At 34.1% G+C, this 72,089-nt stretch overlaps 2 protein-coding genes and 3 non-coding genes across 5 annotated transcripts; 2 read left to right on the plus strand and 3 right to left on the minus strand.

Annotated features, from left to right (window-relative positions):
* Window positions 1-15,380: 15,380 nt before the first annotated feature.
* On the minus strand, window positions 15,381-15,485 carry LOC131171475 (small nucleolar RNA R71). Its single transcript, XR_009142135.1, has one exon. It is a non-coding gene; the product is annotated as a small nucleolar RNA R71 (small nucleolar RNA).
* Window positions 15,486-16,096: 611 nt separating this feature from the next.
* LOC131171132 (uncharacterized) lies at window positions 16,097-17,211 on the plus strand. Its single transcript, XM_058130592.1, has one exon. The coding sequence runs from the start codon at window positions 16,129-16,131 to the stop codon at window positions 17,209-17,211; it is 1,083 nt and encodes a 360-aa protein (XP_057986575.1). The 5' UTR covers window positions 16,097-16,128.
* Window positions 17,212-36,750: 19,539 nt separating this feature from the next.
* On the plus strand, window positions 36,751-37,399 carry LOC131171133 (disease resistance-like protein DSC1). The gene is made up of 2 exons (XM_058130593.1): window positions 36,751-36,990; window positions 37,070-37,399. The coding sequence occupies exons 1-2, from the start codon at window positions 36,937-36,939 to the stop codon at window positions 37,397-37,399; spliced, it is 384 nt and encodes a 127-aa protein (XP_057986576.1). The 5' UTR covers window positions 36,751-36,936.
* A 20,315-nt stretch (window positions 37,400-57,714) lies between these two features.
* On the minus strand, window positions 57,715-57,821 carry LOC131171570 (small nucleolar RNA R71). The gene has a single exon (XR_009142230.1). It is a non-coding gene; the product is annotated as a small nucleolar RNA R71 (small nucleolar RNA).
* Window positions 57,822-66,733: 8,912 nt separating this feature from the next.
* LOC131171489 (small nucleolar RNA R71) lies at window positions 66,734-66,840 on the minus strand. The gene has a single exon (XR_009142149.1). It is a non-coding gene; the product is annotated as a small nucleolar RNA R71 (small nucleolar RNA).
* Between the last annotated feature and the right edge of the window lie 5,249 nt (window positions 66,841-72,089).

A 72,089-nucleotide genomic window follows, 5' to 3' on the forward strand; every position in this document is an offset into this window, starting at 1 on the left:
TTATTCTCTTTGATCCTAAGACATCAGATTATGTCCTTTTGAATCTAAGCCCTCCATCTCCCCCTGGCAAGATCCTAACCCTTAATTATGGGCACCCGTTCCCTATAAATACCTGCATGCAATACTGTAGAAGGGACGGACGAAAAAGGTGGTGGTGATTATAGTGGAAAAGATTCTAAAATTTGATTCAGTCTTGCTACTTGCCATTCTGAGCTTTCGTAGTATTGAGAAACTTTAGAAACTAGTTTTCTTAAGTATTTTCATCAAAAGGAGTTCTGAACCCTGAGATTTTCATTTTCAGCGCCTGTTCATTACTTTGCGAAGCCATTTTCGTTCAGTTTCATTCTCACCCCTTAGTATCAGTACATTACTCTCCAAACTCAACTTCGTTCTGACCTATTCCCATTACGTTGGGCAAGTTCAAGTCCTTCTGCCGTCAACTTTCATCTCTGCAGGACTTGTGGATACGGGAGATAACTCATTTGTCTCTTAAACTTCCTACAGGTAAGCGTCTAAACTGTTATTTTGTCGAATATCTTCATTTTATTTTTTCCAGTTTTCTTTTAAAATTTCTTTGATATCCAGTCGCACTACACCTCAAGATAGATTACCTAGCTCAATAGTTATTTCCAGTGTCTTCTTTTATTTCATTCGTAAATTTCATTTATAGTCATTTAGTTTTCATTCCCTTCAAGAGTAGATGTTCGAGTCCCCAGCGGCTCATAAATATTCTAAAGAGTATAGGTAAGAATATCTTAACAAGAGTTTTTGGGATTGAATAAAAAGGGTATAGCAAAAGGGTTGAATAGGATGGGGAACAAAATTATGTTGAACAAATAAGTCATGAGGTCAGGCCACGGAATGAGCCTAGGGGATGATACAATAGATCGGGAATCAAAATAAGCTCGGATCCCGAGCGAGCAACTAAAAGAGATCGGACCAAAGAGTTCAGATAAAGCGATCACGCAGAAGATCGGAAAGGAGTTCGGTCTTTCATCCTCCTCCTAGTTATAAGGTCATGTAGGCTAGGAAAAGCTTTGCACGAGTTTCCTACGTATTCGATACTCCATTCCTAAAAGAGGGATCAAGAGAGAACCTTTATCTGAATCCTTAGTTTCGAAGTTCCTACAAATGCCATTCTAATACACACCTTAAGAGTTCAGGGAGAGTTCTTATCTAAACTCAGTCCACTTTTTAAAATGCAACACATTAAAAGTTTGGGGAAGAATCTTGAAGGAGCGGAAGCATAAAAGACACAAGTTTAGATCATTGAAATTCAAAATTTTTCATCTAGGGTTACATGCATCATACAAGATTTATTTTTATCTATTTGATTTCAATGATAAACAGCATATTAAAACTCTTTTAATATATATTTGGATCTACATTTGCCATTTAAGATTTTAGAATTAATAGATTAATTCATTAGACCCTAGATTAGATCAAGAAAAAGTGCACTAACATTTTGATGCACTGCAGTGTGTTTGGCACCTTTGGGATGCGTCTTAGGACACCAGATGTTGTCCCTCTAGCTTGTCCACACCAAGATCACCTATGGCAGCCCTTGAGCAGCTTCTAAAGCTTTTTTTATAAATTAGAAAATCAAGTTTTGCCTTTTGAGAAATTAGAGATGTAAACAGAACACTAGAAATAATTTCTAGTATTTTTAATTCAAGAGATTATTTGCTAATCTCTTTGAATTGATGAGAGATAAAGAATAAGAGGGGAGAGGGTAGCTAAGGGTGGTAGCACAAAGAGAGAATGGTAGCTTGTAATTTTTTCTTTTCATAACAACACATTATATAGCTAGGTCACCACTTAAAACCCTTGCCACATGTCACCTTCTGATTGGCTCTAGGCTTAATTGACCCAATCAGATTGTGCCAAGTATCAAATCTATATTTAATCTTGACTTTGATCATCTTACATGATCACCTTCTGATCAAAATACCCTGTGTCTTAATTTTGAGTTTTCAACCCAAAATAATTATTTCTCTTCTTCTAATCAATTTATATCAAACATAAATTAATTAATTAATCTCTATTAATTAATTTCTCATTAATTAAATTCATATTTAAACACTTTAAATATAAATTTAACTTATACTATACATCCAATAACCTAGATTTGGTTTCAAGCCATGCTAAGGACTTTGCAATCTAATTGCAAATCAAACCTATTTAATTAATCAATTAAGCTCGTTAATTAATTAATTAAATCATATTTAATTTGGTGATTACTTGTGTATGTGTGTGACTTACTAGGCTCATCACTAATTGGCAATGAGACATGATATCAACTCTTAATATCATCAGAACTCTTTCTTACCATAAATGATTTCTCTAAATCATTTTATGCAGCTCATAGACTATGGTTAACACCTAGCATAGCATGCCATAGCCACCCAATTAGTAATAAGGTTTACCTTAAATGAACCTATAATCATATGTTACCATGTACTACAATCTCTCTGTTATAAAATCCCAATTCGAGCTAGAGTCATGGTTTATGTCAAATCCCATTTGCTATGAATATTATGTTCTCTTTTAATTCTAGTTCTTGATTAAAAAGATTTTTTCATTAGAAACTCTTTTCTAATTAAATCTATATGTCCTGGCCAGGAACTTGAAACATCAAGAACAATTGAATGAACATAGGATTTTATCCCTATTTACTTAGAGGAATAAATTCCATCTTGATCAACACCTACCTCTATATATAACTAGCGGGAGCCAACACATGCCCATATACCCATACACAGTACAAGTAAGAAAGTAGTATCAAACTCAAACCACCTATATACAAGATAACTGTGCTATCTCAGGTCTAAAGATTATATGCACTGATATGATTTATGACAATACATTGACAAGAGTAAACTCCATGTGCTTGTCATAGATGTCACTGGTTCGGCCTACTTATCATGTATAAGTGCCTATCATGTTTGTTATATGGCATGAGACTCAACATTCCATCTTATTTATATCTAATATAAATAACTTGGGAACAAAAATGAATACAATCTTACTGGATAAGTCATGTCCTTATTGTGAAGTATCCTCAATTGTGAACTTATTTATGATACCTTATGCTAGAAATACTGTCACTCATATTCTTAACAAATTAAGAATAGAATTTCTAACAAAATATCAATGGACCTTTTCTATTACACATAAATATATTATGTAAACAGAAAAGTGAAAATGCCTTTTATTAATAAAAACATGTACAAGATACATACTAAATGATATGCTCTAGGGCATACTACTAACAATCTCCCACTAGCACTAGAGCTATTCATTACAATATCTTAGACCTATCTTCTCAAGATATCAGTCTAGCTGAGTTTGTGACATAGGCTTAGTGAATGGATCAGTTGGATTTTCAGCTGATGCTATTTTCTACATGGCTACATCGCCTCGTCCAACTATTTCTCTGATAATGTGGTAGCGCCTTTCTATATGTTTGGATTTCTAGTGAGACCGGGGTTCCTTAGCCTGTATGACTGCTCCATTGTTGTCACAGTGAAGTGGAACTGTTGACTCAATGGAAGGAACTACTACAAGTTCTATCACGAACTTCTTTATCCAAACAGCTTCCTTTGCAGCATCTGATGCAGCAATATACTCAGCCTTGGTAGTGGAATTTGCAGTCGTACTCTGTTTGGAACTCTTCCAACTGACTGCACCTCCATTACATATGAACACATACCTAGAGGTAGACTTTCTATCATCGATATATGATTAGAAATCAGAATCAGTATAACCATCCAATTGCAAGTCTCCACCTCCATATATTAAGAATAAATCCTTAGTTCTTCTCAAGTGCTTAAGGATATTCTTGACAGCTATCCAGTGTTTCAAACCTGGATTGGATTGATATCTGCTAGTCAAACTAACAGCATATGCGATATCCGGCCTAGTACACAACATTGCATACATTAAACTTCCAATAGCCGAAGCATGTGGAATCCTGGCCATTTTATCTCTTTCTTCAGGTATCTTTGGAGACATCTCTTTAGAAAGGTGGATACTATGTCTCACTGGTAACAATCTTCTCTTGGAATCAAGCATGTTAAACCTTTTTAACACCTTTTTCAAGTATAGACTTTGGGATAAACCAATTATTTTTTTCGCTCTATCTCTATAGATGCGAATCCCATATAGGTTGCCACCCTTAATTCTTTCATGGAAAATATATTTGACAACCATACCTTTACAGTTGTTAACATACCTGTGTCATTACCCATCAACAAAATGTCATCCACATATAAGACAAGGAAAGTGATAGCACTATCACTAACCTTCTTATATACACATGGCTCATCCTCATTTTTTATAAAACCAAATGACTTAATGGCTTCATCAAAATGGATATTCCAACTCCTCGAAGCTTGTTTCAACCCATAAATGGATCGTTTTAGCTTGCATGCCTTGGAACCATCTTGGGATTCAAAACCCCTCGGTTATTCCATGAAAATGTTTTCTTCAATGTATCCATTGAGAAAAACTATTTTGGCATCCATTTGCCAAATCTCATAATCATAGTATGCAGCTATTGCTAATAGAATCCTAATTGATTTAATCATGGCAACAGGCGAGAAAGTCTCCTCATAGTCGATTCCTTGGCTTTGGCGAAACTCTTTCGCTACTAGCCTTGCCTTATAGGTCTCTACCTTTCCATAAGAATCAATTTTCTTCTTGAAAACCCATTTGTTCCCTATAGGTACAATACCTTCAGGTGGGTCAACAAGATCCCAAACTTGATTCTTATACATGGAATCAATTTCGGATTTCATAGCATCAATCCATTTTGAAGAGTCTATATCTGATATAGCTTCTTCATATGTAAGTGGATCATCTCCATGATCTACTTCTTCATGAGTAGACAACTCTTGTTCTTCTTCATGAAGGAAACCATATCTCACTGTTGGGTGAGATACCCTGGTTGTTTTACGAGGAATAGCTGTAGATGTTATATCAATAGGTGTAGGTTAACTAGATGGATCTATATCCATCTGATCTGTTGGTTAGTCAGAATTCTCCAATTCTAACTCTATTTGCCTTCCTTTGCCTCTTTCTTGAACAAACTATTGTTCAAGAAATGTGGCATCTCTACTTACCACAACCTTTTGTGATGTAGGCAAATAAAAATAATATCCAAAACTATCTTTTGGATATCCAACAAATCGACCCTTTTCTAATTTGGTTTCCAATTTATCAGTATTCAGCTTTTTGATATAAGCTAGACAACCCAAAATCTTAACATGCTTAAGACTTGGTTTTCTTCCATGCCATATCTCATAAGGTGTGGAAGACATTGATTTTGATGGAATCCTATTCAGAATATGCAAAGCTGATTCTAGTGCAAATCCCCAAAAAGAGATTGGCATATCAGTATAGCTCATCATACTACGTACCATATCCAATAGGGTACGATTTCTCCTTTCAGATACACCATTCAGCTGTGATGTTCTTGGAGGAGTCAGGTGGGAAACAATGTTGTGCTCTCTCAAGTATTCATCAAATTCAGTACTCAAGTATTCACCTCCACGATCTGATCGAAGAGCTTTAATACTCTTTCCTGTTTGATTTTCTACTTCATATTTAAATTCTTTAAACTTTTCAAAGGATTCATGTTTGTATTTCATCAAATACAAATACGCAAACCTTGATTTATCATTAGTAAAGGTAATAAAGTAATGAAAACCACCTCTAGCCATTTTTTTAAATGGACCACATACATCACTATGTATTAGCTCCAAAATATTTTTAGCTCTTATCCCTTGTCCTACAAAGGGTGATCTAGTCATTTTGCCCCGAAGGCAAGATTTACAAGTTGGAGTAGGCTCAGAGCCCCATGAGGATAGAATCCCCATTTTCTCCAGTTTTGCAATCCTATCTTCTACAACATGACATAACCTTAAGTACCAAATATATTTTGAACAAGATTTTATTTTCACCATGGCATTGCATTCATTTAGATCACTTGCATTCATTTTGTGTTTGTCATTATCATCCAAATAATAAAGACCATCATTCATATAACCCGAACCAACATATTTATTTCCAAAATAAATATTGCAAACATCATCTGTGAACTGAAATTCATAGCCATTTCTAGTCAAACTAGATATAGAAATGATGTTCTTAAAAGCATCAGGTACATATAAAATATTATCCAAACACATAACATGTCCAAACATGTAAAAAGATTTAGATCCTATGGCTAAAGCTTCAACAGTTGAGCCATTGCCAATCCGAACTCTAACATCTCGAGAACACAAGTTGCTACTATTTGCTAGTTCCTGCATATCATAAGAAATGTGAGAACTGGCACCAGTATCTAAAACCCAAGCTGTAGATGAACTATGAGTATCATCAGAATCTAAATAACAAGATATGGACATACCTTCCGAAGGTCTATCCTTCTTGTCCTTCAGAGAAGCAAGATACTGCAGGCGGTTCCTTTTCCAGTGCCCATCCTTCTGGCAGTGGAAACACTTTCCTTTGCCTCCATCAGCTTTAGTCTTCCCTTTCTGTTTAGCTATTTTCTTGGAAGGACTAGGAATCTAAGGTTTCTTTTTCTTATTGCCCTTCTTATTGTTGGAGTTTCCAGCAGAAGAAGATGCAATCAAAGCTATCTCTTTTTCTTTATTGCCCGGCATATTCTTTTGGGCAATAACCAGCATGTTGAGTAAACCAGCCAAGGTGCATTCTTGTTTAGTCATATGAAAATTTGTCACAAAATTCCCAAAAGACTCAGGAAGGGACTAAAGGATCAAATCCGTCTGCAGTTGGAAATCCATGTTAAAGTTAAGATGTTCCAACTGCTCAATCAGCCGAATTATCTTGTGGACATGATCCCCAACATTCTGTCCCTTAGACATCCTCATGCAAAACAGCTGCCTCGATATCTCATACCTAGCATTCCTGCTGTGCTCACCATACAACTCTTGTAGGTGAAGGAGGATCTCATTCGCACTCTGTATGTTCCCATGCTGCTTCTATAACTCATTACTCATAGAAGCAAGCATGTAACACTTAGCTCTCATATCATGCTCCTTCCACTTGTCCAAAGTATCATGTTCCTCTTGTGTGGCCTCTGGAGGTAAGGGACTAGGAACATTTGAGTCTAGAACATATCCTATATGTTCAAGGTTCAGGACAAGTTTCAAATTTCTTAGCCAATCAGATAGATTAGGTCCTGTCAACCTATTTCGATCAAGTATGCTTGCAAGGATATTGGATGGTGGTGGTTGTTCTGTGCTCATTATTATCAGAAAATTAACTGTAGAAAATAACCGGATTAATTAGTAAATGTATCATATAATTAACCAAAATGATTATGGTCTTTTAATCAAATTGGTCCTCACACTAACTTAGCGAATCCTACACTTCCAAAGTAGAAAATGGAAATCCTAGTTGGATGGATTTCTAGTGGGTGATTGAATTCTTATAATCCTATTGATCATCCTCAGGCACATCCATTATTGGAATTACAATAAACTATAAGTGAGCAACTCCTTGCCCATCACATTTCATGTGAGGTTCAATCTTTTACCTAGCCCCTAATGCTCAAAATCTCAGGCACATCCATTATTGACTTATCTTGCATTAGTTAAGTTGATCCCATTGAGCCAGTAAACATGCAAATAATTTTAATGTCTTCAGGCACATCCATTATTGGCCACCAAACCATTTACATATTTACAACATCTCATGCTTAACAATTATTCTTAAGAAAATCTCTTAAATTAATTGCATCATATGTAACTATTTAAAATTTCTTAAAATAATTGCCCCAATGGAGGGTCCATGTTATAATTACTTTAATTATAGCATTTCCAACTTAATCATTTGTTTGGAAGATTTTATGGTTGTCCTAATTACTATTAAGGTCTCACTTTACATATTATCCAATTAGCATGCATATATCATATAATTGCATACATTTCCATACATCTCATGCATTCATGGATAATAATAAATATGGTATGATCATGGACTTTCTAAGGGATTCAATTCTGAGCCACCAAGAATTGAATTAGGGCATTCCTAGGTGCATTTCATTCATTCATATTACAAGAGTTGCTGAAGGAGTACATAATCAACACTTGATCTTGAATTTCTCCCACTGGTCACACCAATGCTCTTGACCTCCTTGATCTTCTTGCAATCCAATTACAGAGTAATCCTTGGCATACCAAGGTGAATTTACAAGAACTAAATAAATGAAATTACAACCCAAAAAATATTACAACCTTTATAATACATGCCTAAGATAAATTAAAATAAATTAATTAATTTACAACCCAAAGAAACATAAAAAAAATAAATCCAATCACATTGGTCTTTTATAGTCCATGATCATCCATCATGCTTATCACTATTTAACAATTAAATAAAACATACATACTTAAATTAAATTGAATATCTCATATTCAACTTAAAAATCCATATTTGAATATGATTTAAACAAATTTAAAAATTCAGATTTGAATCACATTCAAACAAATTTAAAAATTCAGATTTGAATAACATTAAAACAAATTTAATTTTGTGATTATATTTCTAATTAAACAGTTTAATTAGACATAAAATGGGCCTTAGATCATACACCACTTACACAAATAACACCCATTTACCTTTGCGCACCATTGTGGTGCATCAACCATGCGCACCATGGTGTTCAACATAGATGCCGCCACCTTGCTTTGCAACCAGCAATGAACTTTTGATCTCATGATCATATCACATAATTAAATCATATAATCAACAATCTAAATGGCAAATATAGTGTCTCTGATACCAATTGAAAGAGCGAAAGCATAAAAAACACAAGTTTAGATCATTGAAATTCAAAATTTTTCATCTAGGGTCACATACATCATGCAAGATTTATTTTTATCTATTTGATTTCAATGATAAACAGCATATTAAAACTCTTTAAATATATTTTTGGATCTACATTTGCCATTTAAGATTTTAGAATTAACAGATTAATTCATTAGAACCCTAGATTAGATCAAGAACAAGTGCACTAACCTTTTGATGTACTGCAGTGTGTTTGGCACCTTTGGGATGCATCTTAGGACACCAGATGCTATCCCTCTAGCTTGTCCACACCAAGATCACCTATGGCAGCCCTTGAACAGCTTCTAAAGCTTTTTCTATGAATTAGAAAATCAAGTTTTGACTTTTGAGAGATTAGAGATGTAAACAGGACACTAGAAACAATTTCTAGTATTTTTAATTCAAGAGATTGTTTGCTAATCTCTTTGAATTGATGAGAGATGAAGAAGAAGAGGGGAGAGGGCAGCCAAGGATGCCGGCACAAAGAGAGAATGGCAGCTTGTAATTTTTTCTTTTCATAACAACACATTATATAGCTAGGTCACCACTTAAAACCCTTGTCACATGTCACCTTTTGATTGGCTCTAGGTTTAATTGACCCAATCACATTGTTCCATGTGTCAAACCTATATTTAATCTTGACTTTGATCATCTTACATGATTAAAAAAATTTGGCAAGCTTATTTGTAGTGCCATGTGTCACCATCTCATGGTGCCATATGTCACCCTGTGAAATGATCAAAATACCCCTGTGTCTTAATTTTGAGTTCTCAACCCAAAATAATTATTTCTCTTCTTCTAATCAATTTATATCAAATATAAATTAATTAATTAATCTCTATTAATTAATTTCTCATTAATTAAATTCATATTTAAACACTTTAAATATAAATTTAACTTATACTATACATCCAATAACCTAGATTTGGTTTCAAGCCATGCTAGGGACTTTGCAATCTAATTGCAAACCAAACCTATTTAATTAACCAATTAAGCTCATTAATTCATTAATTAAATCATATTTAATTTGGTGATTACTTGTGTATGTGTGTGACTTACTAGGCTCATCACTAATTGGCAATGAGACATGATATCAACTCTTAATATCATTAGAACTCTTTCTTACCATAAATAATTTCTCTAAATCATTTTATGCAGCTCATAGACTATGGTTAACACCTAGCATAGCATGCCATAGCCACCCAATTAGTAATAAGGTTTACCTTAAATGAACCTATAATCATATGTTACCATGCACTACAATCTCTCTGTTACAAAATCCCAGTTCGAGCTAGAGTCATGGTTTATGTTAAGCCCCATTTGTTATGAATATTATGTTCTCTTTTAATTCCAGTTCTTGATTAAAAAGATTTTCTCATCATAAACTCTTTTCTGATTAAATCTATATGTCCTGGCCAGGAACTTGAAACATCAAAAACAATTAAATGAACATAGGATTTTATCCCTAATTACTTAGAGAAACAGATTCCATCTTGATCAACACCTACCTCCATATATAACTAGTAGGACCCAACACATGCCCATATACCCATACACCGTACAAGTATGAAAGCAGTATCAAACTCAAACCACCTATATATAAGATAACTGTGCTATCTCAGGTCTAAAGATTATATGCACTGATATGATTTATGACAATACATTGACAAGAGTAAACTCCATGTGCTTATCATAAATGTCACTGGTTTGGCCTACTTATCATGTATAAGCGCCTATCATGTTTGTTACATGGCATGAGACTCACCATTCCATCTTATTTATATCTCATATAAATAACTTGGGAACAAACATGAATACAATCTTACTGGATAAGTCATGTCCTTATTGTGAAGTATCCTCAATTGTGAACCTATTTATGATACCTTGTGCTAGAAATACTGTCACTCATATTCTTAACAACTTAAGAATAGAATTTCTAACAAAATATCAATGGACCTTTTCTATTACACATAAATATATTATGTAAACGGAAAAGTGAAAATGCCTTTTATTAATAAAAACATGTACAAGATACATACTAAATGATATGCTCTAGGGCATACTACTAACAAATCCTTACCCGAACTCAATCTAATTTTTAACGTAACATATTAGGAGTTCGAGGGGGAGAGTCCTTGCCTGTATAAGATACATACTAAATGTTGTTGCTGCATTGCCATGGTTTGCAAATTTTGTCAATTACCTGTCATATTGAGTTCTCCCACCAGATTTGAGCTATCAATAGAAAAAGAAATTTTTGCATGATGTGAAATTTTATACATGGGAGAATCCATTATTATTTAAGAGATATAATGATGGCCTAGTTAGAAAATGCATACCTGAAGAGGAAATAGGAAACATTTTAGAGCTGGATTATGTCGGTCATTTTAGTGTGGATAAAACAGTGGGTAAAATACTTCAAGCTGGATTCTATTGGCCACACATGTTTAAAATTGTGAGAGAATTTATTTTGAGATGTGATAGATGTCAAAGAGTGGGGAATATTTCAAGGAAAAATGAAATGCCACAACAAGGAATTTTGGAGATTGAGTTATTTGATGTTTGGAGCATAGATTTCATGGGACCATTCCCATTATCTTTTGGGAATAAGTACATTTTGGTAGGTGTGGATTATGTGTCTAAATGGGTTGAGGCCATTGCTTCCCCTATAAATGATGCAAGGATAGTAGTGAAATTTTTGAAAAAGCTTATTTTCACTAGATTTGGAGCTCCAAGAGCTATAATTAGTGATGGTGGATCTCATTTCTGCAATAAACAGTTTGAAAATCTTTTGAAGAAATATGGGGTTACTCATAAGGTAGCTACACCTTATCATCCTCAGACTAGTGGGCAAGTTGAAGTATCAAATAGGGAATTGAAGAGAATTCTGGAAAAAAATTGTTAATCATTCAAGGAAGGATTGGTCATTGAGGCTAGATGATGCATTATGGGCGTATAGGATAGCTTACAAGACACCCATTGGAACTACACCTTTTAAGCTAGTCTATGGGAAATCATGTCATTTGCTAGTTGAGTTGGAGCACAAAGCATATTGAGCAATCCGAACTTTGAATTTTGACTTAAACAATGCTAGAGAGAAAAGGTTACTTCAATTAAATGAACTTGAAGAGATAAGGTTGGATGCATATGAGAATGCTAGGATTTTTAAGGAAAGGACTAGATTTTGGCATGATAAGTATATTAAAAGAAAGGAGTTTAAAGAGGGTGATCTGGTTTTATCGTATAATTCTATACTTAGACTCTTTCCTGAAAAGTTGAAATCAAGATGGTCTGGTCCTTTCAAGGTCGTCAAAGTTTATCCACATGGAGCTGTGGATATTTGGAGTGAAAATTCTAGTCTTTTTAAAGTTAATGGTCAAAGGCTCAAGATTTATATCATAGGCCAGCCCATTGAGAAGGGAACAAGTTGTTTCCTTGATGATCCACCAATTCACTGAATTAAAGAGGGTAAAGCTAATGACCTATTGGGAGGCACCCCAAAATTTTTCCTTATACTTAATTTTTCTTTCATTTTGTTTCATCTTATATCCCATTGAACTCAAATTTGACATTAAAATTTCTTTCTGCAAGTTAGTGGAGATTTTCAAGCAAATGTGTATGCTGAATTAAATGAATTAATGCCTGGGAAGTTGCTGAACCCTATATTTGTCTTCCATGATGCATATTATTTTTAACAAAGTCAAATATGAACTAATTTAAGCTTTATGTCTAATTGCAGCAACATGGTGGAGTGAAAGGCCATTTTAGTTGCAGCATTTTGAGAAAATTGGTGAGAAATATAGGAACTTTCATGGTAATTAATAGCAACATGCTTTTGATTTTACTTTTTGGGTAATTAATTTTGATATAGTGCACTGAGATCGACATATTTGCCATTGTATATTTCGTGAAATTTCATAATACAATTCTACAGAAATTTAATCATGTGAACAGTGTCTGCAGCAAAATTTTATTCCTTATTCATGAATTTTTAATGATGAGTTTAGGGTTGAATTTAGGTGTTATTCCTTGTGGTGTGATTGTTAATGTGAATATTACTTGAATAATGTTTTAGTTTGTATTTGGTGGATTGATAGATTTTAATTGTTCTTGGCAATTAATTGGGTTTCAATTGAATTTTGAGTGAAATTTCTGTGCAAATTGTGTTTTGGGTTTGGTTTTAGTGTGTTTAGGATCACATTTCTGGGTTTTTTATCAGGTCATTTAACACTAGGTTCAACATGTGTTACACTCATTTCATATAGACATTTTAGGGTAGTTTTGCATTCATTTTGCACTTATATTTTAGTATATTTTATGTTTTTAGCTTTATTTTAGCCTATTTGTTGAATTTAAATACTTTATATTTGATTTTTGTAATTTTGTTGTTTTTGATAGGATTTTGTGGCAAATCAAGGATCAATGAGTGCATTAGGAAGTGATTTGAAGAAATTTGGAATCCTTTAACCATAGAGGAAAGTTGAAGAAATTAAGCCTTGAAAGAGCAAACCAGCCGAAATTTGCTTGAGACCTTGCTTAAGGTCATGCTCAGGGTAAAGCGACAATGCTTAAGGTGCAGCACAAGTCAAGCATGAGCAGAAAAGTCCATTTTACTATAAGTCTGCCGAGATTTGCTGAAGGTCTGCTTAACCTTAAGCGAGCGGTCGTCAGAGGCTAAATTTGCTAAGAAGCCGCTTAGGGTTAAGCCGAACCCTAAGCAGAATGCCCAGAACGTGAAAGTGCTGCTGACTTGGATAATTTTACACCTCATTTCCTATCCACTCCTTGTCTTTTATTTACTTTTAGGGCAACTTTTAGGGACCATATAAATTCATCATTTCCTTATTTTTGCCACAAGAGGAAGAGGAAGAGGAGGAAAAACAAAAGGAAAGAAAATTTAATAGAAAGAAGGGGAGACGCCATTCTCTCTTGGAAGAAGGAGCTGCTGAACGCATTTGGAGCTCCAGAAACCAGAGACTTTGGTTCTTCCACCTGGGTTTTCCCATTTCAGTCCTTTTATCATGTTTTTCTTTATTCTTCCATCTATATTTCTTGTAAATACCATAATGAGTGAGTAATTCCTTTAGATTTCAGAGTTGGGAAATATGTTTTAGATTAATTTGTGGATTTGGATTGGGTATTTCCTTATTTTATATGAATATGATTTTTGATTCCTTCCTTGTGTGCTTGATTTACTTGCCCAATGTTGGTACCCATTGGGTATTGTGTTAATCTTTGATTGAAGGACCGAAAGGTGAAAGTCATTGATAGTTAATCAAGGATTGGAACTTAAAATCACCTAGATTTAGAAATAAACTAGGACTTTAAGAGGAATTAATTATTGGTTACAAAACTTAATGGGTTTTAAAGTAATCAAATACATACGAAAGTAGGTTTGGTTATTTTAGAATACACTTTGATATGCTTGAAAAAGATATTAAAGGGATTTAGAATCAATTTCCTTCAAACTCTATTTTCTTTTAAAAATTGGAATGCCCAAGACAAATCCCAATTAATTTATGCATAAACCCCCAACTCTGGGATCACTTTTACCATAATTAGACTTTCGTTTAAATTACCCATTGTCAATTTCAGTTTAATTGCGAGCTAGATTTAGAATTTATTTGTTTGCTCTTTACCCATTTCAATTAGATTAATCAATTTACCTTGCTCATTTACATTTACCTTTTATTCATAAATCATTAGCCCAAATAATCGCTTCATTCATAGTTTAGTAATCAAACAGCAAATCCTCGTGGGAACGATACTTGATTCATCACTTTATTACTTGAGACGACCCGTATACTTGCGGATTCGCCACATCAAGTTTTTGGCGCCGTTGCCGGGGATTTGATTTTTGCTTGATATTAAACGATTGTTTGTTTGGTTAATTTGGGCATTTTATTTTATTTTCTTTTTACCATTTTACTTTGAGAATTTGTTTATTTTTGTTTTTCAGGTGTTTTATTTTATGAGAAGGACAAAAAGTGAAGAAATCAATTTATTCTTTGACCCAGAAATAGAGAAGACAGCAAAGGCTTTAAGAGCAGAATCTAAAAGGAGAAAAGCTGAAATTAAAGCTCAACAACAACAAGAAAGAGCACAAGAGCAAGAGCAAGTACAAGAAGAAATGGCTGACAACAATAACAACAATAACAACCGCTCTGTGAAGGATCATGCCTATCCTAACATTGGAGATTTCATGCCAAGTATCACAAGACCAAGGGTAGAAGCTAATAATTTTGAACTGAAACCTGCACTTTGTCAAATGGTACAACAAGCACAATTTGGAGGAAATCCAAGTGAAAGTCCACATGTGCATCTGGCACACTTTCTTGAGATCAGTGATATGTTGAAGATAAATGGAGTTTCTGATGATGCAATTCGACTCAGATTATTTCCTTTTTCTCTAAAGGACCGAGCTAGAGAGTGGTTACATTCTTTGCCACCGGGTTCTATCACAACATGGGATGAACTTTCTCAAGCATTTTTGGCTCAATATTTTCCACCAAGCAAGGCAACTAAGTCGAGGAATGAGTGACTTCTTTTAAACCTAGAGATGATGAGAGCTTGTATGAAGCATGGGAGAGGTACAAGGATTTGCAAAGGAGATGTCCACATCATGGGATTCCTAAGTGGATGCTTGTTCAACACTTTTATAATGGAGTTTCACCACTATTAGGAGTACAATTGATGCATCTTCCGGAGGTGACCTTATGGAGAAATCAAGATGAAGCTTTTCCGCTCTTGATAAAATTGCTTATAACAACTACCAATGGAGTTGTGAGAGGAATGAGATCAAGAAACCAGCTGGTATGTTTGAGCTTGACGCCATGAATATGATTAATGCTAAGTTTGATGCTTTGACAAAGAAGATGGACAAGTTAAGTATGAAAGTAGATTCTTCAGCCGGAGGTTCTGGTAATACACTAGAAATTGGAGCTGCAAATGTCAATTGTGCAGCAGATTTTTCTGCACTTAATCAAGATTTTTCAAGTGAGCAAGTGGATTATGTGGGGAACTACAATCAAAGATCAGGTGGTAACCCATTTTCTGCAACTTATGATCCAAAGATGGAGAAACCACCCAAATTTCTCTTGGGGAGGTAGACAAGGGCAAAATCAGAATTTTCAGCAACCTTCTGGATATCAACAAAATCAGAATTTTCAGCAGAATAGAGGGCCTCCTCCTGGAATTTCTAAACCTCAAAATGTACCTGCTCCACCTCTACCACAACAAGCACAACTAGACAAGACAGCTAGATTGGAATCTATGATTGAAACTCTTCTTGTGAGCCATCAAAGTCAACAAGAAATGATTTCTCAATTAGCATCTAAAGTGGATCAAATGGCAACACACAACAAGATGTTAGAGAATCAAATAGCTCAACAAGCTAGCTCTTCAAATAGCAAAGCTTTTGGGAAGCTTCCTAGCCAACCTGAGAATCCAAGAGAGCAATGCAATGCTGTTACTTTAAGAAGTGGAAAGGTAATGGGGGAAGAACACGAAATTGAAGTAAAGTTGAAAGAAAAGAAAGATGAGTGTGAGAGTGAATCCACTTCAACTAAAGCTAAAGCTAGTAAGGAAGCAAATGAAGAGAAAGAAGATAAAAAGAAAATAGAAGAGAAATATGTGCCTCCTGCACCATACAAGCCACCATTGCCCTTTCCTCAGAGGTTTCATAAAGCACAATTAGATAAGCAGTTTGGGAAATTCCTTGAAGTTTTGAAGAAGTTGTATATCAACATTCCATTCACCGATGTCATTTCTCAAATGCCTTCTTATGCTAAGTTTTTGAGGGAGATTTTATCAAATAAAAGAAGGTTGGAAGATTATGAAACTGTTGCACTTACTGAGAAGTGCAGTGCTTTATTGCAGAACAAGCTCCCACCAAAGCTGAAAGATCCTGGAAGTTTTTCCATACCATGTCACATTGGAGAAACAAGTATTGAGAGAGCATTATGTGACTTGGGGGCTAGTGTTAGCTTGATGCCACTTTCCATATGTGAGAAGTTAAAGGTTAGAGATCTAAAGCCCACAACTATTTCTTTGCAGTTAGCTGACAGGTCTATAAAGTATCCAGTTGGGATTTTAGAGAATGTACCATTAAAAGTTGGAAAGTTTTTCATTCCGGTGGATTTTATTGTACTAGAGATGGAGGAGGATGTAAGAACGCCCATCATACTTGGAAGGCCATTTTTAGCCACTGCAGGAGCTAATATAGATGTAAAGAATGGGAAATTGAAGTTGACAGTGGGGGAGGAGGAAATAGAGTTTAATTTATTCCAAAATTCCAAGGAACCAGCTGTGTTGAATTCTTGTTATAGGGTAGATGTTATAGAGCATGATCTTTGAACTGAAGTTACTAAACTAGAGGAAAATCAAGCTATTCCAATGCAATGCAATCAGCATAAAGTGCAAAAGAAAAAGTCAGCTTCACCATCTCATTTGATTAACAATGAAGCTTCAAAAGTTAAGCTCAAGCCTCCATCAAAATCACTCAAAAGAGGAGATTCATCTAAAGTTTGTAAGAATATTCCTCAAGATATAGTTGGGATTCTGAACAAAGCAACAGGTATTTTCACACATAATGGGAAAAAGTTGAAATATAAATTCATTTCACTTGTTGTGAAGGGAGGTAATATTTTCCAATTCCAACCACCATGAGCTTTGAAAAGAAGGTCAAGCTTAAGACCTTAAACAAGCGCTTCTTGGGAGGCAACCCAAGCGTATCCTTTTATAGTTCATTAATTTTCCATTTCATTTCACTTTCAGTTTTCACCCTCATTAATCTCAAAAGTGACATTTGTTTATCTTTTGTAGGTAATTCATGAAGATTGGGCAAGTTTACACTTGTTGCAAAAACAAAGAATTAAAGGGAAGCAAGTATAAGCAACATTCTGCACTTTATGCAAGACTGTGAAACGATAACACCTTTAAACTTGTGCTAAATTGCTCAAATTGCAGTCTACTTGATAGCATATGTTTGATTTTGTGTTTTGTGTAAATTCTGTGAAATGCAACTTGAATGAGGATCAATTTTGATATTTAGGACTGATGAGGACTTTATTGAAGTGCAAAAATAATGTTTGTTAAGTTTCACCTTTTAGTGTATATATAATTTTGTAGTCTGATAGGAATTTGCATGCTTTTGTTTAGAATTGCTGCTAATTTTTTGCAATCTATGATTTTGCTCTTATTCATGCTACTGCTCATCTCGCTAAAAGGTCAATTTCTACATTTTTTCTGCAATTCTTGGTTGATTGGAACTTGTCTCAAATGCTGCTGAAATGTACCTTTGGTATAAGTAGAGAAAGGAGACCATTTCATTAAGTGTGCACAAAGATAGTCGAAATTGATGCCTAAATTGAAAAATGCTTGCATAAGCTAAATGTAAATATATAGTGTTTGATGAGTTCTAAGAGATGATGAGCTTAAATTCCTCAAATTTATGGTGTTTGTGTGTATTTGGTAATTGCTAAGGGTCATGACAGCATTCCATAGCATTTGGACTGTTTTTGGTAAGCAAAACCACAATTTTTCCCAAAACCTGCCGAAACTTGCTGATGATGTTGCTTGTCAAGCAAAGTCTTAAGCAAATTCTGCTGAACCTTATGCTTAACCCCAAGCACAGCCCAGATTATCAGTTGTCTGTCCCACATTTTAAAAAGCCCAAAACTTCCGCCATTTTTATAAAACCCTCGCCCACACTCCCAATAAGCCACAACTCTCATTCTACATGCTTCAAGAAATGAAAGACCTCACAGAAAATTTAGAAACTGCTTCTGAAGCTTCAGACCACAATGAACCTACTGCAGAACCTGAAGCAGACCCTGATGCAGCAACAAAGCCTTGACAGCAGAGCTTAAACAGTAGCAGCAATTTAGTATTAATTTTAGTGCAGTTGCAATAGCAGTAACAGTACTAGTTTTTCAATTCAGTTTTAGTTTCTGTGTTAGGTTTATTTTGTAATTTGTTTATTTTAATCTTCAAACTTTTATTTTATTTTCTGCTATGGACATAGTTATTCTGTGAATGCTTTTTGGTTTAATCCTTTATTTAACTGTTAGATCTTATTTCTTTACACTTTTTCATCTTCTTGCACATTATTTTGCACTTTATCTTTTTCTTCAATCCTAATTTTGTTGACATTGATGAGTTGCACAATTTTCTTTGAGCCGCATCTGTTTCACATCATTTGGAGGTAACAGCTTACCCTTTTACCATTTATGCTTATGGTATGTTGCCAATGCTTATGCTTTCGCTTTACCCTCATAGCAGTGTTAAGCAACATCTTAAGCAGCGTAAACTCATACATTTTGGGATACTTTTTCACATTTTTCTCTCTAAAGCTTCATTGTTAATATCATTTTGAGCTAATTCTGGAATTCTTGAGCTTATATTGATTTAATCCCCAATTGTATAAATTTCAATAATTTAGCAATTCTCACAATTTTACCCATCTTTGCATTCATTTTAAACATTGAGGACAATGTTTCATTTGAGTTTGGGGGTGAAGGCAAAATTTTTGCAAATTTTTTAAAAATTTTCTTTTATTCATTTATTGCATTTCATTCATCCATATATAGATAATCCATACACTTATACATATACCACACACATGTCTATACCCATATACATACATTTGCATATAGTTTTCATATAGATTACATTTAGTTTTAATTTGATTTATGCATTCATTTTAGGATCATGCATATCATAAAAACAAATTTTTACCTTGTCCTTAGAGGATTGAGAATTGCTTTGAAGAGCAATTAAGCTTACTTTTAGAAGGGTTTGATGGATTGAAAGTCCTGGATAGGTGCAAAGTTATTAAATTCTTGCTTGAGTTTATATCTTCTTAGCCAAGGGCCACCCAATCTATTGCATTGACTTTGAGTGCTTAGAGAAAACTCTAGGGTGAGAATTAGCTAATTGATGTCTCACCAATCCTAGAACAATCTTTCTAAACCTTTCAAGGCGAAATCATAGCATGCACTTGAAAAAGAAATGATCTAGGCATTCTTTGAATTTTAAACCCACATTTTAGCCTTAGCCAACCTCACTTCAAAATTTCCTTTGAAACCAATTTGAGCCTACATTTATCCCTCTTATTCCTTTGGAACCCACATTACTACCTAGCCATAAACCCAAACACCTACCTACCCTCTATGAGAATAATTCTTTGAGTGATAGATACACATAAAAAAAAAAATAATAAAAAAATAATAATAATAATAACAATTAGTTGGGAGAAGTGGCTAAAGTAAAAAAAAAAAAGCTAGCAAATTCAATTATGGTATGTAAAGTAATTCACCACTCAAATACACAAAGAAATGAGTTTGGGGGTGAATTGAAAGGGACAATTATAATTCAAAGTCAATGTTTTTATGTAGTCCCTCTAAAAGCTTCAAAATTATATGCTAGCATTGGTGAATAGTTGTAAAGTTCCTTCTCCCATTTGATTCAAAAAAAAAAAAAAAAAAAAAAAAAAAAAAGATAGAAAAAAATTTTGTGTGTCTTGATCTTTTAATAATTTGATTATTCTCATATTTTGTTACCTTTATCCTTTCTTTGTTAGCCACATTATTACCCCCTTAGCCCCATTATAACCCTTGAAAGTCCTTTTGATCTTTTGATGGTGTTTTGTTACATTAGTGGAGATTGGAATAGGAAAATTGCCTATGGGATTGTGATATCTAATCCATTCATTTACTTCCATCAAGTTTTTGAGACACTTTAACTTATGGATTACCCTATAGTCTATTTAGGCATAATTATTCTTTGTGATTGATTGGTTTGGGCTTGATAATATGGATAATTGACCCAAGGCTAAGCGGTGATAACTTTGGTAAGGATTAAATTCTTGGCACCTTGAAAGTGGGTATATGGTGTGTTGGTGGCTAAAGGTAAGCTTGAGAGTTCGGATAAGTAATTTTCATAAATTTAAGGTAAGGTACCCCAAATTGCATTAATTGTTTTTAATTTGCTTGAGGACAAGCAAAGGTTTGAGTTTGGGGGAATTTGTTACACTCATTTCATATAGACATTTTAGGGTAGTTTTGCATTCATTTTGCACTTATATTTTAGTATATTTTATGTTTTTAGCTTTATTTTAGCCTATTTGTTGAATTTAAATACTTTATATTTGATTTTTGTAATTTTGTTGTTTTTGATAGGATTTTGTGGCAAATCAAGGATCAATGAGTGCATTAGGAAGTGATTTGAAGAAATTTGGAATCCTTTAACCATAGAGGAAAGTTGAAGAAATTAAGCCTTGAAAGAGCAAACCAGCCGAAATTTGCTTGAGACCTTGCTTAAGGTCATGCTCAGGGTAAAGCGACAATGCTTAAGGTGCAGCACAAGTCAAGCATGAGCAGAAAAGTCCATTTTACTATAAGTCTGCGAGATTTGCTGAAGGTCCGCTTAACCTTAAGCGTAAAGGCCGTCAGAGGCTAAATTTGCTAAGAAGCCGCTTAGGGTTAAGCCGAACCCTGCGAGAATGCCGAACGTGAAAGTCTTTGACTTGGATAATTTTACACCTCATTTCCTATCCACTCCTTTGTCTTTTATTTACTTTTAGGGCAACTTTTAGGGACCATATAAATTCATCATTTCCTTATTTTTGCCACAAGAGGAAGAGGAAGAGGAGGAAAAACAAAAGGAAAGAAAATTTAATAGAAAGAAGGGGAGACGCCATTCTCTCTTGGAAGAAGGAGCTGCTGAACTCATTTGGAGCTCCAGAAACCAGAGACTTTGGTTCTTCCACCTGGGTTTTCCCATTTCAGTCCTTTTATCATGTTTTTCTTTATTCTTCCATCTATATTTCTTGTAAATACCATAATGAGTTAGAAATTCATTTAGATTTAAGAGTTGGGAAATATGTTTTAGATTAATTTGTGGATTTGGATTGGGTATTTCCTTATTTTATATGAATATGAGTTTTGATTCCTTCCTTGTGTGCTTGATTTACTTGCCCAATGTTGGTACCCATTGGGTATTGTGTTAATCTTTGATTGAAGGACCGAAAGGTGAAAGTCATTGATAGTTAATCAAGGATTTGAACTTAAAATCACCTAGATTTAGAAATAAACTAGGACTTTAAGAGGAATTAATTATTGGTTACAAAACTTAATGGGTTTTAAAGTAATCAAATACATACGAAAGTAGGTTTGGTTATTTTAGAATACACTTTGATATGCTTGAAAAAGATATTAAAGGGATTTAGAATCAATTTCCTTCAAACTCTATTTTTCCCTAAAAATTGGAATGCCCAAGACAAATCCCAATTAATTTATGCATAAACCCCCAACTCTGGGATCACTTTTACCATAATTAGACTTTCGTTTAAATTACCCATTGTCAATTTCAGTTTAATTGCGAGCTAGATTTAGAATTTATTTGTTTGCTCTTTACCCATTTCAATTAGATTAATCAATTTACCTTGCTCATTTACATTTACCTTTTATTCATAAATCATTAGCCCAAATAATCGCTTCATTCATAGTTTAGTAATCAAACAGCAAATCCTCGTGGGAACGATACTTGATTCATCACTTTATTACTTGAGACGACCCGTATACTTGCGGATTCGCCACATCAACATGATATATGCTGAGGGTAGTGTCACTACTAAAACCTATTCTTGGCACTTTAAATTGCTAAAAATGTAAAACCTGCCGAGAGTTTCAAGGGGTCTCACATGCCTCATGTAGCACTTCATGTATAATAACATGGGTCATGTCATTTTTCCCTTTTATTCCAACATGCCTCATGTTATTCATCTTACACCAAATCACACAGGGCATGTCACCCCTCACTATTCTTAGCATGCCTCATGTTAGACACTAGGTATATCACCACTTAAACCTTTACCCTAGCCATTTTATCCTATTTCATCTCATCGGTCGCATGACCTAAGCTTTCACTGTTCCTTCCATGGTGCACACCAAATAGCTTTCAACCCACATACCCAAGCTGCGAGCCATAAAAATGGCCAGAACCCGTTAGTGCCAGAACCCCTCTCTACTGCCGAAAATCCTATCTCACTGTAGGTTTCTTCTGCTCCAATTAGGGTCCAATCGCCTCTGCATCATTCACCAATAGTGTTTCAAACTGCTCTGGTTATCCCTCAATCTGGAAATCAAGTAAACTCATCTTACCCATGGACTTTTAGGGACTTTGAAATGACAAAAAATTATAAGGCCCCTTGCTAAAAAGAAAATTTTAGCTACTAAGTACATTGATGAACACAGTCTCAGGGAGATAGGGCTTTATGAATCTGTTAGTGAATATTTAGAAAATATAGGTTGGAGTGATTTTGCTAGGATTCAAGAACCTGCTTCTAGGGAATTGACAATTGAGTTTTTAAGCTCATTGCAATTGGACTTCCAGCCTATGCAAAGTAACCATAGGGACACCATTTCCTTTAGGTGTTTGGGTCAGGACAGAGAACTTGACACTGTTCAAGTGAATGCCTTATTTGGTTTTTGTAATGATAGAGAAAAAGTGATAGAGTGGCAAAGGACTAGTTATGACCCCCCCTACATTTTTAAAGTCCATTGCACCATATGGGAAATACTACAACCCAATTTCTGCTAAGGCCTCAGCTATTCAAGACCCTGCTCTGAGATACTTGCAAAGATTCATGTCTTACACTATACTAGGTAAAGGGCACAGTAATGGGGTTATAGGAAAGAATGATTTATTCTTTTTATGGTGCATGAAAGAGAAGAAAAAAATAATTGGTGCTTATTTTCTTTGCTCACATATGGAACATATAGTCTCTAAGCATTCAACTGGCAGTATAGTTATTGGAGGGATGGTGATTGTAATTGCCAAATCATTTGGTTTTAACCCTGACCAGTATGTTATGGTGTCTATGGTTGGCCAGTCTTTTTTAGATATAATTATTATGACTCAAATGAAAATTTGTGTAAAGAGGGGTGATGTTTATGTATTGGTAAATGGGGGACATGAGAGTACAGAGCAGCAACAATCACAGGGTATAGGACAGCATACTGATACTAGTCCTTTTAGCTCACACCCACCTACTGCTGGATAATCGGACTTACTTATTTTTCTTAAAGATTTGGAAGCAAAAATTAACAGAATGAGTGCAGTACAGTAGCCTGTTTCTGATGCTAATTCTGATATTGTGGTTGCTTTAAAAGCTTTAGAAGCTAAGGTTGATACTCTTAGTCAGAAGCAAGCCAAGCTTGAGAAAAAGATTAAAAAAAAGTTTTCTTCATTCAGGAAAAAGCAGAAAATTCATGACAAAGAAATGATTGACATTTACAATAAGCTGACAGCCTCTTTTAACCAGCTGTACAAAAGGGGCCAAGACATTTTTAAAGAGATGAAGGCTATGGTACAAAACCTGGATACTGCTTCTGAGAAATCCAATGAGCAAGCACCTGCAGCATCAAATGAGCCAGTGCCATCCACCAATGAAGAAGACCAACTAGTTGTCTAGTTTTAGAATTTTGTTTTTGTTAATTTCAGTTAGTTTCTGAAACTTTAGCTTTTAATTGTGCACATTGGTCAGTTTGCTTTATTTTTCAACTGTTAATTTCCTAGTTATTGGAACTTTCATATGTTTTATCTATTTGTAAATGATTTAATTTTTGTTTCTTTTAATTCTGTTTGTTTCATGAATCTTACGTTGGCTTGTTCATTATTGCTAGCTGCCTTAGTTTCTTTTGCTATGATACTTGCACTATCTTTGTTATCCAGATTTCTATTGAATTGATCATTTTCTTTAATTTCAGTTTCTATCGGCTATTGTAATAGCATTACTGATATTGCTTTTTAATAGTCATATAACTGAATTATTGACAATACAGCAACTGCTCTTCTCTTAGCCTTGATAATTCAGCTTCTAAGGTAACTTCTCGACATTCATCTGCCACATGTTGACACTGCTTCCCTTTGCATGCCTCATGTTAAGGGTTATGCTCTCCTATGAGCTATTTGCATTCCCTAAAATTTTTAAAATTTTTAAAACCCACCGAAATTTTCATGGAGCATGACATGCCCCATGTTGATACCCCATATCAGTTCCTTAGCAGTTGGCACAGGGCATGCTAATTTACTTTTACTTCAACACGCCTCATGCTTTTTGATTACATGCCTCATGCTCCCAATACTTATAATTCACATGCCTCATGTACATATTCTGATCATTCACCACTAGGCATGTACGTTCTACATGGTAACTCTGCTCCACTCTTTCTTAGTTTATATCTCTCCAAGTTATCATTTATTGATTTCATTGATATTTCTGCCACGTCAATTAAGCCAATAAGGGCATTGTCTCATTTGAGTTTGGGGGAGGGCAAAATTTTTGCAAAAATTTTTAATCCTTTTTATTTACATTACTTAAATTGCATTTCATTTATACTTAATTACTTAGTTCACATGCACTATACACCTAAACCATGTAAATATATACACTTGCATATAGATATCATATAGATTATGTATAGTTTTTATTTCATTTTTTTATTTTTATTTAATTTTTGCATTCAATTTAGGAATCATGCATACATAAAAAAATATAAATAAATAAATTTTTACCTAATTCTTAGAAGATTGAGAATCATTTTGAAAAGTAATTGAGCTTGCCTCTAGATGTGCTTGATAGATTGAAAGTTCCGGATTGGTATAAGGCTATGAGATTCTTATCTAGGTTTATATCTTCTTAGCCAAGGGCCACCCAATTAATTACATTGAGTTTTGAATACTTAAAGAAAACTCTCGAGTAAGAAATAACTAATTGTGTCTCACCAATCCTAGAACAAGCCTTCTAGACCTTTCGACGCGAAATTTTAGCATTCACTTGAAAAGAGAAATGATTAAGGCATTCTTCGAATTTTAAACCCACATTTTTAGCCTTAACCAACTTCATTTTAAATTTTCCCTTTGAAACCAATTTGAGCCTTCATTTATACCCCTTATTTCCTTGGCACCCATAATTTACCTAGCCATAAACCTAAACACTTACCTACCCTTCGTGAGAATAATTTGTTTAAGTGATAGATATGAAAAAAAAAAAAAGGTATATAACAATCAAGTGGGAGAAGTACTAACGTAAAATTGGCTAGCAATCATATTATGTCGCGATTTTTTTTTTTTAATTATTTACCACCCAAGTATACAAAGAAATGAGTTTGGGGGTGGATTAAAAAGGGACAATTGCAATGCAAAATTCAATGTTATTTATGCAATCCCTAAAAAAGTTGCAAAAAAAAAAAAATTGTATGCTAGCATTGGTGATTTATTGTAAAGTTTTTCCTCCTATTTGATTCTTAAAATAAAAAAATATAATAATAATAATAATAAAAGAAAAGTGTATCTTGATCTTTTTAATAATTTAATTATTTTCATATTTTGCTTCCCTTTTACCTTTTCTTATTAGCCACATTATTACCCTTTAGCCCCATTACATCCATTAAAAGTCCTTTTGATCTCTTGATTGTGTTTTGCTACATTAGAGGAGATTAGATTAGTTAGTTTGCCTATGGGATTGGCACATTATTCATCTATTTAAACTATTTCCATCATCATTTGAGACGCTTTAGTTTATGGATTGTTTTAGAGCCTATTTTAGCATGATTTCTCTATGTAATTAATTAGTTTGGGTTTGATGGAATGAATAATTAACCCAAGGCTAAGCGGTGATAACTTTGGTGAGAATTGAATTCCTTATATCTTGAAGGTGGGTATATGGTTTGTTGGTGGCTAGAGGTAAGTTTGAAAGATTGAAAGAGTGATTCTCATGAATTTAAGAAAAGGTACCCTAATTGCATATAATTGTTTTTAATTTGCTTGAGGACAAGCAAAGATTTGAGTTTGGGGGAATTTGATAAACCCATTTTATATAGATATTTTAGGGTAGTTTTGCATCCATTTTGCCTTTTTAGTTTAGTAATTTTATGTTTTTAATGCTTATTTTAGTTAATTTGTTAATTTTAGTTTCATTATATTTGATTTTCAGAATTTTAATGTTTTTGATAGGTTTTAATAAGGTTTAAAGGCAAAAAGGTCCATATAGAAGAAATTCAAAGTGATTTGGAATCCTAAAGTGGTGTGAAAAATGAAGAAAATTCACTTAAAGAAGAAGACCAGCCGAGACTTTCAAGGGCGTCAACATGCCCCGTGTTGAGGGTCGTGTGAAGATAAGAGTTAGCCAGCAGGAATCCACATGAGGGATATTCACACTGGGTCGTGAAAACAGAGATTTCGAAATAAAACACGCCGAAAGTTTCATGGGCTTTAACATGCCCCATGTGGCGGGTCGTGTAAATAGAGATTTTGGAACAAAACAAGCCGAAAGTTTCAGGGACTCCCACATGCCCCGTGTAGCTGGTCGTGCAGAATCTAAAGGCTCCTCCTCTGAATCAACATCAGGCATGTTGAAAATAACTTGAATCAACATGAGGCATGTGGGATGGCACTGGTAGATTTGCTGACATGGAAAAATTTTCTCTTTTCACACCTTTTACACCTTTTGTCTTTATCCCTTTAGAGACTATTTTTAGGGCAAACCTTGAGGGGATATATAAGCATCATATTCTCATTTTTACCAAAAAAGGAAAAAGAAGAAAGAGAGAGAAAAATCAAAAGAGAAAGGAAAGAGGGAATCACACCATTTCTAGAAGGAAGAACACCTGCAGAGTGACGTTTTCCAGCTTCCATTTTCAGAGATTTGGTTCTTCTTCTTCTGGGTTCTTTTATTTTTAGTTTTATTTTCATGTTTTCTTGCTCTATTTCATATTTTCTACTTGTAAATACAAGCATGAGTGAGTAGATACTTAAGATTTTAGAGTTGGGTGTAATGATTTAAGTTTTATTTATGGATTTGGACTGGTTTTAACCAGAATTTACTGTATATAAGCTTTGATTCTTATCTTGTGTGCTTATTTACATACCCATTGTTGGTACCCTTTGGGTTTTGTTCTTAATCTTAGATTGAAGGACCGAGAGGTGAAAATCTATAATAGATAATCAAGATAATGAACTTAATCATCTAGTGTTAGAAATAAACTAGTGGGTTAAGAGGAATTTCAAGTTGATTAAAATGCTTAAAGAGTTTTGGATAATTAAACATCGCATGAGAATGGGGTTTAGTTTCCTTTAAAACATTCTTTAGTTTGCTTGAAAGAGAAATTAAAGAAAATCAGAATCAACTTCCTTTAAACTTGTATTTCCCTTAATCTTGGCTTTCCCTATCCAAATCCCAATGAAATTTACTTCATGAACCTCAACTCTGGAATTAATTTTTACCATTAATTAATTAAATCTTTTGTTACATGCTGAAATTTTAGTAAATTAGTATGGTGCTTAGAATTTTAATTACTTAATTCATTATAATTTCCTTATTTTTTCCAATTTAATTTGCTGTATCTCTTACTCTATTTTTGGCACAAATTATCGATAGCCCAAATAATCATAACTTTTATAGTTTGGTACTCAAACAACAAATTTCTGTGGGATGATATCTTTTCTTTACTACTTGAACGACCCGTATACTTGCGGAGTACGCAATCAAAAATTCATAAACTCCAAAAGATTTTAGGCTTATTAGTTTGTGTAATGTGATTTTTAAAATTGTAGTAAAAGATACTGCTAATAGGTTTAAAACTATCCTTCCCCATATTACTTTTCATACTCAATTTGCATACATCCGTTGTAACACCCTAGGCAAATCCCACATCGACAAAACACGGGAGAGATGCTGGGTTCATAAGTTGATAGTTCGTAACCCCTAATGACGCGTTTTAAAACCGTGAGGCCTAGTATGGGCTAGGCCAGAGCGGACAATATCACTAGTGGGCCGGGCCATTACATTTGTGGTATCAGAGCTACTCCGCGTGCAACCTTGAACGATGGTGGGGCAAACCTCAGCGAGGACGCTGAGTCCCATAAGGGGGGTGGATTGTAACACCCTAGGCAAATCCCACATCGACAAAACACGGGAGAGATGCTGAGTTCATAAGTTGATAGTTCGAAACCCCTATTGACGCGTTTTAAAACCGTCATCGTTCAAGGTTGCACGCGGAGCAGCTCTGATACCACAAATGTAATGGCCCGGCCCACTAGTGATATTGTCCGCTCTGGCCTAGCCCATACTAGGCCTCACGGTTTTAAAACGCGTCACAATGAGTTACGAACTGTCAACTTATAAACCCAGCATTTCTCCCGTGTTTTGTCGATGTGGGATTTGCCTAGGGTGTTACAATCCACCCCCCTTATGGGACTCAGCGTCCTCGCTGAGGTTTGCCCCACCATCGTTCAAGGTTGCACGCGGAGCGGCTTTGATACCACAAATGTAATGGCCCGACCCACTAGTGATATTGTCCGCTCTGGGCCGAAACCCTCACGGTTTTAAAACGCGTCAATAGGGGTTTCGAACTATCAACTTATGAACCCAGCATCTCTCCCATTTTTTTGTCGATGTGGGATTTGCCTAGGGTGTTACAATCCACCCCCCTTATGGGACTCAGCGTCCTCGCTGAGGTTTGCCCCACCATCGTTCAAGGTTGCACGCGGAGCAGCTCTGATACCACAAATGTAATGGCCCGGCCCACTAGTGATATTGTCCGCTCTGGGCCGAAGCCCTCACGGTTTTAAAACGCGTCACAATGAGTTACGAACCACCAACTTATAAACCCAGCATCTCTCCCGTGTTTTGTCGATGTGGGATTTGCCTAGGGTGTTACATCCGTGGTCGCCTAATCATGGATAATGCTTTGGTTGCTTTTGAAATATTTCATCATATGAAGAACAAAGTGGGAGGAAAATAGTCACTTTGCTTTGAAATTAGATATGAGTGAAGCATATTAGGGGGTTGAATGACACTTTTTTTAGAAAAAAGTTATGTTAAAAATGGGTTTTGATAAAGATTGGATGGAATCGGTTATGAAGTGTGTGACTATTGTGTCTTATTCTTTACTAATTAATGTTGATCTTAAGTGAGTCTTCTTTACCTAGAGAGGACTTAGCCATGGTGACCCATTATCTCCATATCTTTTTCTTTTGTGTGTTGAGATGTTTTTAGGTCTTATCAGAGGCGTAGAATGTAATAATATTCTCCATGGAGTTCTGATTTGTAGACAAGCCCCTTGTGTCTCCCATTTTTCTTTACTAGTGATAGCATTGTATTTGGACAAGCTACTATGGTTAAAGCCAATGCTATAATCAACATTCTTTAGGAATATGTAAGAGCTTCTAGGAAAAAAATGAATTTAGAGAAATTTGAGATCCCTTTTAGCCGAAATGTTAGGGATGGGGATGGTACTACAATCCGAGATAATTTTGGTATAAGAGGTATCGACCAACATAAGAAATATCTTAGCTTACCTGCATGTACAGGGAGCAAAAAGAAAGAGTTGTTTATCAACTTGCATGATTGGGTTGCCTAAAAACTCCAGAGCTGGAAGGATAAAACTCTCTCAAAAGCAGTCAAAGAGGTTATTTTAAAGGCAGTTGTTCAATCCATCCTAATCTACATGATGACTTGCTTTTTATTGCGTAATGATACCATTCATAAAATTGAATCTCTAATGTCCAACTTCTGGTGGGGCCAAAGGGACAGTGAGCATCACATACATCGGTGCTCTTGTCATTGATTATGCTTGTCAAAGGCACGGGGGTGTTGGCTCTTGAGATTTTAAATATTTTAATTTAACAATGTTGGCTAAGCATTGCTGGAGGTTTATGGAGAATTCAACTTCATTGCTATCCAAAATATTTAGGTCAAGATATCATCCAAGGAGTTCTTTCCTTGAAGCCAAACTAGGATATCAACCTAGTTGTGCTTGGAGGATTATTTTACAAGCCTGTTGAGTGGTTGAAAAAGTTTCGAGATGTTTGGCAGATGATGGAACACAGATCAAGATTTGGAAATATAATTGGCTTGTTAAATAGAATGGTTTTTGTATTTGGTCTCCTCTGTATTTACTTAGTGAAGATGCTAAAGTCAGTGACCTTATTTTGCATGAAGAGAATCACTGGAATTTGGGGTTTGTCAACCAAATCTTTATGCCTTTTGAGGTTGAGCAAATTCTTGTTATTCCCCTTTATTGCTCCCTATTAAAACGCAAACTGGTTTAGCATCATAACAAGCATGGTATCTTCTCTATCCGCAGTGCTTATGTGGCGTTGATGCATAAATCTTCTAGCAAAGTTTCTTCCTCTTCAGTTTTTGATTGGAAGTCTTTTTGGAAAAATTTGTGGCTATTGTTAGTTCCTCCAAAGATGAGGCATTTTATACATTGGGCTTACTCAAATTTATTGCCTGTGCTCTTGGCGCTGATCACAAGAGGCATGAATGTTGTAGTTGATAGTGTCTCAATAAGGTGGAGTCAATAGGGCATGTATTGAGAGATTGTAGTGTAGCTTAACTTGTGTGGCGTTTCTCCCTACTATGAATTGACTCTATTTCTAATGATAAGAGTCTTATCGATTGGTTTGCTAAACTGAGGTCTTCTCTTTCCAATGAGCGATTTGAGTTAGGTTGTATGATAGCATGGGCATTATGGCATGCAAGAAATGTATTAGTTTTCCAAAGAACAACTCTCCCGGTTCCAGTCATAGTTGATTAGGCTATTTCCTTCTTGAGTGAGTATTAGGGTTTTTATTCTTCTCCAAAGATAACAAAACTAGCTCACGCAAATGTCAGATGGCAACCCATGCCTTAAGGTATTGTTAAAATTTATTCAAATGTTGCATTAGATTGTGGGCAAAGTGGTTTAGGTATGATTATAAGAGACCATGCAAGAAGGGTGCAAATGGGGTTGGGTGTTAGGAAAAGAGACCCAGATATGGATGTATTAGAAGTTGATATAGAAGCAGCAATGTTTGCAATCTAAAGAGCGGTGGAGATGGGTTTTGAGAAAGTGATATTGGAATTCGGTTCAGTTAAAATGGTCAATCTGCATAATGGTGGCACTTTTCCTTTGAATTATGTTGGTACTAGATAGGGAAGGTAAGTTAGTTGTCCATTCTCTTGCTAAAGCCTCTCTTAAATGTTGTGGAGAGGAACTTGTTTGGATAGAAGAGGTCCTTTCTCATGTCATGAACCTTGTTCTTAGTGATCATTCACTTCACAGGAGCCACACAACACATTCCCAACACCACCGTTTCGCAGTCCCCCCAATTGGGCAATAATATTCTAAAAAAAATAAAATCTCTAAAAATTAATCTTCTAACCAACGGCTAGAAAATAATGTAATGAATATTAATTATGATTTATGAACCTTTTTTCGTTGTTTTTTTTATTATTTAAAATTAATAAAATATATGATTTATCAACAAAAGAATTTATGAACCTTCCTTGCTAATGAATATTGTTTTATAAAGTGTAATTTAAAATTTTTTACTTATAATAATTATATGAATATTTAAGTTTTGACCTGCCTCTATGTTTAATTCTATGTTTGCCCTTGCCAGAAACTAGTTGTGTATAATGAACACAATGAATTTGAGCTGCTACTTCCACTAGAGGAATGAACCGCACTACTAGGCTTCAATAAAAGAAAATTAATATTTACAAAACAACTCCATGAACTGGGCACCTAAAAAAAAATAAAAACAACACAAACCGCTCCATATAAATGGGAGACAAACCAAATCCCCAACTTTGAGGAACAAAAGCAAGAAACCTAAGAACAAAACACAAGAAAGTAAAGAGAAATAAAGAAAATAAGAACAGAAACAAATTTTGGAAATTATTTTTAAAAATACACAAAAAAAAAAAGAAAAAGCAAAGAAAAATAAAAAAAAAATAAAAAAGGGGAAAAAACAAATTTGAAAGGAAAAAGAAAGGGAAGGGGTGGTGTTAGCCAAAAATGGCCAGCAGTACCCCAATAGCAAATCCAAGAAAAAGTTAGCTAATTGTTAGATATTATATTTAATTAGTCTATATTTAATTAATTTTTTATGACCTATTAAATGAATCATTAATCTACTAGTTAAACTAGTAACTCATCAATCTTATTCCTCAATGATTGAATGTTTGGATTGGATTTAATAAAAATGCATTAAAAAATTGGGATGACAAAAAATCATATATTTTTGAGCACATGATCTGACCAAACCCTGTCGAGATGGATTCTTATAATATATAATTGAGGTTTGGAACACTACAAAAAAAAAAATCAGACTAGCAACTGACCGAATCGGTTGCTAATTTATTAAAATCGAATGCTAATCAATTTAACAATTGATTCAGTCGGTTGCAATGAAACCGATTACTAAATTAATTAAATTAACAAAAAAACTTTTTATAAAAAACTATCAGTTGCTACTAGCAACTGAAATATAATCGGTTGCAAAAAATTTAGTGTATTTAATTTTGTAAATTTGCAATTATTTTGTAAATTGATTGCTATCTACAACTAAGTTACTAACAAAAAAATTAGTTAGCTACTTAAAAAAATTATAAAAAAATAAATTTTCAGATAACGAATAAGAAATTTAAATAAATAAAATTTTCAAAACATTACCACAATAACAAATTATTAATGAAAATTTAACACTAAAAAATAATATAAAATATTATAAAAAAATTACTACTAATTACTATTAACAAAAATGCTAACAAAAAAAACTAAATATAAAAAGATATTTATAAGATAAATTACTGTAAAAAATTATCATATTTGCAACAATTGTACTAAAAAATTATAACAAAACAATTACTAAAAATTAATACTACAAATAATTTGCTACGAAAAAATATATTTGTGCCAAAAATTTTAATTTACGTCAAAGAAAAATAAATTAAATAAAAAAGATGAAAAAAAAGACAATAAAGAAGAAAACATATGAGGAAAAAAAAAGATTAAGAAGAAAATATATGAGAAAGAAAAAAGTAACGAAAAAAGATAGATGAAAAAAATGATGAATTCAAGAAAGTAAATGAGAGAGAAAAAGATGAAAAAAAAATATTAGAAAGGAAAACTAATAAATAAAATTGATGAGAATAGAAAAGATAACGTAGAAAATAAGAGAAAAGAGAAGAAAAATTGAAAAAAAAAAGTTATGAAAAAAAGAAAATGAGCAGTAATTTATATAAGCAAATTAGTAACTAATTATCCATTGCTTATTTTCTTTAAAAAATTAAGGTGACTTCTTTAAAGAGTTATTAGCCTCGATTTACAAATTTTATTATTTTTAATTCTTATTTTACTTTTCTCAAATACATTAAAATTAAATAATTTTTATTTGATTATTTTGATTTAGTTCATAATTTGTGTCAATTTAATTCTTTTTTTTTAAATAATTTATAATTTTATATTGTAATCAATTAATATAAAGTTACTCTATATTCTCTATATAAAGTTATCTATGTGCACAATTTATACTTTTTTATATAATTGATACAATTTTTTCTTAAAAAGTTGAAAGTTACTTCTCAAGTCTTCACTGTAAAGTAGGGGCTAGCAACCATTTTTCCTCATTTTCTTTTTATTTATTTATTTTTTACATTAGAATATTTTCCTATTTTAGCTAAATAACTATATTTTTATGCATAAAAATAGAATTATATTAAAAAAATTAATTATAAGCAAGAATAATTAAAAATATTACTTAAAGCCAAATAAAAAATAAAATATATATAATAATTTGATCAATGAATCAAATATTAAAATAGTCTTAGATTTATAATCTTATCAAATTAAGTAGTAAATTAGTGTCATTCAATTTATTTGACAAATAATATTATTAAATTTTAATTTTTTTAAATAAAATAATATTATTAAATTTTAAATAGAATAATCACAGAAATTATCATTAATTTATATATAAAATAATTAAAAATAATTTTACCATAAATTAATTTAAAATTTACTATTAAAACAAAAGAAAATTTACTTGAAAAAAAAATTAATTAAGCAAAAAATTTTGAAACTTAACGAGAGGAGAAGTTTCCTTTGGACCCACAATTTGCTTATTGGTTTGATGATTTTAGTTTCTTTCTTTTTGACCTCTTGCACCACTGCTTTAATTTCCTAGTTCCCTCTTGGATTCTTACAGGACATTGTAAAGTGAACCAGCGGAGGCGGTGAATTTTTATACGAGATAAATATTATGAATTTGTGATTTATTTGCAAAAGTGATTTCTAATTGTGCTTCGTTTCTGATTCCATGCTTCATCCTCATGATTCCTGTTTAGCTTCCAGGAATTTTCAATGAATTTTTTAAAATTCTACCCTCAATTTGCCTTTTGATTTAATGATATTACCTTCTTTCAATGAAATTTCTTTCTGGCTTGGTTCCTTCTTGAAGTCTTGCTGGAGGAATGTTGGATTTATTCAATTTAAGGTTTTATTCTCTGCAGAAAGTTACTGCCACTGCATCTGCTGTGAGGAAACTCATCACAGATCAAGGAAGAAGAAGTACTGCCTAATGGAACCAAGGCAAAAGTCGTAATCACTTGTCGTCGTCGTCTCTCTGCATCTACGATTCAAATGAGATGATGGAGTCTTTTGATGGATCTCTCTTTGTTTCGCACTATTAGCTTAACAAAACAGAAATTTTAGTTATGGTTTCCATCGTTTCATTGTTAGTCAAAAACTTTTATTCTATGCTCAGAAAGGTTATTTGATTTTTCTAAACAACTCATGCACGTGATAATACAAAAATCATAAAGAAAATAAAATTAGTTTGGTATGTAATTTTCCATTGATCTAAAGCTCAACCATTAGCTAAATCTAAGGCTAAAACATATACGTTAACAATAACTTAACTGGTAGACTCAGCTTCGAGTCCCCTCCCCCAATTTGTCTACTCAAAGAAATAGAACGTGGAATTCCAAATGAACTTTTGCATCCCAAATATGTTGTGTGAATTTGTCATAAATTTTTTTGAAATTCATTCATTTATACTAGACAAGTTCATAGTTTCAATCTTGTAACATTCGTCAATGATGATTCCTTTTTTCCTTCACCAGGAAAAGAGGGAGCCTTTATTGATTTCTATTCTGAAGTGATTTTGCTACGAACACCACTGTAACTGTTCATTATGGCAACTGCTTCCACTGCACATAAATGGAAGTATGATGTCTTTCTTAGCTTCAGAGGACAAGACACCCGTGATAATTTTACTAGCCATCTACATGAAGCTTTATGTCGTAAAAAAATCAAAACCTTCATAGACAATAACCTTGAAAGAGGGGAAGAAATAACACTAGCACTTTTGAGAACAATTGAAGAATCAATGATTTCTATAATCATTTTCTCAAAAAACTATGCATCTTCTCCATGGTGTTTGGATGAAATGGTGAAAATACTTGAATGCAAGGAAAATTTTGGACAGATTGTTTTGCCAATTTTCTACCATGTAGATCCATCCAATGTAGAAGAACAAAGTGGGTGTTTTGCAGATGCATTTACTGAGCTTGAGAAGAACTTTAAGGAGAAAATAGAAAAGGTGCCCAGGTGGAGGGCTAACTTGGTGAAAGCAGCTGGTATATCTGGATGGGATTCCCAAGTGATCAGGTATGTATGTATTACTCTTGCTTTTTGTTTAAGGTTTCATAAGGGAACATTGAGAAAAGGTGAAAAAAAAAACTGTCTTTTTGTGCAGATGTAAATGCAATTGACGATTGATTACAGTAGCAAATAATATATTATTTATATAAGCATTTAAAAATATTTTTGCTAGCAAAATTTAGAATTAGAACTAATAATTGATCAGAGCATCGTTTCAAAAACCTAATTCAACCAAACTTCTTGATGAATAGTAACACCGTTAATTTTTTTTTTTCAAAAACCTAAAAACAGCAACAACTCACAAACAAAATTAATAACAGAATATCCTAACACCAAAAAAAAACATCCTTTAGGTCGAAAAGCTGGAGTACCTCGGCTTAAGAGATAGTACCTCGGCTTAAGAGATTGCCTGCAGCTAAGATTAATACCTGCACTTCCACCGCGGCTGACAAAATTAGATGCAGAAAATTGCATTTCTCTGCGTTCTGTAACTAGTAAATCAACTGGAGTGGAAGGAAACATTTTTGAATTCCTTTTCACTAATTGTTACCAGTTGAATAATTTGGCAAAGAAGCGTATCATGGCATATGCACTAACAAAAATTCATTGTTATTCCAAAAGGCTGTGCAATCAGGTCTATTTCTGTCTCCCTCATCTATTTTTTCTTTTTCTTTACTGATCATATTCCTTGTTAATTAGAAGTCATGGTGCAGATACCTTCTGTGGTGGCAAGGGAATCTTGTTTATGCTTCTCTGGATCTGAAATTTCAAAGTGGTTTAGCCATCAAAATGTAGGATTTTCCACAACAATCCAGCTGCCTTCACATTGGGCTAATAGCGAGTTCCTGGGTTTCATTCTCTGTTCTGTTATAGCATTCAACAAACTCCATATAGACGACTCTGGTTTCCAAGTGAAATGTAGATACCATTTCAAAAATGAATCTGGAGACAGCAATGATCTATATTGTTATTTCAGCTGTTGGTATGGTTCAAGAAATTTGAGGAAGCATCGTATGTTCATTGGGTTTGGTAAATACAATTAAGGTTTTAATTGAATTCTACCTTGAAGATATGAATGGACTTCCTTTTCTCTGCTCTGATGTTTGGAATTGTTGGGTCTGTCTGCAATACGCTCAAGAAGAAAGCTTCTGTAGAAGTCTAGCCATAACTGTCACCTTTCTAAGGGCCTGTTTTGGTCTAACTATTGAATATAATAATCACTGTAGTTATTACTGAGCAATTTGGTAGTTGATGATAACTCATTTATGTTAAATATTTGATAAAATTATATTTAACTGTTACAGATATGTGAAATAACTAATAAAGGTATATATTATATAATTTATTTTATTATTGAAATAAATATAAAATTATAAATTTATTATATTATATTATTTATTTTATTATTAAAGTAAATATATAATTATTAAATTAATATATTATATCATTTATTATATTATTAAAATAAATATAAAATTATTAATCTATTATATTATATCATTTATTTTATTATTGAAATAAGAAAATAATTAATTTTTTTTAAAAAATAATTAATAACTTTAAAAATATCGATAAAATAATAAAATAATTATTATTGATGATAAAGAAAAAATTTATACTTAATTTTAAGTTTTTAGATATAAATAAATATTTTATATTATTAATAAAAAGTTTTTTAACTAAATTAAAATGCGTTAATTAAAATGTTAAAATTATAAATGAAAAATATAAAAGTATTAATAATATTAATTTTTAAGTTAAATAAAAGAGGATAATATGGTCAAAATAAAAAATAAAATCAAATCAGCTATCAGCTAATGAGAAACAACTCTAAAAATAACGCTGATACAAACTGTAGCTGATGGGTAGCAGATATGCTACCCATCTATCAGATTTATTTTTTTAAACTTATAAAATATTCTAATTCACCTGTTTAAGTGTCTATCAACTATCAACTATACATAATAAGTGAACCCTCTTGTTTTCAGCCGCGGCCATCACATCTTGGATTATATCTGCCTCTAATTTATTTTTTCTTTTGGTTTTATAGGGCCGTCCAGCCGTACATGTTTTTTTATTATTATTTTTATCCCTTTTATGCATCATTAAATTAATAATAATTATTTATTTTATATATATATATATATATATATATATATATATATATATATATATATAATAAATGTGATGATATTTTAATAAGTTTTTTAAAATTTAAAAAGTGAAAAATTATTTCTCTAATTGTTATTATTATTATTATTATTATTATTATTATTATTATAACGTTAATAATTATGCCTCTAATTGTTATTATTATTATTATTATTATTATAACGTTATCCTGTGGGGCTAGAATCGTGACGTGGATCTAGAACCGACAAACTGGTCCTTATCTCTTGAAAATCTAATTTGTTCTAATTTCTATGGCCCGCCAGCAGATTGCTTTTGAAAAATAGCGGGCAGCCACAGGTAAAGGATGAACATGGCAAATTAATAATTATTTTTTTATAGGCATCTTTTATAATAATTTTATCTATCATAAATTTGTGACTTATTTTATGATATTTTTGTAATATGATTTTTTAATATGGGTTAATTATGAAAAACTTATTAATTTATCTAAATTCTCACATAAAAAATAAATATAATATTTTTAACAACATGAAAAATATTAATTATAAGTAACACTAAATAACATATAATAACTTAACAAAATAAAATAAATTAGTTCAAGCAAAAATAAAACAAATATGAAAAACATTATTCAAACCTAATTAATTATTTTGAAACAAACTTTGATAATGGGGCACTAAAACTTTTTCCATTCCCACTATTCTCTCACTTCCCCTTACTCACACGAGTTTCCTAATTTGAATAAAAAAAATTAAGTTTAATTCGTCTTTTTCCATTGCTTTTAATAATAACAATAATAATAAATATGAATCCCAATGATTGATCAACTATCAATTTCTCTTTCTGAAAAATTCAGAATTAAATGTTTAATGACTAAGTTTTCTCATGGAAAAATATTAAATATAACATTTACAAGCGATGGTTAAAAATCCTCTACGCGTTTCCAAGCCGTGGAAACTTTGCTTGTTTTTTACTCACAGCTCAGAAAATTCCTCATTAGAAATTGTTATATTCCCATAATCAATAGGCAAAACCTGTGACCTTCCCATGCATTTTCATGAATTTGACTGCAACCCCTTAAGTGCCTATATATATACGAATCGATAACCAAGGGGGCATATGCTTCTGAGGCAAATTTATAAGAGAAACAAAAGAGTGTAAGGAGATCACAACTTTAATATTTAGCGATGGGTTGGTTTGGCAAGCGAAGTTCTGAAAAATAACAAAACCCTTATCAAACACCTGCCGGAGGAGCAAATCCTACCCATAAAACTTATGGTAGCGAAGACAAAAAAGGCAAAATTGGCAGCAAAGGTAACCACGGCAGTGCAGCAGTTATAGAATCTGCAGCCGCTGCCAGTGCTGCTGCTTCTAGCAGTGCTAGCGCTTGCAGCGGAGGTGCCTGCCACGGAGGATGTTGTTGAGTTTTATATATATATATATATATATATATATATATATATATATATATATATATATATATATATATATGTTAATTCCATTTCAGCTCTTTGAGAGATTGAGGATACCATATGTCATCTGTTTACTCGAATTTCAGAAAATAAGTGATTAAAAATAAAGAGGATTGTTTGTAAGAAATATTTAATGTTGTATGTTCTGTTTTTATGAGATTTGCTTAGTGTATATACTGGTTTCTTATTATCATTATTATTATTATTTAAGAGCAAAGAAAAATAACACATGGATTTGTATTTTCTTTGCGTTGAATTTGTGTTTTGGATTGATTGGGTCTGAGATTTCAGATTGATGAATGATTGACCTCTTCAATCTCATTAAAGTATCTAATTATAACGAATTTTTGCAATTACAAATTTAAAAATTAAGATATTTTTCCTTTACTCGTAAATAATAATAATAATAATAATAATAATAATAATAATAATAATTTGTACTTTTAGTCTTAAAGATAATCATTAGTTCTAATTGCTTGGTATTAAAGATTAGGGAAAATTACAAAAAAAAAAAAAAAAAACCTTGTATTTTTACTCATTTTTATTTCAGAATTTGTGATTCATTTTGTGACAAAATGATATCCTAAGATTCGCACCGTGAGTAAAAGATGACTTTTTTTATTCTCTCCGTTAAGAGATATTGACGTGGAATAGAAAGGTGCTGACGTATAGCAGAAATATGCTAACGTGTTTGTTCGGAAGTTCGCCACATAGCTCCTCAGGTCCGTTGTTCCATTATATTTATCTAGCATAGGCAATTTGAATTTTGGTAGAAATTATTCAGCCAAGATTGACCCAAAAAAAGGAGACTCATCTCCCAACCCAAAGTTTTTCTCCTCCATCTATTTCTGATATCTTTATACTGCTTTTACCAATCCCCAATTCACCTTTGGTCCTAGTGATTCATCATATTGTTCTTCTTGTTTGCTCACCGTGATCTGCTTGTTTTTTCTTCCTAAATTGTTTGTCCACTGAGTGATCTTTTGTTTGGTTTCTTTAGTTCTAGCTGGATCTACCCCCATAGAAGGTGTTCTTATTATGACTTTTCCTGCTTTTGGGATAGGTGTCCCTAATGGAGCACTGGTCCCCGAGATCAATTCTTTGAGGAAAGCGATTTGAATCTCCATCTTCTGGATGTGTTGGTACATATGCTTTGGTGTCATGCCTTGAAATAGTTTTTGCTGATCTAGGATGATAGTGTTATGTGGTGAAATCGGGGCACCAGATGGAATCGTGGGTGTAGTCAGATTTTGAGTCATTATTGTCACAGGTGGGTCTCTTCCTAATGTGGGAGCGATGGAGATGATGCTTTTGCTAGGAGTCCTTAAATCTGTAGCCATTAAGATGACAAAAACCACAAACAATGAAAAATAATTAGGAGTAATCAAAATGCACTAGTAGCATAGAAAACGTAAAAAGGAAGAGAAATGATTTCAGATGTAGGTTCTCAGTTAGTGATCTGAGTTTCCCATAGACAGCGCTACTGTTGCCACCATGAGTTCCTGAATACTAGTCTTAATGCCACATAGACCTGCAATAAAAAAGAAAAAAGTGAGATGGGTGGTCTTCTATCAAGCCACTTCGACGCTCAAGTCAGAGAACTGGATGTAAAATGTGAATAAGAATTGTAATGAGATTTTGAAAATGAGAATATGCGTACCTTCTTTCTTGTTAATTAGTTGGTATTTTTAAGCTTATTAGGAAAATAATTATTGCTTCATTCATGGATATTATCTTGACTGATATGTTGAGATTGTCTGCGCAAAATCTGTTCTTGCTTCATTACTAGCGTGATTATTGCTCGGTGTATCTTCCACTCGCCTTGTAGGGTGAGCAAAAGTACTTCTGTTTGATCTTTCAGTTCGATTGTGCTTTATTCCACTCGCTTGGTCTTTTGACTAGCATTTGATCTTTTCTGGCTGTCACGTTAGATATTTGTATAGAATTTTGACTATTTGACTCGAATTTTTTGGTGCGTGGTATCATTTAGTAAAACATAAAATAGAATAAAACTTTAAAATTGAAATTAAAATATTAAAAAATACAAAATAAATATAAATGAAAATATAAAAAAAATAGAGAGATGTACAATGAATATAATTAATATAGTTATATTTTTGGTGCCATAATTAATAATTATATAAAATTATTAATTTTTAAATTTAAAAAATACATTAATTGTCCAATCAATATATATGACAATAGAGAAAAAAACTCAAAATTTTCTAAAAAAATTATTAATAATAATAATAATAATAATAATAATAATAATAATAATAAATTTTAAATGAAAATTAAAATATGAAACAACATAAAATAAAATATTTATAAAATGTAGAAAAATGGAGAGATATACGATGAATATAATTAATATAGTTATATTTTCAATGTCATAATTAATAATTATATAAAATATTAATTTTTATATTTAAAAATATATTTATTAATTCAATCAAAATATATAAAATAAAGAAAAATTCAAAATTTTCTTAGAAAAAATAAATAGAAATACTAAACAAATAAAGAATCACTCTCTTTACTTTATTTTAATATGTAGATATAAAAAGATATAGATATAGATAAATTACAATATTTTTAATTTAAATATAATATATAATCGAATTTATTATAATAATGATACTAGTGTAAAATATATTTATTAGTAAAAATTACTTAATAAATAAAAAATAAATTTTACCATAAAAATTTTTAAATAAAATCAAGTATTATAAATTATTACAATCAATTGTATCTTTTGTGTTATATGGAACGAAATCAAATTAAGATTTATTATAATTAAAGAAAAAAGTAATGTTTATATGTATTTTTTAATTTACTATGTTAATGAAAAGGTAACTTTATAATAAATATTTTCCTTAAAGTGTGATAAGTGCATAAATTATTAATTTTACTCTCATCACATTTAGTATTTTTAGTGTGTTTTTATGTTTAATTCAGTTGGTTAAAATATATTTATCATTTAGGCATATTTTTAGATAGTTATGGAATAATTATGTTAAATGGAGAAATTTTCAGCATTTAACCTTTGCTGTATATTTCAGATGTTTCGAAAGCTGTGGGTCTCCAAATTGATTGCTATTTAAACCATTGAAAAGCTAAGATAGAGCACTTCAAATGATAAAGAGTGACCAAAGCCCAAATCAATCTCCAAGGTTGACAAAATGAGCCATGGATCTATTGCAGAAACCCAGACTCGATGGGTCACAAGCAGTTTCAGTATTTATTTTGTATCTAGAGTTTTAGACATCCAAATGAAGCAAGGCCAAGACCAATTGAACCTTGAGAGCCATCTCTACAACTTCTATGAAGGGCTAGATGAGAGATGAGGCCATTTTAATTATCAAAAATGGCAATGAAGTCGTCACAATGGGCTGGACAATCTGACTGAATCAGTCCCAATTTTTGGGCTATAACTTGGGCTATAGACGTCGGATTTGGTCCATGAGTACCCATTGGAAAGCTAAGAAATAGGACTACAACTTTCCTGAAGAGGGCAGAGACAGATTCGGAAAGAAAGTTGCTGTAAATCTGCTTTGATTCCAGAAACATGAATGCAGGCTGAAAATCTACATCTTGAATTTCAAAACCTTTCCTAGTTTGGTTTGGCTCCTATCTTTGGGGTTAGGTTTTTTACTATGAATACGTCTTTAGGCAGCAGCTAAGGGCATCCCAATTCAGACGTCTCCAACACCTTCATTCTCCATTCTCATCCATAGTTTTAGATTTCTGTTTTTCCTTTATTTTTTTGTAAGCCATGAACATGAGTGGCTAAGTTTTTAATTTAGTTCAAGGGATTCAAGTTCTTTTGCTTGATTTGTGAGATCAGGTTCTTAATTTAATTTATGTCTTTTTGAATATCTATTGTTTTCTGATTTAATTGTTTTTAATCTGTTGAATAATTTTCTAAAATGGCCTATTAGTTAATTGTTTGATTTGATCAATTGCTAGTTCATCTTCATAATCCATAATTGTTGTGTAAGATTGAACATGAGTAGCAATTAGGATATATTGATTATGATCCAAGTTTTCGATAATAACCTAAGGAAACAATAAGGTGGATTAAATGATTTATGCTTCATAAATTGTTGTTCAGCTTAACTACTTCCCTTTCTTAAAGCAGTTATTAATTTGAGGAGGATTGCTTAATACCAACTCTGTTAATGATTAGAGTCAATAAGAGTGCTGGGCTCGAATTGATGAGTATAGGGAAGTCAGGGGTTTACCTCGCTGTTTGGTAAATTTACGTTAAGTATTCAATAAGATATAATTATATTTCTTTTATCAATGATCAAATCAATGCATTGGAATGAGAATTACCTTGGACTGACGTTTGTTTAAATTGAGATTTACATATTTAGTTCTTAAATTTCTGATTTCTTTTGATTTTGTGTTACAAAACCCCCCAATCTTTGTTTCTTTCGTTTTCCATTACACACAAGTGCACGAAATTTAATAATTCAGTCTCTAGGGTTCGACCTGGATTTACCACTTATTGCAGAAAATATTTCACAACTGGTGATTTTAGTTAATTAAATTTCTAGTGGATTCCACAACCACCAAGAATTTTGGCGCCGTTACCGGGGACTGAAATTTATTGGAATTCGTGTTTTTGGTGTTAGGATATTTTGTTATTAACTCTTTTTGTGAAGTGTTGCTATTTTCAGGTTTTCGAAAAAGAAAGAAAAAAAAAATTTTATGGCGTTACTGTTCATTAAGAATTTTGGTTGAATTTGGAGGGCGGCCCATGTCACACCTTACCCCTCTGTAAGACATGACATGTTCCCGTAGACTACCTATTGAACTACCGAACTTCACCTACCGATAATTCATTAAGTACCCTACAAGGGATTTTAAAACAATTTTCTTACTTTTAACAAGTGGTGAACATTTACTAATAAGTATTTAAAACATGTAATTAAGTTGAAAGCTAGTTGGAAATTTTGGCCCATTTTATTTTTCCGCAAATTTTATAAAAATTTTGACAGAGTTCTGTCTGTATTTTGAGAAAACAGTTCTTCAATACCTGTAAAAAGCACTTCTAAAAATTTTTCTCAACAACTACTTCAATTTCACAATCAAACTCAATCAATTTCAACAATTCCACAATCATTTCAATCAATTTCTCAAGTTCAAAATTCAATAATCCTCAGAATACTAGCAATACATTTCATTTAAATTAAATAAAATAGTTGTACTCATATTTCATTAGAGACAAAACAATTTATATACATTCTTATAAAATTTACATCAAAAGAAATACAAACTAAACTTTATTACAAACTTCATACAAATTTTGTACAAGCTGCTCAAGACCCATTTACATGTCCATTCATTTATATGCAATACATACATCAAAAGAAATATTTACAATTAGGGTATAAATTATACCCGATGACTTCAAGCTGATAGCTCCTCACACCTCAGCAGCTCAGTCTGCTGCTCCTCTAGTTTCTGTATCTGCGACAGCAATAGAAGCTATCGCTGAGTACTAGGACTCAGTGGTGCACAATATACTAAATTAATCTTTATGCAAAACTTAGATCACATTTATTCAAAAATTTGGCTGAACATGAGAATTAAGTACAAATCATGCATTATGAGATTTTAATCCCAAACAGTTCCATCTTGAAGTATCAAATCACATTTCATAAAACCCACAGTTAGATCATGCCATTCGAAACAAATAGAATCTCAATAGCCAGAGGCTAAAGAAAAATCACATCACAAGGCTAGCTAGCTCAAATATATGGATATCCATTCACATCCTCTTCTACTGGCACACCTCAACACTTCTCCAGAGAAGGAATCAAAATTCGAAACTAATTACCCCCACTAGTCGTGCTAATGAGGTGTTCAAATATATGGTCATGACACTGTGGTTTCAAAACTTATCTTAACAATTTGCTAAACATTGTCATTTCAAATATATACAATAACTTTCACAATTTAAATCAAACATCATAAGAATGCCATAATTCAATATTTCACATTATTCAAAATAGTATGCAGAAGATAATTATAAAAAGTATACGTTGTGCACAAACCTCAAGCGAGTCGCCTCTTGGCCTTGACTCGGTTCCTCGAGTTCTTTCCCGGTACTCTTTTCAACTGAAACACACAATTTTATAGTGTTTCAGTACCATAACTTAGCATAAATCCAAAAATAAATTTAACTTCACTTTTACCTAGCTCTAACGTGTTAAACTCGACGTCCTTGAAATTTTTGTGTTTTGGGTTACTATTCACTACACTATTAAAGTCAAATTGTTGACTTTCTAAGGCTTAATAGGTATGGGAATTCCAACTTCACCCACATGCCACATTTTGGTCACTAAACTTGTTGGTTTTGGTCATTTTCTCAAAACTTAGGTCTTTTAGGCAAAATTGCCAAATTTTCAGTTTTGGTGTCCCTAATTGTACTGTTTCATTGGTCAGTTTACTGTTGGAATTTGCCAAAACTTTCTTCATAGAAAATGTTCCCTATTGTCTTAAGTTTATTCTCCTTTTTGAATCACCCCAATTGGAGTTTTGTACCTCAAGTTATAAGCAAATTATGTTTACTGTTCATGCTGCAAAATTTTGTTCTGGCAGATTATTAATTCCAACTTTGTTTAGCAATTTGATCAAGTTAGGTCCATAATTTGATCTAACTTTCTTCATATGAAATGTTCTGCTATGCCTTACGTTTCCAACGGTTTAAGAATCACCTAAATCGGAGTTTTCTAGAGAGAGTTATAGCCATTGAAACTTTACTGTTCAAATGGCAAATCTGCAGTCTGCAGATTCAGTGATCCAACTTGGCTTAGTAATTTGATTGGGTTAAGGGCATAATTTGGGTTGGTGTTCTTCATGAAAGTTTTAGGTCTATATCTCATCTAACCACTGTTAAAATTTCAGGTCATTTTGACCTGCCTAGCTCGAGTTATGACTAAATGAACAAACACTGTTTATTTGGTCAGTTTGTGCAGGGCAGCCTGCAATTTTTCAACTTTGGTCACTTTGTTCACTAGGTTTTAGTCACTTTTTGGGCATGCTTCCTAAATGAAAATTGTGTCATTTAGTGCCTATTTTCATGCCCAATTGGTCCCATATCCATTGGACTTGTAAAATTTCATTTTTGGTCCATCAAAGGAGATTTTGGTCATGCTGCCAGCACATGACCTTATCCAATCCGAATTGGCTTTTAATTCCAACACTTCTAACACACCTCATTTGGTCACAAATGACCATTTTTCACTTCACATTAGGTCAAAGACACCATTTACAAGTTTTTCACATTTTTGGTCTCTAAATCCTAATGTCCAAACCGTAATTCACTAACCTCATGCATTTAACTACCTTCAAAGTTTTTAATCCTAACCATTCAACTAACTAAAGTTCTTAAACCCATTCAAACCATTCAAATCATGCAATCACTCTCCCCTCTCTGCTGGCCGAATTTCAATTTAGTCCCTCACACATATTTTTTTTCATTTTAAGTTTATTTACAAGTTCTTGATGCCATATATACACTAATTAAACTAAAAATTTAAAGTTTGTATTACTAACCTTGTTAGGTGTCTTTGAACTTTCACTTCCTCTCAATTTTCTTCAATTCTTTGATGACCAATCTTCCTCTCAAGTGATTACATCAAGCTTTTGTGAAGCAAGTATGGGAGGATTTAGGATTTAATGATGGTTTCAAAGCTTGAAGCAAGCTTTAAATGAGATTTGCAATGGTGAGGGAGGAAGAAGAATGGGAGGCGGCAACTTTGGGAGAGAAGACCAATTGATTTTTTTTTTCTTTTCCTTTCTTTTTTTTATGTCTTATGAAAGATCGCAATTCATTTTAATTAATTTATAAATTATGGGATTTATGGCATCATGCATGATGTCATGCATGATGTCATATCCCTACACCTTTTTAACTTTTTCATTTTCTCTTCTTTTTCTTTTTCTATTAGTTCTTTAATTTAATTCTCGATCCCGAAGTTTTCTTTTCTCCGATTATATTTGACAGTTAGGTCAGGAGTCAGCTCTAGGGGTCAATTGACCAAATTGCCCCTCGCCGGTTCATCCCGGTTTGCAATTAATTCCATATTTCTTCTGGCTCTCTGACCTAATTATTTGACTGGCTGAACAATTCTTTTTCGTGATTTTCTCTTTTCCACTGTGTTCATAAGGGTCCTAAGGACCGCGGCGTCACATTTTATTGTTTGAAATTTGAGTTTAAAATGACTTTGCAGTCGTTCCCGAGAAGGTCACCCATCACTGTGAGTCTCGGCTCGTTTAACTTCTTATGTTGTATTTTTCTTGTTTATACTTAACTAATTAGACATTACTAATTATTTGTGTTTATAGCTTCTCTAGTTGTCTTAAGTGTGGTTCTAATCCCCTTAATTGTCCAGACCGACACCGGTCACCGGAACAGTGAAATCTACCAGGCTATGCAAACGGGGGTATTACAATTCTCCCCCCCTTAAAATAAATTTCGTCTCGAAATTTTACCTGGTACTAATCTCTGAATAGCAGTGGGTGCTGTCTCCTCATGTCCTTTTCTCGTTCCCAAGTAGCCTCCTGGCTCGAATGATGGTTCCACAGCACTTTTACCAACGGTATTTGCTTGTTTCGTAGCTGCTTCACCTCATAAGCCAGAATCTCTATGGGTTCTTCTTCATAGGTGAGGTCTGGATTCACTTCAATTTCTTCTACTGGTAGTACATGAGATGGGTCTGATCGATACCTCCTCAACATAGACACGTGGAAGACATTATGTATCTTCTCCAACTCTGGAGGTAGTGCCAAACGATAAGCCAAAGGACCCACTCTTTCAAGAACCTCATATGGCCCAATGAAACAAGGACTCAGTTTCCCCTTTCTGCCGAATCTCATAATTCTCTTCCAAGGAGAAACTTTGAGGAAAACTTGCTCACCCACTGCATACTCAATATCCCTTCTTTTCAAATCAATGTAGGACTTCTGACGGTCTGATGCAGTCTTAAGTCGATCTCTGATCACCCTGATCTTCTCCTCAGTCTGCTGAACAATTTCGGGTCCAATCATCTTTCTTTCACCCACGTCATCCCAACACAACGGGGTTCTACATTTTCTGCCATACAAAGCTTCATATGGAGGCATTCCAATGCTTGATTGGTAGTTATTGTTGTAAGCAAACTCAATCAAAGGCAAGTGTGTATCCTAACTGCCTTCAAATTCAACCACACAAGCCCGTAGCATGTCCTCCAAGATCTGAATTACCCTCTCAGACTGGCCATCTGTCTGTGGGTGGAATGCAGTACTGAAGTTCAATCTAGTTCCTAGGGCTCTCTGAAGACTACCCCAGAATCTAGAAGTGAACCTAGGATCTCTGTCTGACACGATGGATACTGGCACTCCATGCAGTCTCACAATCTCATCGATGTATAACTTGGCCAATCTTTCTAAACTATAGTCCATCCGGACTGGCAGAAAATGAGTAGACTTAGTTAGTCTGTCGACAATGACCCATACTGCATCATGACTCTTCTGTGTCCTCGAAAGTCCCATCACAAAATCCATTGTTATTCTTTCCCATTTCTATTATGGTACTGGTAGTGGATGTAACAACCCAGTAGGTACTTGATGCTCTGCCTTCACTTCCTAACAAGTTAGGCATTTGGATACAAACTCTGCCACATCTCTTTTCATACACATCCACCGGTAATGCTCCTTTAGCCCCCTATACATTTTTGTGCCACCAGAGTGCATGGCAAAAGGAGACTCATGTGCTTCCTTCAAAATGATCTGCCTCAAATTAACATCATTAGGAACACACATTCTGCCCTGGTGTGGCAATAGACCATCATCTCTAATTGGGAATTCTGGTTTCTTGCCCTTTCGGACTTCTTCCATCAGCTTCTGATGCTTCTGATCATTCTGAGCAATCATTCTAATCTGATCAATCAACACTGGCTGTACATGCCATGCAACTGCTGTCTGCCCATCATCATTAATCTCTAAACTAGCATGTAATGATCTCAACTCATGTACCAAAGACAAAGGAGTAACCCATAGACTTGCCATAGTCTTGCGACTTAAGGCGTCAGCCACAACATTAGCTTTCCCTGGCTGATAGTCTATCAGACAGTCATAGTCTTTTATCAACTATAACCATCTCCTCTGTCTCAAATTCAATTCCTTCTGAGTACCCAGATACTTCAAACTCTTATGATCTGTGTAGATGTAACACTTTTCCCTATACAAATAGTGTCTCCAGATCTTAAGAGCAAACACTATAGCTGCAAGCTCCAAGTCATGTGTCGGATAATTCCTCTCATGCGGTTTTAGCTGGCATGATGCATAGGCAATGACATTTCGATCTTGCATCAATACACAGCCTAACCCATTGTAAGAAGCATCATTATAAACTGTATATTCTTTACCCGGTGTAGGTAAAGTCAGGACTGGAGCTTCAGTCAAACATCTTTTCAATTCATCAAAACTCTGTTGGCATTTATCCGTCCACTGAAATTTTACATCTTTTCTAAGTAGCTTGGTCAATGGAGATGCCAACATGGAGAATCCCTTCACAAATCAACGGTAGTATCTAGCTAAACCCAGAAAACTATGAATTTCTGTGACATTTCTGGGTGGCTTCCAATTAAGGACAGCTTCAATCTTACTTGGATCTACCTTAATGCCCTCTTCTGATACTAAATGCCCCAAGAAAGATATTTCCTTCAGCCAAAATTCACACTTCGATAATTTGGCATATAGTTGTTTCTCCCTCAAAGTCTGCAGTACAATCCGCAGATGTCTATCATGCTCTTCTGCATTCCTCGAATAGACCAATATATCATCTATGAATACCACAACAAACTGGTCGAGGTATGGTCTGAAGATAGTGTTCATCAGATCCATAAAAGCAGCCGGAGCATTAGTTAACCCGAATGGCATAACCAAAAACTCATAATGGCTATAGCGGGTTCTGAAGGCATTTTTAGGAATACTTTGCTCTTGTACTTTCAGCTGATAATAACCTGATCTCAGGTCAATTTTGGAGAACACAGCTGCACCCCTCAACTGATCAAACAAGCCATCAATGCGGGGTAATGGATATCTATTCTTTATTGTCACCTTATTCAACTGCCGATAATCAATACACAAGCGGAGAGTGCCATCTTTCTTCTTTACAAACAACACTGGCGCTCCCCAAGGTGACACACTAGGGCGGATAAAGCCCTTGTCAAGCAATTCTTGCAACTGCACTTTCAACTCTTTCAATTCTGCAGGTGCCATTCTATATGGCGTTATGGAGAATGGGTCCACACCAGGCATAACTTCAATTTCAAACTGCACCTCTCTTTCTGGAGGTAATCCTGGCAATTCATCAGGAAACACATCCGGAAAGTCACATACAGTAGGGATGTCCCTCAATGCTGGACTACCCACTTGGGTGTCTATCACATGTGCCAAGTATGCTTCACACCCCTTTCTGATCATCCTTCTGGCTAGTGCAGCCAAAATGATGTTTGATGGCAGTAAATGCCTCTCCCCATGTATTACCACATCACCGTGCAAAGGGAGACCAAAAGTAACTGTCTTCAGTCTACAGTCAATCATGGCGTGATGCCTGGCTAACCAATCCATGCCCAAGATGATATCATACTCTCTGAAGGGCATTTCAATCAAGTCTGACAGGAAAACATGTCCTTGGATCACCAAAGGACAGTCTCTATAGATTCTGTTGACCCGGACCTCTTATCCTAACGGACTAGTTACTAGCACTTCAAAACCCATTTGGACACATGGAACAGCAAGTGAACTGACTATGCTAGCACTAACATATGAATGGGTTGAACCCGGATCAAACAACACAAATACATCTTGATCAGAGATAGAGAATGTACCAGCTACCACATCGGAAGTCTCAGCCTCTTCTCACTGTCTCATCGTGTAGACTCTGGCTGACGCACTCCCTTGTGCTGATTGACCAACTGTGCCCTGACTGCCTGAAGCAGTGCCTCTACCTCTGCCCCTTCCTCTACCAACTAACTGTGAACCTCTGGGAGCAGGACTCTGAATAGATCCCTCAACAGTAGTAGGAGCTGGACCATATCTCGAAGACGGAGCACTAGTGCAGTCTCTTGCTAAATGACCCTTGCCTCCGCAGTTAAAGCAGGCTCCAGTGGCCCAATAACACTCTCCCCCATGAATCTTGCCACAAGTCTCACAGGGGCGGGTAGAATGTGAACCCCTGCTCGACTGCTGACCAGACCTAGGGGGTCTCTGTCCAGAAAATCTGCCCCTACCAAATCTTCCACCTCGACCCCTACTGGGTCCACTAAACTTCTTTTTCTTTCCAGAGGTACCACCAGAACTCAGCTCTACTGACTTTTCCCCTTTGTCTTTCTCTGATTTCTCAGCTTTCTCTGATTTTTCTTTCACTGGGGTCACTTCTGATTCTATTCTCTCCAACTCAAGTGCTTGAGACATGAGCTCTGAGAAATTGCTGTGTTGAAATCCCACAACTTGCATCCTTATACTGGGCTTCAAACCCGTCTCAAATCTCTTGCACCTTGCCTTGCTGGTAGTAAGGAGACTCCTCGCATAGTGACTCAGGCGGGAGAACTCCCTCTCATACTCTGCCACTAATCGATTTCCTTGTTTCAAACTCAAAAATTATTGCAACTTCTGATCAATATATGCATCTGGGATCTATTTCTATTTGAACTTTCTGATGAAGTCATCCCAGGTCAGCATTGGTGGTTCAGCCAAGCTGTGGGGGATGATCTTCCAACAATCATACGCATCCCCTTCTAGTAGCGACACGGAGTATTCAAACTTCAATTCATCTTGGCAATGCAGCTTCTTAAATACTCTGTCCATTCTTTCAAGCCATTGCTCTGCCTCTAAAGGGTCCACTGTACCCTTAAATTCTGCAGCCCCATACTTCAATAATTTATCATACTGCCTGGCTGGAGGCAGTGGTTGTGTCACAGGTGTCTGGGGTGGAGCTTGAGCAGGCATACTCCCAGCCATTTGTTGAAACATTGTAGCCATCTGCTGTGCGAACTGTGCAGGGAACTGCGGCATTTGTGGGGCTGGTGCTGCTGACCCACTAACATTCTGTAGAGTTGGGGCTTCCCCTTGTGCCTCAGCTTCAACAGACTCCTCAACTGAGTGATCCCTTTCTTCCATTTCAATCCGAAGTTAGGGTATCTCCTGAACAAGTAACACATGGAGATTTCCCCCCGTTAGTTCATATTCATGATGTAATGCACTGTATGTAACAATTATGGACATTGAGCAGTTGTACTTAACAAAGAAAAACACAAATTCACAAGTTAAAACATACTTCAAAAATTTGCTCTGATACCACTAAAACATGTCACACCTTACCCCTCTGTAAGACATGACATGTTTCCGTAGACTACCTAATGAACTATCGAACTTCACCTACCGATAATTCATTAAGTACCCTACAAGGGATTTTAAAATAATTTTCTTACTTTTAACAAGTGGTGAGCATTTACTAATAAGTATTTAAAACATGTAATTAAGTTGAAAGCTAGTTAGAAATTTTGGCCCATTTTATTTTTTCGCAAATTTTATAAAAATTTTGACAGAGTTCTGTCTGTATTTTGAGAAAACAGTTCTTCAATACCTGTAAAAAGCACTTCTAAAAATTTTTCTCAACCACTACTTCAATTTCACAATCAAACTCAATCAATTTCAACAATTCCACAATCATTTCAATTAATTTCTCAAGTTCAAAATTCAATAATCCTCAGAATACTAGCAATACATTTCATTTAAATTAAATAAAATAGTTGTACTCATATTTCATTAGAGACAAAACAATTTATACACATTCTTACAAAATTTACATCAAAAGAAATACAAACTAAACCTTATTACAAACTTCAAATAAATTTTGTACAAGCTGCTCAAGACCCATTTACATGTCCATACATTTATATGCAATACATACATCAAAAGAAATATTTATAATTAGGGTATAAATTATACCCGATGACTTCAAGTTGATAGCTCCTCACACCTCAGCAGCTCAGTCTGCTGCTCCTCTAGTCTCTGTATCTACGATAGCAATAGAAGCTATCGCTGAGTACTAGGACTCAGTGGTGCACAACATACTAAATTAATCTTTATGCAAAACTTAGATCACATTTATTCAAAAATTTGGCTGAACATGAGAATTAAGTACAAATCATGCATTATGAGATTTTAATCCCAAACAATTCCATTTTGAAGTATCAAATCACATTTCATAAAACCCACAGTTAGATCATGACATTCGAAACAAATAGAATCTCAATAGCTAGAGGCTAAAGAGAAATCACATCACAAGGCTAGCTAGCTCAAATATATGGATATCCATTCACATCTTCTTCTACTGGCACACCTCAACACTTCTCCAGAGAAGGAATCAAAATTCAAAACTAATTACCCCCACTAGTCGTGCTAGTGAGGTGTTCAAATATATGGTAATGACACTGTGGTTTCAAAACTTATCTTAACAATTTGCTAAACATTGTCATTCCAAATATACATAATAACTTTCACAATTTAAATCAAACATCATAAGAATGCCATAATTCAATATTTCACATTATTCAAAGCGATTATCACGAGAAGATAATTATAAAAAGTATACGTTGTGCATAAACCTCAAGCGAGTTGCCTCTTGGCCTTGACTCGGTTCCTCGGGTTCTTTTCTGGTATTCTTTTCAACTGAAACACACAATTTTACAGTGTTTCAGTACCATAACTTAGCATAAATCCAAAAATAAATTTAACTTCACTTTTACCTAGCTCTAACGTGCTAAACTCGACGTTCTTGAAATTTTTGTGTTTTGGGTTACTATTCACTATACTATTTAAGTCAAATTATTGACTTTCTAAGGTTTAATAGGTATGGGAATTCCAACTTCACCCACATACCACATTTTGGTCACTAAACTTGTTGGTTTTGGTCATTTTCTCAAAACTTAGGTCTTTTAGGCAAAATTGCCAAATTTTCAGTTTTGGTGTCCCTAATTGTACTGTTTCATTGGTCAGTTTACTATTGGAATTTGGCAAAACTTTCTCTATAGAAAATGTTCCCTATTGTATTAAGTTTATTCTCCTTTTTGAATCACCCCAATTGGAGTTTTGTAGCTCAAGTTATAAGCAAATTACATTTACTGCTCATGCTGCAGAATTTTGTTTTGGCAGATTATTAATTCCAATTTCGTTCAGCAATTTGATTAAGTTAGGTCCATAATTTGGTCTAACTTTCTTCATATGAAATGTTCTAATATGCCTTAGGTTTCCATCGGTTCAAGAATCACCTAAATTGGAGTTTTCTAGAGAGAGTTATAGCCATTGAAACTTTACTGTTCAAATGGCAAATCTGCAGTCTGGAGATTCAGTGATCCAACTTTGCTCAGTAATTTGATTGGGTTAAGGGCATAATTTGGATTGGTGTTCTTCATGAAAGTTTTAGGTCTATATCTCATCTAACCACTGGTAAAATTTCAGGTCATTTTGACCTGCCTAGCTCAAGTTATGACCAAATGAATAAATACTGTTCATTTGGTCAATTTGTGCAGGGCAGCCTGCAATTTTTCAACTTTGGTCACTTCGTTCACTAGGTTTCTGTCACTTTTTGGGCATGCTTCCTAAATGAAAATTGTGTCATTTAGTGCCTATTTTCATGCCCAATTGGTCCCATATCCATTGGACTTGTAAAATTTCATTTTTGGTCCCTCAAAGGAGATTTTGGTCATGCTGCCAGCACATGACCTTATCCAATCCGAATTGGCTTTTAATTCCAACACTTCTAACACACCTCATTTGGTCACAAATGACCATTTTTCACTTCACATTAGGTCAAAGACACCATTTACAAGTTTTTCACATTTTTGGTCTCCAAACCCTAATGTCCAAACCCTAATTCACTAACCTCATGCATTTAACTACCTTCAAAGCTTTTAATCCTAACCATTCAACTAACTAAAGTTCTTAAACCCATTCAAACCATTCAAATCATGCAAATCACTCTCCCCTCTCTGCTGGCCGAATTTCAGTTTAGTCCCTCACACATATTTTTTTTCATTTTAAGTTTATTTATAAGTTCTTGATGCCATACATACACTAATTAAACTAAAAATTTGAAGTTTGTATTACTAACCTTGTTAGGTGTCTTTGAACTTTCACTTCCTCTCAATTTTCTTCAACTCTTTGATGACCAATCTTCCTCTCAAGTGATTACATCAAGCTTTTGTGAAGCAAGTATGGGAGGATTTGGGATTTAATGATGGTTTCAAAGCTTGAAGCAAGCTTTAAATGAGATTTGCAATGGTGAGGGAGGAAGAAGAATGGGAGGCGGCAACTTTGGGAGAGAAGACCAATTGATTTTTTTTTCCTTTTCCTTTCTTTTTTTATGTCTTATGAAAGATCACAATTCATTTTAATTAATTTATAAATTATGGGATTTATGGCATCATGCATGATGTCATGCATGATGTCATATCCCTACACCTTTTTAACTTTTTCATTTTCTCTTTTTTTTTTCTATTAGTTCTTTAATTTAATTCTCGATCCCAAAGTTTTCTTTTCTCTGATTTTATTTGACAGTTAGGTCAGGAGTCAGCTCTCGGGGTCAATTGACCAAATTGCCCCTCGCCGGCTCATCCCGGTTTGCAATTAATTCCATATTTCTTTTGGCTCTCTGAACTAATTATTTGACTGGCTTAACAGTTCTTTTTCGTGATTTTCTCTTTTCCACTGTGTTCATAAGGGTCCTAAGGACTGCAGAGTCACATTTTACGGTTTGAAATTTGAGTTTAAAATGACTTGTGATCGTTCAGAAAGGTCACCCATCATTTGTAACTTTATTTCGTTTAACTTCTTATGTTCTATTTTTCTTGTTTATACTTAACTAATTGGATATTACTAATTATTTGTGTTTATAGCTTCTCTAGTTGTCTTAAGTATGGTTCTAATCTCCTTAATTGTCCGGACTGATACCGGTCACCGGAACAGTGAAATCTACTAGGCTATGCAAACGGGGGTGTTACAGCCCATACCTATTTTGAAGGAAATGACACTCTGATCAAGACCAATCAATCCATAGGATTCCTTGGCCCCATCCTCTTAAGGCGAAATTCGATTGTTTTCTAGGGTTTTGAGGCATTTTTGTGTTTTTACTTTGATTTCTTTTTGTTTATGACAAGAATTTCTCAATCTAGCGAGTTGATCTTTGATCCAAAAGTAGAAAAAATAGCTAAACGGTTGAGAAAATTGGCTAAGCAAGCCAGGCAGATTCCGAGTACATCTAAAGGAGTCCAATCTCCAAAGGAGTTAAGTTCGGATTCAGTGTCAGAGTGAATTCCGAAAATGAAACCATGGCTGCTAGAACCTTGAAAGAGTTGGCTGCTCCTGATCCAAACCAACAGCCTTCGTGTATCCAATACCCTGCTTTAAATGTTGCTTTTGAGTTAAAATCTGGACTAATCCATTTGTTGCCTAAATTTCATAGTCTTGCAGGTGAGGATCCACATAAGTATCTAAAGGAATTTCATGTTGTGTATTTCAGCATGAAACCTCAAGGAGTTTCAGAGGATCAAATCAAGCTTCAAGCTTTTCCTTTCTAACTGGAAGTCACAGCTAAGGATTGGTTGTATTACCTTCCTTCTGGATCTGTCAACTCATGGAATGGGATGAAGCAGATATTTTTGGAGAAGTATTTTCCTGCTTCCCGTGCTGCCAACATAAGAAAAGAAATTTGTGGCATTCGGCAGTACAATAGAGAGAGCTTGTATGAGTACTGGGAGCAATTTAAGAAGCTGTGTGCAAGTTGTCCCCATCATCAAATAAGTGAGCAGCTGTTGATTCAGTATTTCTATGAGGGACTTCTACCAATGGACTACAGTATGATAGATACTGCCAGTGGAGGAGCTTTGGTTGATAAAACACCAGATGAAGCAAGGAGGCTGATTGCTAACATGGCAGCAAACTCTCAGTAGTTTGGAATGCGAATGGATCACACACCCATGAAGGTTAATGAGGTAAGTACATCTAACCTTGAGAAACAAATTTTTGATTTAACTTCTTTGGTGACGCAGTTGGCTGTAGGGAAAATGCAAACTGTTAAGGTATGTGGGATTTGTTCGGGTTCGGGTCATGCTACTGACATGTGTCCTGCATTACAAGAGGATAAATCAATGCAACATATTAATGCAGTAGGAAATTATGGACAGCCACAACACAGGTATGATCCCTTTTCTAATACTTGTAATCCAGGATGGCGAGATCATCCCAATCTGAGTTATGGGAATCAACCGGTGCAAAACCGATACCAGCAGCAAAGAACACAAGTGAATCAACCACCTCCACCTCCGCCTCCCTCAAATCAACGTATGTCACTTGATGAAATGGTTAAGGCTTTGGCTAACAATACCCAATAGTTTCAACAGGAGACCAAAAATAGCATTCAAAACATAGAGAGGTAAATTGGTCAGTTAGCCTCATCTGTGAGTAAGATGGAAGCTCAAGGTTCTGGAAAGCTTCCATCACAAATAGTCATGAACCCTAGAGAAAATGCGAGTGCTATACTGTTGCGGAGTGGGAAAGAAGTTTATAACCAGACTCCACATAAGTCAACAAAAAAGAAGAAGCAAGGAGAAAAAGAGTTTGAAGTTCCTGAAGTTGAGGTAAATACTGAACCTAAACTGAATAAGGTTAATAATTCTGTTCTTCCTCCATTCCCATGCAGGTTGGCTAAAAATAAGAAAGAAGAACAAGAGAAAGATATTTTGGAGACTTTCAAGAAGGTAGAGGTGAATATACCTTTACTTGATGCGATCAAACAAATTCCCAGGTATGCTAAATTCCTTAAGGAGTTATGCACTACAAAGCGCAAGTTAAGAAATAATGAGAAGATCAGTGTGGGGGAAAATGTGTCCGCATTAATTCAGCAAAAATTACCCCCTTAGTGTAAGGATCCAGGTTCATTTTCTATTCCCTGCAAAATAGGTGACTCTAGATTTGAAAGTGCAATGGCAGATTTAGGAACATCTATTGATGTTATGTCAAATTCAGTTTTTCAAACTTTAAATTTGGGTCCTTTGAAAGAAACTAGTGTCATTATTCAATTAGCTGATCGTTCTAATGCTTACCCAATGGGAGTAGTTAAGGATGTGTTGGTGTAGGTTAGAGGATTGATTTTTCCTGCAGATTTTTGCATTCTGGATATGGAGGATCATAGTGCTCTCTCATCAAATTCAGCTTTGATTTTGTTTGGAAGACCTTTCTTAAAAACTGCCAAGACAAAAATTGATGTGGATGAGGGTATCTTAACCATGGAGTTTGATAAAGAGACTGCCAAATTTAATATCTTTGATGCCATGAAGTATCCTGCTTATAATCATTATGTCTTTTCTATTGATGTTGTTGATACATTTATGCAGGATAATTTTGAGTTAAGCATGGAGGATGAGTTAGAATGAAAATCACAATTGTATGAATTAGAGGATATTCGCCTTAAGGCTTATAAAAATTCTAGGATCTATAAAGAAAAGATGAAGGCATTCCATGACAAACTAAGGAAGTAGTTTGTGATTGGGCAAAAAGTTTATTGTATAATTTTGGATTGAAGCTGATGCCTGGTAAGTTGCGTTCTTATTGGATTGGACCCTTTGTTGTTACTAATGTGTTTCCTTATGGTGCAGTTGAAATTCAAAGTTTAGGAACTAACAAAGTGTTCAAGGTCAACAGTCATGAACTCAAGCCATTTTGTGGGGGGTTTGAGGAGCATTCAGTGTATTAAGGAGCTTTGCCATGTCGAGCTAACAATGATAAAAAAAAAGCGCTTCTTGGGAGGCAACCCATGGGTGGCTTGTTAGCCACAATCAGATTTGTTTTCTTTCCCTTATTTTATTTTATTTTCTAGCATTTTTTCTTTTCTTTTGCATTTGAGCTTTACATTGGGGACAATGTAAGTTTTAAGTGTGGGGGAGGAGAAATTTGTTGCTGCAATTAAAAAAAAAAATCATTCTCATAAGCTTGATTCATGATTCTTTATTAACTCTTGGAGAAAAGTACTTTGTCCTTGAAATGACTTTTCTATTTTAGATTGAATTTTTGAGATTTTAGGCAAGGTAATAGTAACTTTAATGATGGATTTTCCCTCTTCTCCATACCATAGAGTACTTTTTTCCTGCATAAATCATTTAGGCATGATTTAATGGTAAAATGATTAGTTATGTGTGCTTTAAACTAGTGTCATGCATATTTCAGAACTTTATTTAATCTATCAGGGCACTTTATAATATGTAGATGCATAAATTGGGGGAAATAAAAGGTTGAACTTGAAAATTGCTCCACTATTTTAGTTAAGCAAACTAACCAGCGGTCTTCATGAACCCCATGTCGATTCTCAGGCCAAAAGCTAGCTAGGATATGAGCAAGGTAATTTCTGAAGGTGACGGTTGAAATAAAAAAAAAAAAAAGTGATAACTGTGACAAGAAAGAAGTACCAATTTCAAATAGAAAAAAAGGGCATTTCTATCTCCCTTAAGATTTGCAAAGAGCTATAATTATTGTGCTTTGATAAATTAGCCTTATGTTTTGGTGTGTATTGACTTAAAATTTTATGGAACTTTAATTGTGTGAGCTTAATTGATTTCAAGCCTTTTGTGTTGTGTTGAAAAATTATTGATATATTGGTATGGTGTTAATGGAATTTGTTGTGATGGTTATTACCTTACTTGCCTTTTCTTTCAGACTTTTAACCTTTTGTTAGAAAAAGTTGTGTTAGGGTGAAGTTAAGGAACTTCTAAGTGGAGTTGATTAAGAGTTTAAGTCATGCATGAGGACAAGCATGGAATAAGTGTGGGGGAATTTGATAGGTGCATAAGTTATTAATTTTACTCCCATCACATTTAGTGTTTTTAGTGTGTTTTTATATTTAATTCAGTTGGTTAAAATATATTTATCATTTAGGCATATTTTTAGATAGTTGTGGAATAATTGTGTTAAATGGAGAAATTTTCAGCATTTGACCTTTGCTGTATGTTTCAGGTGTTTCGAAAGTTGTGGGTCTCCAAATTGATTGATGTTTAAACCATTGAAAAGCTAAGATAGAGCACTTCAAATGATAAAGAGGGACCAAAGCCCAAATCAGTCTCCAAGGTTAACAAAATAAGCTATGGATCTATTGCAAAAGCCCAGACTCAATGGGTCACGACCAGTTTCAGTATTTATTTTGTATCTGGAGTTTCAGACGTCCAAATGAAGTAAGGCTAAGACCAATTGAACCTTGAGAGCCATCTCTACAACTTCTATGAAGGGCTAGATGAGAGATGAGGCTATTTTAATTGTCAAAAATGGCAATGAAGTCGTCATAATGGGCTGGACCATCTGACTGAACCAGTCCCGATTTTTGAGCTATAAATTGGGCTGTAGACCTCAGATTTGGGTCCATGAGTACCCGTTGAAAAGCTAAGAAATAGGGCTACAACTTTCCTGAAGAGGACGAGGCAGATTCGGAAAGAAAGTTGCTGAAAATCTGCCTTGATTCCAAAAACGTGAATGCAGGCTGAAAATCTACATCTTGAATTTCAAAACCTTTCCTAGTTTGGTTTGGTTCCTATCTTTGGGGTTAGTTTTTTGACTATAAATACGTCTTTGGGCAGCAGCTAAGGGCATCCCAATTCAGACGTCTCCAACACCTTCATTCTCCATTCTCATCCAAAGTTTTAGATTTCTGTTTTTCCTTTATTTTTCTGCAAGCCATGAACATGAGTGGCTAAGTTTTTAATTCAGTTCAAGGGATTCAAGTTCTTTTGCTTGATTTGTGAGACTAGGTTCTTAATTTAATTTATGTCTTTTTGAATATCTATTGTTTTCTAATTTAATTGTTTTTAATCTGTTGAATGATTTTCTAAAAAAGCCTATTAGTTAATTGTTTGATTTGATCAATTGCTAGTTCATCTTCATAATCCGTAATTATTGTGTAAGATTGAACATGAGTAGCAATTAGGTTTTATTGATTATGATCCAAGTTTTCAATAATAACCTAAGGAAACAATAGGGTGGATTAAATGATTTATGCTTCATAAATTGTTGTTCAGCTTAACTACTTCCTTTTCTTAAAGCAGTTATTAATTTGAGGAGGATTGCTTAATACCAACTCAGTTAATAATTAGAGTCAATAAGAGTGCTGGGCTCGAATTGATGAGTATAGGGAAGTCAGGGGTTTACCTCGCTGTTTGGTAAATTTACGTTAAGTATTCAATAAGATATAATTGTATTTCTTTTGTCTATGATCAAATCAATGCATTGGAATGCGAATTATCTTGGACTGAAGTTTGTTTAAATTGAGATTTTCATATTTAGTTCTTAAATTTCTGATTTCTTCTAATTTTGTGTTACAAACCCCCCCCCCCCCCCCAATCTTTGTTTCTTTCGTTTTCCATTACACACAAGTGCACGAAATTTAATAATTCAGTCTCTAGGGTTCGACCTGGATTTACCACTTATTGCAGAAAATATTTCATAATGGTGATTTGATTAATTAAATTTACAGTGGATTAAACAACCACCAAAGTGATATTTATAATAAGGTGGAATTGTCGTATCCCGATATATTATATGATAAATTAGTTATTTTATATAAAATAAATTTGATAATGAATGAATATATAAATATGAATGAATTTTAACAAGTAAATGTATATGTATTGAGTGAATTTTCATAATTTTATAATTATTTTATATTTTTTAAATTAATTTTATTTATATATTTATTTAAATATTATTCATTTATTTATATTTCAAGACTATGATATGTTATCGGCGGAGACTACTTTGAGTCCTGCTGGTCGCCATGAGTGCCATACATTGGAATTGTAGAGGGCTTGGAAACCCACCTACAACTTGTTTTCTTAAAAAAGATAATAAAGCGTGAAGATCCCTAAATGCTATTCTTAATGGAGATAAAATTGGAACCAACAAAAATGATGAAGGTTCGTGAAAAATTAGATTTCAAGAACAATATTGAAGTTGGTTGTGATAGAATAGAGGTAGGAAAGGTGGCTTGTGTTTACTGTGGAAGTTAGAGGTGTAAGTCCAATTATTGTCTTTTTCTCTCCATCATATTGATGTTATTGTAAACTCATCCTAGCGTTTCATTGGTATATATGGAGGGGCAAAGGAAGCTTTAAAAGTCTAAACTTGGGAGCTAATGATTTGTTAAAAAATCATTGTTCATTGCCTTAGTTATGCGGAGGGGATTTCAATGAAATTTTATTTTTAGATGAGAAGAGTGGAGGAGTGTTGCATGATCAACAGAGGATGGATGATTGTCACAAAGCTTTGGATTTGTGTAAGTTTGATGATTTGGGTTTCAAGGATTGAAATATACATGGAGTAATGGCGACGGGGAATGAAAATATTCAAGAGAGAATTAACCGTTTTGTTGCTAATGTAGATTGGGTGAGCTTATTTCCAGATTTTGAGGTTGTTCATTTGTTAAGACAAGGTTTGGATCATTGTGTAATTCAAATCAAATGGTACCATAAAAGAAGTGATAATAGGCTAAAGCCTTAGCCATTCTGATTTGGACATATGTGGATTCGGGATGGGTTATGTTATAAGGTCATTAAAGAATTTTAGAAAACTTAGGGTATTAGTTCGAGTGGGTGTGATGTGGAAGGTAGAATTAGAATGTGTAGTATTGCATTGAAGGAATGGGAGAAAGCCTAGTGTTGAAGTGTATCAAGGCATATGGTTGATTGCAAATAAGGGTTAAAATGGTTACAAGAGGGGTTCAAATCTGTTTAAAAGATAAAGGAGTAGAAGGAAATATATATATAAAAAAAAGGGTTAAGGGAATTAATGTGTAGGGAAGAAGAGATGTAGGCACAACGTTCTAGAATTCAGTGATTGAAAAAAGGTGACAAAAATACTTTTTTTTTTTTTGCCTTTTTTACTCTAAAGCCGACCAGAGAAGAAGGAGAAATAAAATTGAATTAATTAAAGATGATTCGGGTTGGTTGTAGAGAAAGAAAAGGATATTGAGTAAGTTTTGACTCAATACTTTAAACAACCTTTTTTTAACCAGTTTCCCATCAGACTATTTAGATGTCTTGGACTCAATAGAGAATAAAGTATCTGTGGAGATGAACACTGAACTCACTAGACCCTTCACCAGAAAAGAAATCCATTGTGCAATTAAACAAATGCATCCTTCCAAGGCTCTAGGGCCTGATGGCATGGCTCCTGTTTTCTTTCTTTCCTTTTGGCATATTGTACGTACCGATGAGGAAAATAAAGTTCTGTCTATTTTGAATAGTAAAGCATCTCCTCAATCATTAAATCATACTTCCATTACCTTAATTCCGAACCTCGAAAATTGATAAACCCATTTTATATAGATATTTTAGGATAGTTTTGCATCCATTTTGCCTTTTTAGTTTAGTAATTTTATTCTTTTAATGCTTATTTTAGTTAATTTGTTAATTTTAGTTTCATTATATTTGATTTTTGGAATTTTAATGTTTTTGATAGGTTTTAATAAGGTTTAAAGGCAAAAAAAGTCCATATAGAAAAAATTTAAAGTGATTTGGAAGCCTAAAGTGGTGTGAAAAATGAAGAAAATTTGCTTAAAGAAGAAGACCAGCCGAGACTTTCAAGGGCCTCAACATGCCCCGTGTTGAGGGCCGTGTGAAGATATAAGAGTTAGCCAGCAAGAATCCACATGAGGCATGTAAATTCACACTGGGTCGTGTAAACAGAGATTTTGGAACAAAACAGGCCGAAAGTTTCATGGGCTTTAACATGCCCCGTGTTGCGGGTCGTGTAAACAGAGATTTTGGAACAAAATACGTTGAAAGTTTCAGGGAATCCCACATGCCCCGTGTAGCTTGTCATGCAGAATCTAAAGGCTCCTCCTCTAAATCAACATGAGACATGTTGAAAATAACTTGAATCAACATGAGGCATATGGGATGGTATTGGTGATTCTTGACATGAAAAAATTTTCTTTTTTCACATCTTTTACACCTTTTGTCTTTATCCCTTTAGAGACTATTTTTAGGGCAAACCTTGAGGGGATATATAAGCATCATATTCTTATTTTTACCAAAAAAGGAAAAAGGAGAAAGAGAAAGAAAAATCAAAAGAGAAAGGAAAGAGGGAATCACGCCATTTCTAAGAAGAAGAACACCTGTAGAGTGACGTTTTCCAACTTTCATTTTCAGAGATTTGGATCTTTTTCTTCTGGGTTCTTTTATTTTAGTTTTATTTTCATGTTTTCTTGCTCTATTTCATATTTTCTACTTGTAAAAACAAGCATGAGTGAGTAGATACTTAAGATTTCAGAGTTGGGTGTAATGATTTAAGTTTTATTTGTGGATTTGGACTAGTTTTAACCAGAATTTAGTGTATATAAGCTTTGATTCTTATTTTGTGTGCTTATTTACATACTCATTGTTGGTACCCTTTGGGTTTTGTTCTTAATCTTAGATTGAAGGACCGAGAGGTGAAAATCTATGATAGATAATCAAGATAATGAACTTAATCACCTAGTGTTAGAAATAAACTAGTGGGTTAAAAGGAATTTCAAGTTGATTAAAATGCTTAAAGAGTTTTGGGTAATTAAACATCGCATGAGAATTGGGTTTAGTTTCCTTTAAAATACTATTTCGTTTGCTTGAAAGAGAAATTAAAGGAAATCAGAATCAACTTTCTTCAAACTTATATTTCCCTTAATCTTGGCTTTGCCTATCCAAATCCCAATGAAATTTACTTCATGAACCTCAACTCTGGAATCAATTTTTACCATTAATTAATTAAATCTTTTGTTACTTGCTGAAATTTTAGTAAATTAGTATAGTGCTTAGAATTTTAATTTCTTTATTCATTATAATTTCCTTATTTTTCTCAATTTAATTTGCTGCATCTCTTACTCTATTTTTGACACAAATTATTGATAGCCCAAATAATCATAACTTTTATAGTTTGGTACTGAAACAATAAATCTCTGTGGGATGATATATTTTCTTTACTACTTGAATGACCCGTATACTTGCGGAGTACGCAATCAAGTTTTTAGCGCCATTACCGGGGATTTCTTTTGTTTGATATTAGATTATTGATTGTTTGGTTAATTTGGGCATTTTATTTTTATTTTAATTTCTTTTCTTTATCATTATACTTTGAGATTTTCCTTTTTTTATTTTTCAGGTACATATCTTTTATATGAGAAGAATCAAAAGTGCAGAAATTGATTTAATTTTTTATCCTGAGATTGAAAAGACAGCTAAAGCTTTAAGAGCAGAGTTTAAAAGAAGAAAAGTTGAACTCAGAATTCAAATATAGCAAGAGCAACAAGTGATAGAAGCTATGGCAAACAACAACAACAGTTCAATTAAGGATCATGCTTTTCCTAGTTTTAGAGATTTTAGACCGAGTATTACAAGGCCTAGAGTGGAAGCAAATAACTTTGAGTTGAAGCCCTCACTTTGTCAAATGGTTCAACAATCAAAGTTTGGGGGAGATCCTACTGAGAGTCCACATGTGCACCTTGCACATTTTCTTAAGATTAGTGACATGCTAAAGATAAATGGAGTGTCAGATGATCCCATCCGATTGAGATTATTTCCTTTTTCTTTAAAGGATCGTGCTAGGGAGTGGTTGCATTCATTACCTCCGGGTTCAATAACTACTTGGGATGAGTTGTCATAAGCTTTCTTGGCTCAATACTTTCCTCTTAGCAAGACTACAAAATTGAGAAATGAATTAACTTCTTTCAGACCAAGGGATGATCAGAGTCTCTATGAAGCTTGGGAGAGATATAAGGATCTTTAAAGGAGATGTCCATATCATGGAATCCCTAAATGGATGCTAGTTCAACATTTTCTACAATGGTGTTTCTCCAACAATTAAAAGTATAATTGATGCATCTTCAGGAGGTGATCTTATGGAGAAGTCAGAAGATGAAGCTTATTCAGCATTGGATAAAATTGCTTACAACAATTATCAATGGAGCTGTGAAAGAAATGAAATGAAGAAGCCACCAGCAAGTGTATATGAATTAGATGCCATGAGTATGTTCAATGCCAAATTTGATGCTTTGACGAGAAAAATGGATAAGTTAAGCATGAAGGTTGACTCATCAATTGGAGGATCTAGTCATAAAGAACATGTTGGTGTGGGAAATATTCATTGTATCAATGATTTTCCTTCCTTTGGGTGAGAGTTTGGAAATGAGCAAGTTGATTTTGTTACAATCAAAAACCAGTTGGTAATCCTTTTTCTGCTACATATAATCCGGCATGGAGGAACCACCTAACTTTTCTTGGGAGGTCAACAAGGGTAGCAACAAAATTATCAACAACCTCTAATTTCCGACAATGAAATAGAATTTTCAGCAAAATAGAGTATTACCTGGATTTCCACCACAAAGGAATCAAAATGCACCTATTCCACAACCACCAGTTCAGTCTTCAGACCAAGATTCAATTTTGAAGTCTATGATGGAGAATTTCTTAACTGCTCAACAAAAATAAGGAGAAATGATTCAACAATTAAATTCAAGGATAGACCAGCTTGCCACTCGTAACAGGATGTTGGAAAACCAAATAGCTCAACAAGCAAGCTCTTTTAGCAAAGCACAAGGGAAACTTCCAAGTCAACCAGAGAATCCTAGAGAACATTGCAAGGTAGTGATCCTAAGGAGTGGGAAAATTGTGGGAGAAGAAGAGAAAGATGAGGTAGAAGAGGAAAAGAAGAAAGAAGATGAAGATAAAAATGAATCTATTCCGAATCATGATGAAGTTAATGAGGAAGCAAACAAGAAGAAGGAAATTGAAAAAGAAGAAGAGGAAAAGTATGTGCCTCCACCACCATACAAGCCACCATTGCCATATCCTCAGAGGTTTCAGAAAGCAAAGCTAGATAAGGAGTTTGGAAAATTTTTGGAAGTTTTGAAGAAATTATACATCAACATTCCATTTACAGACGTAATTTCTCAAATGCTCTCATATGCTAAATTCCTGAAAGATATTTTGTCAAACAAGTGGAGATTAGAAGATTATGAAACTGTGGCATTAACAGAAGAATGTAGTGCTCTCTTACAGAATAAACTTCCACCAAAATTGAAGGATCCAGGAAGTTTCTCTATTCCTTGTCACATTGGGGATACTAGTATTGGAAAGGCATTGTGTGATCTTGGAGCTAGTGTAAGTTTGATGCCACACTCCATTTGTGAAAAGCTGAAGGTAGGAGATTTGAAGCCTACCACCATTTCTTTGCAACTAGCTAATAGATCCATCAAATATCCAGTGGGAATTTTAGAGAATGTGCCCTTAAAAGTTAGAAAATTTTTCATTCCTGTGGATTTTGTGGTTCTTGAAATGGAAGAGGATATTCACATACCTATCATCTTGGGAAGGCCATTTTTAGCCACAGCAGGGGCTATAATTGATGTAAAGAATGGTAGATTGACATTAAAAGTTAGAGAAGAGGAGGTGGAATTTAATTTGAATCAGACTTTGAAGAAACATCATGGAGTTGATCCTTGTTTAAGGGTGGATGTTATTGATGAGATTGTGGAAGCAGAATTTAAGAAAAGATATCGTGAGGACCCTTTGGAGAATTGTTTGGTACATAGTAGAACAACAAAGGATGAAAATCCTGAAGTTGCAGCTTTTGCTCAAATTTTGGAAGCTACTCAAGAAGTTGTAGGAGATCAAGTTTTGCAAGTTGAAGAATTGAAATATGAAGTTGCACACCCATCTTTGCTAGATGAGAAGGACGCACCACAGGTAGACCTCAAACCACTTCCATCTACATTAAGGTATGCTTTTCTTGGACCTAATTCAACTTATCCTGTCATTATTAATGCAAATTTGAGTGATGTACAAGTTGAAAAATTGCTGAGAGAGTTAAGAGCACATAGGAAAGTCATTGGTTACACCATTGATGACATAAAGGGTATAAACCCTACCTTGTGCATGCATAGGATTCTTTTAGAGGATAATTTTAAAGCTACCATAGAACATCAAAGAAGGTTAAATCCTAATATGAAAGAGGTGGTGAAGAAAGAAGTCTTGAAACTGCTTGAAGCTGGGATCATTTATCCTATTTCTGATAGTAGTTGGGTTAGCCCAGTTCATGTAGTTCCTAAGAAAGGAGGTGTGACCGTTGTGAAAAATGAAAATAATGAGTTGATACCTACTAGAATTGTCACAGGGTGGAGGATGTGTATAGATTACAGGAAGCTTAATAGTGCCACTAGGAAAGACCATTTTCCCTTGCCTTTTATTGATCAAATGTTAGAGAGGTTAGCAAAACATTCATATTTTTGTTATTTGGATGGGTATTCTGGTTTTTTCCAAATCCCAATACATCCTAGTGATCAAGAGAAAACCACATTCACATGTCCATATGGCACATTTGCATATAGAAGGATGCCTTTTGGCTTATGTAATGCATCAGCTACTTTTTAGCGGTGTATGATGGTCATTTTCTCTGATTTTATTGAGGAAATTGTGGAAGTTTTCATGGATGATTTTTCTGTATATGGTTTTTCTTTTGATAATTGTCTATCTAACCTCTCTAAAGTGCTTAAAAGATGTGAAGAAACAGATTTGGTGCTAAATTGGGAGAAATGTCATTTTATGGTGCAAGAAGGCATTGTTCTTGGACATTTGGTATCACATAGAGGAATTGAAGTGGACAAGGCCAAAGTAGAAGTGATTGAGAAGATGCCTCCACCAACTTCAGTGAAAGGAATTAGAAGTTTTCTTGGGCATGCTGGGTTTTACCGGCGATTTATAAAGGATTTTTCAAAAATTGCTAAACCTCTTAGAAATTTGTTAAATCATGATGTTCCTTTTAATTTTGACCATGCTTGTTTTGATTCTTTTAATAGGTTGAAGGAAGCTCTAACAATAGCCCCTATTATGCAACCTCCGGATTGGTCATTGCCATTTGAGATTATGTGTGATGCTAGTGACTTTGCTGTGGGAGCTGTACTTGGTCAAAAAAGAGAGAAGAGGTCTTATGCAATCTATTATGCTAGCAAAACTCTAGATGATGCTCAAGTAAATTATGCCACCACTGAGAAAGAATTTTTACCTGTGGTATTTGCTGTGGAAAAGTTCAGATCATACCTGGTTGGATCGAAAGTGATTGTCTATACAGACCATGCCGCCATAAGATATTTGATGAATAAAAAAGAAGCAAAGCCAAGACTGATAAGATGGATTCTATTGCTACAGCAGTTTGACTTACAAATTAAAGATAAAAAGGGAGCTGAAAATGTTGTGGCGGACTATCTATCAAGGATTAAGTATGAGAGTAAGGATGGAAATGAAGAGGAATTGCCAATTATTGAGTTTTTCTCGAATGAGCAATTGCTAGTTGTTGTTGCTGCATTGCCATGGTTTGCAGATTTTGTCAATTACCTGTCATGTGGAGTTCTCCCACCAGATTTGAGCTATCAACAGAAAAAGAAATTTTTGCATGATGTGAAATTTTATACATGGGAGGATCCATTGTTATTCAAGAGATGTAATGATGGCCTAGTTAGAAGATGCGTGCCTAAAGAGGAAATAGGAAACATTTTAGAGCACTGTCATTCTTTTGATTATGTAGGTCATTTTAGTGTGGATAAAACAGTGGGTAAAATACTTCAACCTGGATTCTATTGGCCAAACATGTTTAAAATTGTGAGAGAATTTATTTTGAGATGTGATAGATGTCAAAGAGTGGGGAATATTTCAAGGAAAAATGAAATGCCACAACAAGGAATTTTGGAGATTGAGTTATTTGATGTTTGGGGCATAGATTTCATGGGACCATTCCCATTATCTTTTGGGAATAAGTACATTTTGGTAGGTGTGGATTATGTGTCTAAATGGGTTGAGGCCATTGCTTCCCCTACAAATGATGCAAGAATAGTAGTGAAATTTTTGAAAAAGTTTATTTTCACTAGATTTGGAGCTCCAATAGCTATAATCAGTGATGGTAGATCTCATTTCTACAATAAACAGTTTGAAAATCTTTTGAAGAAATATGGGATTACTCATAAAGTAGCTACACCTTATCATTCTCAGACTAGTGGGCAAGTTGAAGTATCTAATAGGGAATTGAAGAGAATTCTAGAAAAAATTGTTAATCACTCAAGGAAGGATTGGTCATTGAGGCTAGATGATGCATTATGGGCGTATAGGACAGCTTACAAGACACCCATTAGAACTACACCTTTTAAGCTAGTCTATGGGAAATCATGTCATTTGCTAGTTGAGTTGGAGCACAAAGCATATTGAGCAATCCGAACTTTGAATTTTTACTTAAACAATGCTAGAGAGAAAAGGTTACTTCAATTAAATAAACTTGAAGAGATAAGGTTGGATGCATATGAGAATGCTAGGATTTTTAAGGAAAGGACTAAATTTTGGCATGATAAGTATATTAAAAGAAAGGAGTTTAAAGAGGCTGATCTGGTTTTATTGTATAATTCTAGACTTAGACTCTTTTCTGGAAAGTTGAAATCAAGATGGTCTGATCCTTTCAAGGTCATCAAAGTTTATCCACATGGAGCTGTGGATATTTGGAGTGAAAATTCTAGTCTTTTTAAAGTTAATGGTCAAAGGAGCAAGATTTATATCACAAGCTAGCCCATTGAGAAGGGAACAAGTTGTTTCCTTGATGATCCACCAATTTACTGAATTAAAGAGGGTCAAGCTAATGACCAAAAATTAACACTCTTTAGGAGGCACCCCAAAATTTTTCCTTACATTTAATTTTTCTTTTATTTTGTTTCATCTTATATCCCATTGAACTCAAATTTGACATTAAAATTTCTTTCTACAGGTTGGTGGAGATTTTCAAGCAAATGTGTATGCTGAATTGAAAGAATTAATGCCTAGGAAGTTGTTGAACCTCATATTTGTCTTCCATGATGCATATTGTTTTTAACAAAGTCAAATCTGAACTAATTTAAGCTTTATGTCTGATTACAGCAACATGGTGGAGTGAAAGGCCATTTTAGTTGCAGCATTTTGAGGAAATTAGTGAGAAATATAGGAACTTTCATGGTAATCAATAGCAACATGCTTTTAATTTTACTTTT

This window comes from Hevea brasiliensis, chromosome 12, assembly GCF_030052815.1.
Source record: "Hevea brasiliensis isolate MT/VB/25A 57/8 chromosome 12, ASM3005281v1, whole genome shotgun sequence".
Taxonomy (NCBI): domain Eukaryota; kingdom Viridiplantae; phylum Streptophyta; class Magnoliopsida; order Malpighiales; family Euphorbiaceae; genus Hevea; species Hevea brasiliensis.

What these genes read in the sequence shown, in the direction of transcription:
- LOC131171133 (XM_058130593.1), top strand. Translation starts at nt 36,937, where the DNA reads ATGGCATATGCACTAACAAAAATTCATTGTTATTCCAAAAGGCTGTGC. An exon ending in CCAAAAGGCTGTGCAATCAG is followed by an intron (nt 36,991 to 37,069) that starts GTCTATTTCTGT and finishes GTCATGGTGCAG; the next exon opens with ATACCTTCTGTGGTGGCAAG.
- LOC131171132 (XM_058130592.1), top strand. Translation starts at nt 16,129, where the DNA reads ATGATTGAAACTCTTCTTGTGAGCCATCAAAGTCAACAAGAAATGATT.